Source organism: Podarcis filfolensis, assembly GCF_964270895.1.
Source record: "Podarcis filfolensis genome assembly, chromosome: 2".
NCBI classification, from domain to species: domain Eukaryota; kingdom Metazoa; phylum Chordata; class Lepidosauria; order Squamata; family Lacertidae; genus Podarcis; species Podarcis filfolensis.
In genome coordinates this window covers 55565253-55633459 of record NC_139605.1, presented here as the reverse complement: position 1 = coordinate 55633459, position 68207 = coordinate 55565253, and the positions used below count along the sequence as shown (strand labels likewise).

The 68207-nt window shown below is 45.9% G+C and overlaps 5 protein-coding genes and 1 long non-coding RNA gene across 13 annotated transcripts in view; 4 read left to right on the top strand and 2 right to left on the bottom strand.

The window, feature by feature from the left end:
* Positions 1 to 6011, top strand: part of N4BP3 (NEDD4 binding protein 3) — a 25226-nt gene extending 19215 nt beyond the window's left edge. For both annotated transcript variants that reach the window (XM_083603663.1, XM_083603664.1), the window contains exons 3-6: positions 773 to 1309; positions 3151 to 3408; positions 3876 to 5058; positions 5546 to 6011. In XM_083603663.1, coding sequence (XP_083459789.1) covers positions 773 to 1309; positions 3151 to 3408; positions 3876 to 4445 — 1365 coding nt within the window. In that variant the 3' untranslated portion in view covers positions 4446 to 5058; positions 5546 to 6011. The remainder of the gene's footprint in view (positions 1 to 772; positions 1310 to 3150; positions 3409 to 3875; positions 5059 to 5545) is intronic.
* Positions 1 to 8846, bottom strand: part of LOC310757946 — an 8995-nt gene extending 149 nt beyond the window's left edge. Inside the window, exons 1-2 of the long non-coding RNA XR_014545587.1 lie at positions 8715 to 8846; positions 1 to 142 (exon numbers count right to left, since the gene is read on the bottom strand). The exon at positions 1 to 142 is cut by the window's left edge and continues 149 nt beyond it. This is a non-coding gene — a long non-coding RNA (uncharacterized lncRNA). The remainder of the gene's footprint in view (positions 143 to 8714) is intronic.
* A 48-nt stretch (positions 8847 to 8894) lies between these two features.
* Positions 8895 to 18674, top strand: RMND5B (required for meiotic nuclear division 5 homolog B). Of its 2 annotated transcripts, XM_083603673.1 has the most exons (10): positions 8895 to 9047; positions 9469 to 9637; positions 12387 to 12532; positions 14069 to 14203; positions 14528 to 14628; positions 15049 to 15215; positions 15506 to 15671; positions 15749 to 15851; positions 15979 to 16133; positions 17105 to 18674. In XM_083603673.1, exons 2-10 carry the CDS (start codon positions 9499 to 9501, stop codon positions 17166 to 17168), a joined length of 1176 nt encoding a protein of 391 aa, XP_083459799.1. In that variant the 5' UTR covers positions 8895 to 9047; positions 9469 to 9498; the 3' UTR covers positions 17169 to 18674. The 2 variants fall into 2 exon arrangements, with proteins under 2 accessions (XP_083459799.1, XP_083459800.1); XM_083603674.1 differs by lacking the exon at positions 8895 to 9047 and having other exon boundaries at positions 9614 to 11874.
* Positions 18675 to 20438: 1764 nt separating this feature from the next.
* Positions 20439 to 22444, bottom strand: NHP2 (NHP2 ribonucleoprotein). The gene is made up of 4 exons (XM_083603683.1): positions 22210 to 22444; positions 22027 to 22096; positions 21180 to 21285; positions 20439 to 20829 (listed from the first exon to the last, which is right to left on the bottom strand). Exons 1-4 carry the CDS (start codon positions 22364 to 22366, stop codon positions 20704 to 20706), a joined length of 459 nt encoding a protein of 152 aa, XP_083459809.1. The 5' UTR covers positions 22367 to 22444; the 3' UTR covers positions 20439 to 20703.
* Positions 22445 to 22515: 71 nt separating this feature from the next.
* BRD8 (bromodomain containing 8) lies at positions 22516 to 52915 on the top strand. Of its 5 annotated transcripts, none has more exons than XM_083603655.1 (28): positions 22516 to 22636; positions 23297 to 23393; positions 25504 to 25573; positions 25864 to 25913; positions 26860 to 26982; positions 27090 to 27170; positions 27605 to 27669; positions 28174 to 28310; positions 28664 to 28879; positions 30769 to 30913; positions 32884 to 33093; positions 33531 to 33811; positions 34136 to 34570; positions 35257 to 35350; positions 35471 to 35517; positions 36705 to 36910; positions 37266 to 37358; positions 38746 to 38814; positions 39081 to 39258; positions 39582 to 39686; positions 40971 to 41015; positions 45836 to 46135; positions 46527 to 47000; positions 47359 to 47489; positions 48423 to 48512; positions 49843 to 49911; positions 51386 to 51616; positions 52470 to 52915. In XM_083603655.1, exons 1-28 carry the CDS (start codon positions 22618 to 22620, stop codon positions 52474 to 52476), a joined length of 4068 nt encoding a protein of 1355 aa, XP_083459781.1. In that variant the 5' UTR covers positions 22516 to 22617; the 3' UTR covers positions 52477 to 52915. The 5 variants fall into 5 exon arrangements, with proteins under 5 accessions (XP_083459781.1, XP_083459783.1, XP_083459785.1 ...); XM_083603656.1 differs by having other exon boundaries at positions 22540 to 22633; XM_083603657.1 differs by lacking the exon at positions 28664 to 28879.
* A 1462-nt stretch (positions 52916 to 54377) lies between these two features.
* KIF20A (kinesin family member 20A) lies at positions 54378 to 67990 on the top strand. 2 transcript variants are annotated; one of them, XM_083603660.1, is made up of 19 exons: positions 54378 to 54987; positions 56648 to 56806; positions 57091 to 57177; positions 57594 to 57713; positions 58028 to 58166; positions 58266 to 58453; positions 58551 to 58695; positions 59385 to 59585; positions 59761 to 59872; positions 60075 to 60146; positions 60598 to 60741; positions 60960 to 61125; positions 62384 to 62539; positions 63060 to 63199; positions 63336 to 63438; positions 64558 to 64768; positions 66177 to 66268; positions 66475 to 66612; positions 67382 to 67990. In XM_083603660.1, the coding sequence occupies exons 2-19, from the start codon at positions 56666 to 56668 to the stop codon at positions 67703 to 67705; spliced, it is 2679 nt and encodes an 892-aa protein (XP_083459786.1). In that variant the 5' UTR covers positions 54378 to 54987; positions 56648 to 56665; the 3' UTR covers positions 67706 to 67990. The 2 variants fall into 2 exon arrangements, with proteins under 2 accessions (XP_083459786.1, XP_083459787.1); XM_083603661.1 differs by lacking the exon at positions 54378 to 54987 and adding an exon at positions 55014 to 55075.
* Positions 67991 to 68207: the final 217 nt, after the last annotated feature.

Genomic DNA, 68207 nt, shown 5'->3' with positions numbered 1-68207 from the left:
GTGTTGGCAATGCTGATGAAAGAACAGTAGACAACAACCCAGGCTCACCACTTTAGCTTCAGCATCAAGTCACACATACTGAAAATCATTCCCAGTAGATTCATGTAGTCTGGTGTGGGGTCTTCCAGGGTAGGGTTGTTCTCTGTGGATACAGGCTTGTATCTGAGAATGTGATTTGGCCGCTGTGGGTTCATTACGTTGTTACCGGCCATTGTGCACTGCTTATGGCTACTCCGAGTAGCCCCCATCGCAACACCAGCTTCCGCTTCTCTCAATACTCAGAGCAGTATTAAAAGAAATAATTTCATGAGCAGAACTACTTCCGCTTGCACAATGGGACTCCCCCTCCCCACCATGTGAGGTGTGCGCCTCCCCAGATTTGCTCCGGAGTGTTGGGGCAACCCCTAAATCAGATTTGGGGGACAGGGTGGAGGGAGAAGAGGGGGAGATTGTTGCACAAGGAGAATTCTGTGTGCTGATGGACTGTTCACCCTAGCACCATATTGAATTTCACCATAGCGCTATATTGAATTCCATCCTTGAGGCAGGTCCAGTAGCGGGTGTGGCTGAGGAAGGGCGAGTGGCTTGAGAAGAGTCCCAATGGCCAGATAAGAGACCTGGATGACCACAGTTGCCCCCTAGACCGGCTGTTCTGCATCCCTGCTATATAGAACCAACTCTACAAATTGTGGCAAGAACATGTTGACCTCCTTCCACCCCTGCTTTGCTCATGGGCTGATGTACCTGCTAATGGCTCTTGTGTTCCTTCCAGTGTCGGATAAGACCCTCTGCCTTCAAGGTGGTGTCTGGGAAGAGCTTGTTGTCCATGCCGGGGCTGTCATCAGCCAAAGGCCAGAAGCTGTCCAAGAGCAACGGGAGCCTGCACACGCTGCTGACCCAGAGCAGCACCAGCAGCTCCTCGCAACGCGGCCCTCTCCGCAGCCACCTGCTGCACACCATCAGCCTGGACGAGAGCACCAACTCTATCCAAAGCTTCCCCACCTACACTCCCCGTTTCAAACCTGCTCCAACCCAGCTCAGTGCTTCCGTAGGCCACATCAACCACATTGGCGGTTCCTTAGACAGGGCTTCTCGGGGGCCACGGGACCCTTTGGCTGTAGACAAAGCACCTCTGTCTTGCAAGAGCCTCAGCCGCCTGCAGAGCTCTGGGGAACCACCCCCTCCGTATGAACCCACATACTCCTTGGAAGATGTGGTGAAGCAGCTCGAGGACCGGCTGACAGAGAAGGGCATGGAGCTCCGCCAGCTTAAGAGAAATCTGAGTGAGAATGATGATCCCTTCACACAGGTGGGTGGATTTTCACCACAGGATGGGCTTATTTGGTCCTGTGGAAACTACAATCTGCTCTCCCTTTCCTCATTTTGCCTTCTGTTTTTTGGATCTTGCATCATCCTCCGTTCCTAAGGCATCTAATCCTTAATTTGCATCCCACATACATCACTGTCAGCCATGTCACCTAGAGGCTTGCTAGTAGCCACTTTCCTGGATGCCTGTGGTGAATAAGAATGGCCTCAAGGCAACGGAGAAGCTTTTCTATGGAGTAAGAAAGCTGGATGCTCCTACACTGCTTTTGGGCTTTCAAAGTGCCATACAGATTACTAACATGGGTATGTTGGGGCAGGTGGACTAGTAAGAGTACTTCATTGCAAGGCTGCTTATTTGCAAGACTCTCGGTGTCTGATTTCCACTCCTATCTGGAACCAATCCCTGCCACCAATCTAGTCCTGAGCTACTTTGAAAGAAAGGGTGGGATATAAATTTAATTAAAGAATTCCTTGCACATTCCTCATTAAGTATATAATAGAATTAGAGGAAAGGAAAAAATAGTTTACATAGGAGATGTGTGTGAAGTACTGTGTGTGCCAGTGGAAGGAAGGAGTAGAGCATGTAATCGTCATGGTGAAGCTTTTCCATACAGAAATGGATAATATTGAAATACGTGTTGCTGAGGGATCTCCTCTGTGGAGCAGACTGTAGAGCTGAGAAGTTGAGCTCCAATTTTTCTGCCTGGACTGATTTTATTTATTTTACTATATGTATATGATCATTGAAAAACATCTTATCTTACATTGGTCCCAGCACAAGTGTCAAGGGAGCTGAACTCCCCACAGTGAAAGACAATGGCCAAATTGTGTTACAGGCAGGGGTTTAAAAATAATTGTGCAATTATGTTCATAAAAGTGACTTGCCCAATTGTCCCTATGTGAATTATTTGTGTGGTCTAAAATATTAAACAACTACTTTTGGGGGCAAACTTTTCTGCTTGATTTCCTTGAAGGAATTCTTAGCCTCCCTAGGCTGTCAGGTAAATGGTGCTTCATAGCCCCTTTTTGTTTTACTTGATTTTGTTTTGAAAGTCTTCTTTTTTGTTGATGATGTGGAGAGCACAATAGAGTGAAAAAGTGAACTGTTCAGATAATATTGCAGGGTTTTGTTGCCCATCCATATCTTCTGTTTGGAACATGCAGTCTCACTGAGTGTCAAGCTATGCTCTGGGGACAGAATGACTTGGCAGTTCTGCTGTCACTGGACTGTGTTTTGCTCTACCATCCTTAAAGTGCCAAGGAGTTACACATCATGAATAATGGAAAGCTGCTCCTTTTCTGAATCATAACATATGTTAATTAAGTTTATACAGTCATACATATTCAGGTTGATTATAAATGAGCTGACTTATTCTGAAGCAGGCTAGTACTAGCTCTTCTTACCAGTCCTGTCTATAAACAGACTGACAGCAGAATCTCAGGATGTAGACTCTCCCCAGTTCTGCTATCTGGATCCTTTCAGAGGTAACCAATGTGGTCTCTCTAGATGTTTCCATACTACAACACCCATCATCCATGACCATTGGCCATGCTGGCTGGGGTTGATGGGGGCTTGGAATCCAACATCATCTGCAGGGTACTGTGTTGGCTACGCCTTTTACCTTGTGATGCTATGGACTTAAACTGAGACATTTAAAGAATGAGTCCTAGAGTAGAATATATTTGCCTTCCATAGAAAGCCTGAGCTTTCTGGATTGGGATATCTTTTATACTGAGAAAAGTCATTGATTTGCCAACTGAATCTGGCCAGTCATCTCAAGGGCTGACGTAAGACCCCTCCATGATCTTCTCTCATTTTGACAGATGTTTGAGGACAAACAGCGCTTGTGGATGGATGAGCTGGATGAACTGAAGCAGATGTATGTAGCCAAGCTGCAGCAAGTGATGCAACAGGCCCAACGCAGCCAGCGGGCACTTCAGCTGCAGCTCTACAAAGCTCAGCAGGAAAAGAAACGGCTGCAAGAAGAGCTGGACCTTCAGCAGAGGCAGTGCGAGGAGCTGAGGCTGCAGCAGCAACAGGCAGAGCGCCTGAGCCCCAAGTTGGAGGAGACCCAGTGGGAGGTGAGTGGGGGAAACCCATACAGAGCACAGTGCCAATGTCCACTGTGATCCTGGCTCTTCTTTGCTCCTCAGCATGCTCATGGTTCTACTGGTGTCCATGCATCCCCATCTGGGAGTGGAGGCTGCCAGTTCTATTGAACTCTGGTGTTTTTGCAAAGCAGATCAATTCTTACTAGACAGCTGGCAAAGTTTTTGTGGCTACTGCTTCCCTCTTGCCAAGCTGTAGAACTAAGTTTTCACATGCAAAGCCTTATGTTCACAGTCCTATCTGAGCAACTCCCAACATCTCCCTTTCTCTCTGGTCTTTGTTGTTGCTTGGTTGACTTTGCTGTGGGCATGACATTGTCCTTTGGAAATATTCCAGCCCTTTCCCTCTGCTGTGCTGCAGCACCCGGGATCCAACAGCTTACTGCTTCTCTTTGTCTAGTCTTATCCCCTGTTCTCACCCTAATGTACTGTTTTGACAGGTCTGTCAGAAGACTGCAGAGATTTCATTGCTCAAGCAGCAGTTCCGAGATGCCCAGGAGGAGATAGCCCAGAAACTGGGTGAAATCTTCAGCTTGAAAACACAGCTGCGGGAGGTCCGAACAGAGCTGCAAGCCAAGGACTCGCAACTGGCACAGTTGGGGGACTCTTTCCAAACCTTGCCAGAGCGCAGCTCCCCTGTTCCTCCACGGGACTCTCCCATGCAAGCATGCCAGGACTTTTTGGGTTGTGAAACAGATGACTCTAAAAGTCAGGGGATGCAGGGGGAGAGCGCAGAGGGCGCTGAGTGGCTATGGGGAGAATTGCTGCGTGAGAGGCGCCAGGCCCAGCTACAAGCTGCAAACTTTGAGCAGGAGCGGAAAACCTGGCAAAAGGAGAAGGAAAAAGTCCTGCGCTATCAGCGGGAGATTCAGGCCAGCTATATGGAGATGTACTACCGGAACCAGACACTGGAGAGGCAGCTAAGTGAGTTCCGGCAGTTCCAAGCTGAGCCCAGAAGTATCAGCTCGGAGCCACCTTGGATTGAAAGAGTTGAGTCCTCAAAGATCTGAACAGTATGCAAGGGGCTCTGTGCTGGAATTACAAAGGGGAGAGGTACCACACAGCAGCATGGACCTTAGGGTTTTGGTAGAAGAAGTGGTTAAACTAAAGGGCTGGTTAACCTCGCCCATAGAGGATTTTGAAGACTGCTGCTGTCCATGGAATGGAATCCCAGCATTGCACCTGGCATTTTCTGTCCGTCCAGGTAGGCCTTTGCCTCCCTGTCACTGCTGTCTTGGAGGGCAGAATGCTTTCCTGTTGTGTCCTGCTTTGTGCCCACACTGGCACTGTCTGTCGGGATGGAAGGCTTGTTATTGTGGAATGTGAATGGCCACGATTGGGAGCTATGGCCCTTCTTGAAAAGGTCTGAAGAAGAATGTGCAAAAGATGGTGCCACCAAGTAATGAGCCCTTCGTGGAGCTTTGGCTGTGTCTCTTCACAACTTGAGACTTGGCCTGTTGCGCTGAGAAGCAGCAGTGGAGCAAGCTTACAACACAAGGCCCACACAACTGGAGCTTCTAAGACAGGCACAGCATGAGGACCAGCGGCAGAGCAAACCGCGCACCTGGGGCAGCACGCGTGCCCTGCGCCTGTGGGGCGGGGCCAGCAAGGGCAGGATGCTCTGCAGGGCCTCTGAGGATTCTGCCTGCCTCCTCCCACTCAGCCGCCCTACCCTACAGCTGAGGGGGAGGCGGTGGGTGGACCGTTTGGGGTAGCGTGGAGCCTGCGGGTGCCCAAGCCACCGCATCACTCCCAGGCCCTGCGGTGAGTGCTGCCTGGCATTTTGTCTCTCCCCTCAGTGGTGACACCAGGGGCTGCCCGCCCCACTGCATTCCCCTTTCTCCCCCCCCCCCCCGCCGAGAAGGGAAGGTTGAGAGCAAACTCCCCTCAGCATGAGCCTTGCCCTGTAGGATTTGTTTACTCTCCATCTGGCTTGTCCTCATCACGGGCGGAGGAATGACAAAAGGGGGGTGACAAAATGTGGGGCGGCACTCACCACGGGGCCTGCAGTGTGCCCGAGCCACACGTCTCTCCTGGGAGTGACAAAGTGGCTTGGGTGCCCACAGGCTCCACTCTACCCCAAACGGTCTGCCCACCGCCTCCCCCTCAGCTGTAGGGCGACTGAGTAGGAGGAGGCAGGCAGACTCCTTGGAGGCCCCGCGGAGTGTCCTGCTCCAGCTGGTGCAGCCCCTGGGCACAGGGCACGCGCGCCGCCCCAGGCACCTGATTGGCTTGCTCCGCTGCTGGTCCTCATGCTGTGCCTGTCTTAGAAGCTCCAGTTGTGTGCGCCTTGTATTGTAAGTGACAAGATGTTCAGCTCCAGAATGTGTAAGTCTGGTCCAAAAGCTCACTGAAAGCCAAACCAATTGGGCTCATCCATCCAGGGGGCAGGGTCATCTGGGCTTGGGCCAGTTTCTCCATAGGCAATGGGGAGAATGGGGATGGGGCTGTTCTGTCCCTCTGTTCTGTTGCTGCTTGGTGCCCCAGTTTTTGGATTTGAAGGTTCTGGGCCAGAGTGATGAGTCCTGAAATGGAAGTTCTACCTGGCAATTCCTGGAATAAAAATCTGCCTGACACCTTTGGCTCCATGTTTGTTGCTTTCTCTTTCCACTGTAGTATCCCCTAACACTTCTGCTATTGTTGACCATGGCATTTATACTGTAATGAACGTTCAATACACATGCTTACGTTGCTCCACAACCAGTTCTTGCAGTCTTACCTAGGCCAGTTAGAGCAGCGAGAAGAAATGGGGCCATGCATAAGACAGTAATGGAGATGACTCTCTTGCCTCTGTTTCTTCGGTAGGAAGGTGGGTGGGTGGGTAGGTAGGGGGTGGTGATAAGAGGGAATCTTCTTGAAGCATTTTTCTGAATTCAAGGGTGGAAAGTCAGTATAATCCTTTATCTGGACTGCAATCTGAGATGATGGAGAAAGGTTGATTGTGGTTTCTAGCATCCTGCAGCTTCTGTTCCTGCTTTAGAACAGCGTTTGCTCACCCAACTGGTAAGAAAAGTGTGAAGTGAGCACAGAGAGTTTGGCATGCCCAAGCCATTTGAATTCAGGAAATGTACAGCGTAACTAGCAAGAGCAAAAAACAAAATAATTATCTGCTGGCTGGTAGAGGATTTGACAGATCTGATGACCAAATATTGTGCTGGGTGTGGGATATCCAGTCTTATATAACACAGCTTCCTTCCCTGCAAAAATTTCTCTAAATTATACTGCAACTGAAGCAGCTAAGCAATTTAATTTATAGCCTGAGAAACTGGCTGAGCTTCACTGTGGCCCCGCCACCTCTAGAAATCTAATGTATTTATTGGATACCTATGATGTGTACTTGGCTCATGTCCAAGCCACAAGCCAAAAGCCAAAGGCCTGGGTTAGTGAATGGTGGAATGGAAATTAATGAAGAAATTGCAAAATAGATTGCATAAGAACATCAGGCTGCATAAAAATACTAGGCCTGGTTGGGAATGTGCTTCCTACAATTCCAGTTGAATTGGACTTCCCTGGTCCCAGGAAACTGCAAAGGCTTGGCTTGTTTTTCTTGTCGGACAGCCGGCTGTTGAAATCCCTTGTTTGTTTCACTGTGCCCACACCAGTCCAGTGCTCTGTTGGCGCCTCATCCAAAATCCCCAAAGCAGGTTTCCACCCATCAATTAGAGCTGTGCAGAGTTGAGGAGCAACCCAGGAGAGGGCGGCACCAAAACTTGGCAGCAAAGCCAGAAACCAAGCTGCTAGCTCAGATGCCACAGGGAAGAGTTGAGGCGTCACAGGGAGCAGTAGAGCTTGCCTTCTAGAGCTGCTGGACAAACCAGTTTCCTGAATTCCACAGGACTGATTCATTCCCTGGAAGGAGATGGGGCCCGGGCAGGTGCCACTGATACAAAGAAATCTGTGGTGCTACAGCTCCAATCCAAAAACACTTGGAAAGCTCAGACGTCCTGGCCCCTCCAGCCATCCTGTGTTTGGCATGTGTTTCCTCCAAAGGTCTATGACAGCAGTGTTTCCTTCTTGGCCCCCAGCCCAGAAACCTGGTCTCTACAGCTTTTGTGGAGACAAGTGTGTCACTCCACTTTACATTTCTTCCCACTACAGCTGGACATAAGACAGCCTCAAAAGCATGTACTGTTCACATTGGTGTTTTTCACTAGTGGGATCGTTCCTTAGTGTCAGTTCTGCCATTTCATTTCCTGGACCTGTATGTGAACATTGCTCAACAATCCTTTCCCACTTTTGTGGTTTATATCCAGCAAACATGTGGACACTACATTTTTGTCACAAGCCAAGGTCAGAGGTTTTCTGTAGACTAGCTCCTGTTTTTCAGCTGCTGTAGTTTCTGTCTATGAAGTGGACTGCCTGTAGATTTGCCTTTGTCAACATTGAGGCGCCCTAACAGGTACTGATGCTCCACTGCAAGTCTACTGTACTAGCATTGTGGAAACATAGCACAATTCATCTGCATAAGCAATGGCCAAATTGCTGTGCATAAGCTGGGTGTTTAGTTGTTTTATCAAATTTTAATCAAGGTGTGATTGAAAAAGAAATGCACACATAAGGAAAATAAAATGTCTGGCACATGTTGCTCATTGTTTTCAATGTAATGCCCCAGGCTGAAAACCTTCGAAGAGCAATGAGATACCATGTGCATTTCATAAAAGTTGAACGGACTGCAGTGTAGTGTTTTCCAAAAGGTAAGGGACCACTGCTGATTTGCCTCTAGAAGAATAAATATATAGGAAATGAGTTGTTAAACCTTCATATAAGCCACCAATAAATGAATGTACCATTGGTAATGGAAAGCAGGGATACTTCTTATTTTCCCTTCTTGCCCCAATGGAAGTAAGTCCTGTTTAACGCAATGGGACTTACTACTGAGTAGATGCTTATAGGGTTGCACAGTACTGTAAAGGTAAAAACCAAGACATTGCATTTAAGTTTGAGATGGATGCCACCAGAGCTCTCCCAGAATTGGGCTTATATGGCTCTAGATAAACCAACAGGCTACCTGCATTTTGTATCGGGTGAAGTTTCAAGGGCTGCCCCATGCAGAATGCACTACAGCAATCAAGATGAATATTTACGTAGACATGCTCCTTGAGCAAATATTAAAGGTTTGTATCACCTCTGACACCTTGAGCTGAAGAATTAACAGAAATGCTTCAGAAAAGCCATAGTAAAACATGCCAGGGCTGTGTCACCAGTTGGAGCACTAAACCTGCTAGGATTGGTCGTTCTTAATAGGTACCTTTTTAGATAATGAGCTACTTTTCACAAACCGACAAGCCTCTGCCTGATCTGTCACTGCAGAAACACTTCGTTGGGCTTTCAAACTAAAAGTGGGTCCCGATTAGCTCTAAAAATGGTTCATTCCAGTCGTGCACTGCACGTCATCCGAGCCAAGAATGGTCCGTTCCACCCAGCTGTTGCCCGTTGATGGTTCGTTCCAGGCACACCCTATCCGAAAATGAGGATGGTTTGATCCATCATTAGAGAACTTTAGCAGTTATGCCTATATAGGACCGCACCAGGGAAGGAGGCGGCTTGATACGCAATTTTTCTTCTGTTGTTCCGGTCCGGAGAAGATTGACGTCTCATTCCGCGACTCTCAGGTTAGCTGTTCTCTTTCCCCCTTCCTCACCCCGGCTGTCCCTGGAAATGGTGCCGTCCAGTGCTCACACCGACCAGCAAAGGAATGTGCCACTGTAATATAAGGGGTGTGCGTGTGTTCTCCACCCCCACAGTACGGTGGTCTAGTCTCGCCCAGAGAATGTCTGAGACGGGTTAAAGCCTATGGTGTCCATCACCTTCCCAGTTTGAACGCTCCGGGCCGTGAAATACACACTCCCAGCCCATAAGGGGCTGCCACAGTACCTTTCTCGGCCAGTACCAAGCGGTTAGGGAGGCCGGGGGTGGGTGGGGGGCTTCCTTTCCGTTCCCTCTCTTCCTCCCTGACACCTTCCCCTTTGGCTCGGGTCTTATGGCCGCGCCGGGCCAGTGACTGATTGGGCGCTCTTGTCCCGCCTCCTCCAGGGCGCGCGCGGCAGAGGCAAGGCCGGGGCGATGGAGCGCTGCGCCTGCGTGGAGAGGGAGCTGGACAAAGTGCTGCAGAAGTTCCTGTGCTACGGCCAGCACTGCGAGCGAGGTCTGGAGGAGTTGCTGCGCTACGTCAGCCAACTGAGGGAGGAGCTGGGCGCTGCAGGTACGCGCGGGGGCCTCCGTCTGGCGGTGGCCAGTCGGCTCCTGCCTCTGAGGGAGCGAGGAAGGAAGGGCGGGTGGGTCGAGGGCGGCGTCGGGAGCGGCTAATGCTGGCGGCTTCTCGAGTGTACTCCTCATTAGTTCGAAAATATAAGCCCCACCGAGCACAGAATGACCCACCCACATTATTTATTACATTTATATCCCGTTCTTCCAAGAGAGGGTGGCCAGTTTTGTCCTTCACAACGACAACCCTGTGAGGTAGAGCTTAGGCTGAAGGGGAGTGGCTGGCCCAAGGTCGCCCAGTTTGGGTTTAAGAGTGGCTAGCTTCATGTGGACACTATGGACACAACCCTGTCGTGTAAGGTAGGCTAACTTGATATTGTGGCAGGGCTGCTCCTTTTCTTTTTAGATGCATCAAATGTGTGAAGTGTTATCCTCAGCTGGCAGATATATAATGTGGGTGGGTGGGTGGGTGGGGGAATTTGTAATCCCTGGAGCCCCAAAGGCAATGAAATGTAGCTACAGGGTGCATCATTTGCTTCAGTCGTTTTACAACTGAATTAGTTGTGAGTCCCTGTCCAAGGAACCAGAACAAATCTGGTTGCATTGTAAGCTTGAGTTACCAACAGTGGAGTGTGTGGTGTGCTCCTTGTGGTAGCTGGAAGCTTGTGTGCTTCCTAAAGGAAGTGGTCAGTAGGTTTCTGGGTTAAGATAGGACTTGTATTGTCCATTCTGTAGCTACACAGTTAACACATTTCTAACTTCTTACCCTGCCATCAGCCTGAGTCTGGACCAGTCGTGGAACAGGTTACAGTGGTACCTCGGTTTACAAGCTTAATCCGATCCTGAAGTCTGTTCTTAAACCAAATACGTTCTTCAACCAAGGCACACTTTCCCTAATGAGGCCTCTTGCCGCCGGTGCCTTTCCACCGTTCGGCTTCCATTTGTAGACCGAGGTAAAGTTCGCAAACCAGAACACCACTTCCGGTTTTGTGGAGTTTGTAAACCATGTAGTTTGTAAACAGGACTGTTCGTAAACCAAGGTATCACTGTACCGTTTGAAGTCCTTGAACCTTTTGAAACAAAAGCCAAAGAATGGTTGATTGAAGACAGCCATAAATATTGTATACGTTGGCATAATGTAGAGTTGTTGAGGTATCAGTGGTAGTTCTGTTGACCTGAAGATACAAATTTCCCACAAATCTGAAGTAACTGTGGAGGAGGATGTACTGAAATATCTTCAGGAATGACAGTACTGGTAGATTGTGATCCATCTTGGTAGGGAGGTTGATGTTTACAACCTCAACCTCTACCTCTTTGTTTGCTGGAACAGTGTCTCTGGGAGACTATCAGTACATTGAAACTTCAAGGAAATCTCTGACAAAAGGGAAATTTTGGCATGAGTTTGCTGAACCAGAATTTATCAATAAAGTTGTTTGTTTAGGACTCAGAACCAAGATTTTCTCTTAGGACTAATGATGATAAATTGGCACAGCAAAGATTGTGTTAACCAATGAAAGCTATTGTTTATGTTACTAATAGATTAGTGAAAAGGTTGAATGTGTGTTTTGCTTTTATAGAATGTTCTCCTGTTTTCTTGGAGCATATTATACCATAATTTATATATCATCTATTTGAAAGCAGCAAGATTCCTAGAATTGGTTTTGAGTGTTCCTGCTCTAGAAGCAGTGGGAAAAGCCAGTGTGGTGTCATGGTTAGAGTGCTGGACTAGGACTTGGGAGACCAGTATATAAATCCCTATGTGACCATGAAAGCTCCTTGGATGACCTTGAGCTGGTCACTATCTCTCAGCTTATCCTACCTCATAGGGTTGTTTTGAGGATAAAAAGGAAAGAGGGAGAATTATATATGTCACCTTGAGTTCCTTGGAAAAAAAAGTGGGATAGATGTAATAATAAATAGATAAAATTAAGATCCCACCCACCCATAGCCCCATAATCTGTTCATTCTCTTACTGGTGAGCATAAATTTCTCCCAAGACTAAGATCTGGGGGGAAACTGTTGGCTTCTGTTAATTCCTACCTGTTCCAGATCAGATTTGTAAGCAATAAGGAAGTCTTGCTCTATAGACTACAGGTAATTTGCATCTTACATGATGGTTCAGTTCTGGGAGTCCACATGTAAATGCAAAAATGTGCAAAACCGGGAACTGGTCAGCTTTGGGTGTGAGGGCTCCAGGATGTTGCCAGAGCCCTAGCACTGCCTTCCCAAAGCCAGGTAAGTCGGTGATCACAGCCTTGTGCAGGTGGGTGGAGAATAAATAAATGGAGAGTGGGTTTCCCCTGCTCTCCATGTATTTAATAATTCTTCTTCCTTGGCGATCACTCGTAGCTGACTAAGATTGTCTTCCATAAACACGGTTTTAACAATGAGTCCATAAGTGACTGTGGAGGCCAATGCTGGCTCCACACGTCCTTCCACAGTGGGGACATTGGGTGGGAGTTGATCTCGGTGTGGATTTGCCAAGCGTGCCTTCCTCTTAGCACGTTTCTCCCTTGCATCCGGAGTTTGAGTGTCTTCAAAGCGCATGACGCCTTTGGTAAAGGCTGTTCTCCAATTGGAGCGCTCGCAGGCAAGTGTTTCCCAATTGTTGCTGTTTATACTACTTTTTTAAATACCCCCCTGCACACAGTTGCAATCGTGTAAGTAAAATAAGTGTAAGATTCGAGTTACCTGTATGCTCTTGAACTGGCACCCACACTAAGATATAATTGCTGCTTCTCCTGCAGCCTTGCAACGAACACCACTGTCTGCTACTCTCTCCCTGGTTATGTCCCAATGCTGTAAGAAGATCAAAGACACAGTGCAGAACCTAGCTTCAGACCACAAAGACATTCACAGCAGTATCTCTCGTGTGGGCAAAGCAATCGATAGGGTGAGTAGGTTTCAGGAGCAAGGTGGGAACCCAAGCATTTAAAACTGAAAACTTGATGAGTTTTGAGAGCAAATGTTTTTCTTGTATGTGCTCCATCGCCCTATATAGAGCTCATTATTGAAACATGGGTCTTTAATGGATTAGTGCAGTGTGCATCTTCTCTCCTATATTGTGCTTTGACTACATCCACACTGCCTGATTTTATCCAGGCCCACAAATGTCTCCCTGTTTTTCCAACCTGCAGAACCAGTGTCTTTCCTCTGTGTTAACACTGAAATCTAGAATTCTGCATAAAAGAATACAGTCATACCTCGGGTTGCAAACACTGCGGGTTGCGCATTTCTGGGTTACGGACGCACCGAACCCGGAAGTACTGGAACGGGTTACTTCCAGGTTTCGGCACTTGTGCATGCACAGAAGCGCTAAATCATGCTTTGCGCATGCACAGAAGCGCCAAATCGCGTCACGCGTGTGCGCAGACACGGTGCTGTGGGCTGCGAACGCTCCGGGTTGTGAACGTGCCTCCTGCACGGATCACATTTGCAACCCAAGGTTCCACTGTATTAGATTGTCCAGAGTTCAGTATTTCTAGTAAACACATGACACATGTGTGCTTTGTATTGGCTAAATAAGGGTGGCTCCTGTTTTTTTCTTTTTCTTCACAGACATAGTTCAAATGGGATTAGTTTTGGTTTTGCAGGGCTAGGAGTGAAAGCACGGGGGGCATTAAGCAGAAGAGTCAGAGTTGAATCTTGTGAGAATTTCCTTGACTATTGCCAAGGAGAGGGATATTATTTAAGCCTTGATAGTGAACACGACTAGAAACCATTGCAAACTCTGTTCATGCCATGATAATGTGATCTCTCTGCAGTTGCCAAGATGGCAACCCACCTTGCTTTCCAACATGCATAAGTTCCATCAAATGACTATACCCCCTTTTTAAACTCAGAGCTGAAGAACTAGTGGCAAGCACTGTGGGAAGCCCAGATCATGAATAAGTTTTTGGAGTTGAAACCAGTAATTCAGCTGTTGTCATTTAAGAAATTGAAGGAAGTTCTCCTGCCTCAGCTGAGGATTGGGCCTAGGGTCCCTCCCCATCAGTATCTATGGAGAGGAAGACTTAACCCATGTGCTTTCCTTTTGCTGTTAAATCAAGAGCATCCACATTTCTCCAGCACACAACAAGCCTTTCTACCTATCCAATTCCTTGCTCTGAGGTTCCTTAGCTCTGTTGCTTGCCTGTCGTCTTTTCTCCCAGACTGTTTAAATTACTGGAAACAAGTTACTGACAAGAATGCCCCTGAATTTGAAAAAAGACTTGCATGGGGTGCAATATGGCTGCCACTACTATGTCGAAAACTATGTCCAAAACTTCAGTATACTTCTCTAGCTGTCTGTAGATACTGCCAAATTCATAGTGATATGGGATGACAGCTAGTATTGTACTCAGTGCTGATGGAAAGCCACTTATTTCTACTACTTGTTCTGGGGCTTTCTTTAGTGCTTGTGAATGACTGACGCCTTGTTCTGTTCCAGCATTTTGATGCTGATTTGTGTGGCATTGTTCCTGCTATGGTCTGGGAGTCTCAAGAGAAGCAGATCCTGGTGTTGGCCATCATAGAGCACCTCTACCAACAAGGGATGCTAGGAGTGGCGGAGGAACTGTGTCAGGTACAGGGGTTTGAGGAGATGGAAGTGTAAATGTTATTTGCATGGTGTATGGGAACCGATAGTTGCATCTCTACATTGTGCCACGGCGCTGCTTGGTATTGGCCATTGAGATGTGCCAGGAAAGGTCTCTGTTTCCTGCTTGCATATGCAGGAGGATCAGAAGCTTGAACCTGCCAGCCAGTTCCACTGCAAAGTACAACAAGCTGCCTATTCTGCTGCCTCTTCTATCCAACCTGCAGAGGATGGATATGTACTTGACAGCCTCTCTCTGGGAATATTTACCTTGCCTTGAGCCTTGTTCTAATTTGGCTTGCCCTTCCACAGGAATCCACTGTGAATGTGGATGTAGACTTTAAAAAGCCATTCCTGGAACTTAACAGTATATTGGAAGCTCTGCACAAACAGGATCTGGAGCCTGCTCTGAGGTAAGAATGATGAGCTATATTCTGTTTCCCCTCTTAGGAATAATAAGTACAGTGGGAGAGGAAACAGAGTCCTAACAGAATGATTTTGAAGTAGGGCCTATGGCAAGGGCCATTGGGGGAACCACACGCCTCATTATCAGTGAGCCTATCCACTCTGTGGGTCTGCCATCTTTTCTCTTCCAACAAGCACCAAGAAGTTCTGCTTGTTTTGTTTTCATTCATTATCTTCTACACAAGGCCAGGGTGTTCCTGTAATAAGATACCTGCATTTGTGAGCTCACAGCATGCTGAGAAAATGCTGCTGCAACCTGCCTCAGACCAGGTCGTCCACAAATATGTAGCTTGGATTGGAGTAGCACCCACTCTAAGGGCAGCTTTATATGTAGATGATGGCATTGAGCAGTGTTGTCTCTTGCTCAGTTGGGCAGTCTTCCACCGACAGCAGCTGGCAGAAATGAACAGCAATCTGGAGTTCCGGCTGCATCGACTCCACTTCATCAGGCTCCTTGCTGGCGGTCCAGGCAAGGAGCTAGAGGCCCTGAGCTACGCACGCCATTTCCAGCCCTTTGCTCACCTGCATCAGCAAGGTGAGGCTGTTTCCAGAAGCCTACTCTGCTACTTGTTCCTTGGGAGGAGCTTTCTTGCCTTTAGGCTGTTTCTCTGGGCTTTGCCGCACCCAATAGAATGGGCTCCCATTTTGTTGCTTCAAAGTGTTTGGAGTTTCCCTTTTTAGTAGGGGAAGTCTTGGGAGTTGTTGACTCAACCTGGTCGTTGTCATAGGTATCACCATTTCCCAATAACTGGTTCCATAACAGGCCAGCCCCGTTAGCAAAAGTATGTTTACCTGAGTGCTGCTTCCTGCATTTGTCATCTGCAGAGATCCAGGTGATGATGGGCAGCCTGGTGTACCTGCGCTTGGGCCTTAAGAATTCTCCATATAGGCATCTTCTGGATGAGAGTCAGTGGACTGAGATTTGTGAGATATTCACTCGTGATGCCTGTGCCCTGTTAGGTCTCTCAGTGGAGTCACCTCTGAGTGTCAGGTAAAGCTTGTTATGGGTGGGACTGGCGGTGGATTGAGCAGTGCTGAGCTATCTCCTCCCTCCTTCTCTCTCGGCAGCTTTGCTGCAGGATGTGTAGCACTGCCGGTGCTGATGAACATCAAGGCTGTGATTGAGCAGAGACAGTGCACGGGTGTCTGGAGCCACAAAGATGAGCTGCCTGTGAGTGCCTGGCCCATTCAGGGGTAGGGTGCTATGAGAGAGCTGCAGGGTGGGGATATTTTTGTGAAAGAAAGTTAACAATAACAACCAGGTCATGGGCCTAATTGTTTTCTGCTTGTTTTATCAGATTGAAATTGAGCTTGGGATGAAATGCTGGTACCACTCGGTCTTTGCATGTCCCATTTTGCGACAGCAGACAACTGATTCTAACCCACCCATCAAGCTCATCTGTGGGCATGTTATTTCTCGAGATGCCCTTAACAAGCTCATCAATGGAGGGAAGTGAGTGGTTTTTACAAACTGTTGTTAATTTCCTCAATTCTGGGAGGCTGTGGATGACAAACTCTTGCCTGAAAACTTGAAGTATCCAGGCTCTCCTACCTGTGAAATGCTGTGGTCACCCTGACAGGATTAGATTCCCCACACATCTCATTTCCATGTACCGTATTTTTTGCTCTATAAGACGCACTTTTTCCCTCCTAAAAAGTAAGGGGAAATGTGTGTGCGTCTTATGGAGCGAATGCAGGCTGAGCAGCTATCCCCAAAGCCAGAACAGCAGCGCTCCCTCTCGCTGTTCTAGCTTCTGGCTTAGCTGTGTGCAGCCTCTTCAGGGCAGCGGGGAGCCTTCATCCCACTGCCCTGAAGAGGCTGCGCAGCTATCCCAGAAGCCAGAAGAGCAAGAGGGATCGGTGTGCACCGATCCCTCTGGCTGTTCTGGCTTCGGGGATAGCCACACAAAGCCTCTTGAGCGCAGTGGAAATGCTCCTGCCTCTTCGCTCAAGAGGGTTTGCGTTGCTTTCTTGTTTCTTGTTTTCCTCCTCTAAAAACTAGGTGCGTCTTATGGTCGGGTGCGTCTTATAGAGCGAAAAATATGGTAGGTCCAGGAAGTCCCTTTCATCTTGAAGCAGTTTCTCACTATCATTTTATTTTTTTGGACTACATGTTAGTTTCACTGTGTCTGCTGCCCTCTGCTGGGTAACTAGGTCATACTGCAGTTGCTATAGTAAGGGGGAGCTTAGTACTGCTCCTTGTAGTTTCTTAGTAACTGGCAAGCCCAAGGCCAAATCAGACTTGTTAAGAGGGCAGAGAAGAGAGTGAGGTAGTGGACCAAACACCAGGACTTGCTAGTGGTCTACTGGAAGTATGGGTCTGGGTCAGCTTCCTGCTTATCTGCTTTAGTGGTCTGGTAGGACTACTTGCCAATGAGAATTCTAAGGCCTTGTTTTGATTCTGATCTTTCTTTCTTTGTGCAGGCTGAAGTGTCCATATTGTCCCATGGAGCAGAGCCCAGCTGATGGAAAACGCCTAATCTTTTGATAATGGCATGCCTTGGAGATGTTCTGGTGAAAATAGGCTATTGGGATAATGCTTGATGGAAGGTGGCATATGCTGGCAGGAATGGTCTTCTGCTGTGAACAGTATTAGCTGCTACACGCTGGGAACTGACTGTAGCTCACTGGGCCAGAGGAGAGCAATCTTATGTCTACTGTAAGCCAAGCCACATTATTCTGTACTCCTCGCAACATACAACTTCCTAGGATTCTTCCTGGGAGCGTTAACTGGCAGTGACCCTTCCTAGCAAGATGGTTTACACTCTCCCCATGCATAGCTCTACTTGTTGAGATACAGCTTGTATCACAAATAGTACACAGAGAGCTGTTGCTATTTTTAGAACACTTCAAGATAAATCTAGGTCTTTTTTTCTGTTTCAATCCATCAGTTGGGGGGGGGGAGTCTTAGAGCTGCCTTTCTCTTCCCACTGCCCAATATGTGCTTTTGACAATGGGAAGGATGGAATTTAAGTTGGGAGAAGTATGCTGGAAACTTGGCTTACTGCTATTTTGAAGAAAAGTTTAAAATAGGTTGGAAATGCAATGGTGAAAATATTTGAATCAACAAAGGTGGAGTTTGGGCCCTCGGTGTACTAATACACAGTGTAGCTCTTCAAAAAACAAGGGATAAGTAATAAGGTGTATTGTTTCCTAATGAAAATAACACAAGTGAAAAACTGGGATGGCACTGTATTGAAGAAATTCATACTTTATGACAGGAACATGATAGCAGCTTGCTGCTTTTGAGTGTTAGAAAGCCTAGCTAAGCTGCTTTATCTATTGTGAAGGAGTAGAAAATGGAGAAAGTACCATGACTTTGTGCAGGTTGAGAAAGCTGGTAGAATAGTAACTATCATTGAGACATCTTTAAAAGTAGGTATACAGTCTATTTTATTCAAGAAATTTGAAGTAATCCTTTCCCCTGTTGCTGACAATTCACAGCATTTGCAAGTACTCATTAAGGTTACAGATACACATCAGAACCTGACTAGGTGAACTATTTTAGGCAATGGTCCTAAAAATGCTCTGTAATATGGGAGAATGGGGGTATGGATAATTAACAGGGATCTTGAATCTGATTTAGAGATTTGAACTCCCTTGGAACGAGACCCGAAAGTAATATTAAAACAACTGGCAGAGTTTAAATCTGTGTTGCTTGAAGTCTGAACTTAGCTTTGAAAGCTGAGCCCATTTTTATTAGAACGGTGAGGGTAAATAGTTTAAAGCTGTAGGCGCAGGAGTTGGTGCCTACAAGTTGCACTTTAGATTTTTGTTGTTGTTAAAAAAAATGCAGTAGTTTGGAGTATCAGTCTGGAATAACAGTGGATGTGAAGATCTGCACTAGCCTGGAGGGAGACGTTTAAAGATACTTTTATGATGCCACACTGCATGTATTCTTAGTTTTTCTTCCTCCAAGGCACCAGGAACTGTTAAACCCAGGATAGAGATGGATGGCATGGAAATACAGCTAAATAAATTTCTTTTCAGCAAACTTGTGTATGGTTTTTGGTGTTGATATATTTAGAACAAAAATGAAACATTTTCCTTAAAGTAGACACGTTCTTGACAATATTGCTTTTAAAGACTCCCAGCAGAGCAAAACTCTTACACAAGTGTAGTAGTAGTAGTAGTAATAATAATAATAATAATAATAATAATAATAATAATAATAATAAATTATTATTTATACCCCGCCCATCTGGCTGGGTTTCCCCATTAACTCTGGGTGGCTTCCAACAAAATATTAAAATACAGCAGTCCGTCAAACATTAAAGGCTTCCCTAAACAGGGCTGCCTTCAGATGTCTTCTAAAAGTCTGGTAGATGTTTTTCTCTTTGATATCTGGTGGGTGGGCGTTCCACAGGGCGGGTGCCACTACCGAGAAGGCCCTCTGCCTGGTTCCCTGTAACTTGGCTTCTTGCAGCGAGGGAACCACCAGAAGGCCCTTGCCGCTGGACTTATCGGAACTGTCCATCTCCCTTCACCATGCATTCTGTGTTTACTTGTATTATTTATTTTTATTTTATTACCATATTTTTCACTCTATAGGATGCACCCGACCATAGGACGCACCTTGTTTTAGAGGGGGAGAACAAGAAAAAAATTCCCTCTCTCTGCTCAGCGCCCCTTCAGCAAAGCGGCAGGAGAAACTGAGCCCCTTCCATTTCTCCTCCCGCTTGGCTGAAGGGGTGCTGTGCAGCTCTCCCTCTCTGCTGAAGCCAGGAGAGTCTTGCTCTCTCGGCTTCAGCAAAAGGAAACTGAAGCCTTTGGAGCACAGCACGAGTTCCCGCTACACTCCAAAGGCTTCAGGCGGCTATCCCTCTTGCTCTCCAGGCTTCAGCGAAAGCAACGCGTAGCCTCCGGAGCGCAGAGGGAGTGCTTCCTCTGCGCTTTGGAGGCTTCGCGTTGCTATCGCTGAAGCCAAGGAGCCTGCACTCACTCCATAGGACGCACACATATTGCCCCTTCATTTTTGGAGGGGGAAAAAGTGCGTCCTATAGAGCAGAAAATACGGTAAATATATATCCCACCTTTCCTCTAAGGCGCTCGAGGTGGCATACACGGCTTTCCCTCCCCATAAACACAACAACCTTATGAGGTAGATTAGCCTGATGGCAGTGACTACTAGTCCAAGGTCACTCAGTGAACTTAATGGCAAGTGGGGATTTGAACTCTGAACTCCCAGGCCCTAGTCCAACACACCACACCACAGTGGTCTAGATTACATAAGACTGGAGAAGGGAAATAGCTGGAGGCTAACTAAGGCTACACTTCTATGGTCCCTGGAAGGGCATCTCAGAGGTGCTATTTCTTTTGAGGTAGGGGGCATCTCTCAAGGGCAGAGAAGCTGACCTTGAGATCCTCCTCTCAGGAGACTGAAAAGTTCCACAGGTGGTGCTTCTTTTAAAAGTCCAAGGATGTTTAAAAGGGAGAAGCTGTGGACCTACAAGCCCCAAAGTTCTCCTGTTGCCCCAGCCTAGGGAACAAACTATGCCAGCTCTCACACTGAAATAAATGGGACGGACACTGCTGAAGGGAGAAAAAACACCCACTGCCACCACCTGCCCTGCCAAAACAGGGATATTGCAGTTTCTCTACCATATGTGGATTGATCAACTTACACATTAAATTTAAAAATCATTTATGTATCTACTTCAAGTGGAAGAATGTAAAAGTTGGTGAACACTTCACCTTGTCAAGGATAAGTTGTGGTATGTAGGGGTAAATAGTGTGTTGTAATAGACACTACACAACATTACAAGTGTTTTAATGAGTTTAATCTCTCCGCCTCCCCCGCCCCCAAGCTTCAGAAACTTCCCTTGCTGCAAGACAAGTCAATAACTTCTTTCTAAAAAAGTTGCTTAATATCTGGCCCTTGAAGCGGGTATGAGCCACAGGGCTGGTGACAGTGCCAATTGCAGTATTCTCTTCCTTGCACGGCTCCTCTAAAATCAGGGTCAAGCTACTGCCCAGGCAAGTGCCTGTTTGTCAGTCTTAGTAGCATCTCTTACTGATGTTCTTCACAGAGGGAGGGGAAGAGCCTCCACCTCTTCCATACACTCATCATAGGCTTCCTGATATTCCTCATGGGGCTTGATCATGATCACACACGTTGGTCGCTTTGAACCTGCAGCTGCTCCCAAGTCCTGAAAGAAAAAAATAGGAAAGCAGCATTCAGTTTCCTAATTCACATACAAGTTTACCTTTTTTACTTTAAGCAGCAAACGGACCATGTACCAATTCACATGGAGAAATTATATAAATGCCAGCTGCGTGAAACTGCTCTTCTAGAATAACCAAGATTTCTGTTCCTTATCAGGATGCAGGTCTATGGTGAAGAATAAAAATTCTACAAGAAATGGAAGCCATATTTTAATAGTAGCATGGAAACAAAACGATGTTAGAATCCTGGTCATTTCCAACTCTACATACAGTTTCCACTCTAGATCCACAGAAAGAGAGAATCCCTTTCTTCTACTTCCCCACCCTACATTACCGTTTTGGAAGGGATGTAGACATATGGAAGGCTCCTGTCTTCACACATAATGGGAATGTGGCAATAAACATCAATAGGAAGTGTGTCTCCTGCAAGAACTGTGATCCTAAGAGAGACAGACAATGCAGCATCAGCAACAAAAATAAGACCAGAGCAATGCAAGTAGAGAAGACAACAAAACAGATATATTAAAACAGATATATTATGAATCTTTCCAAATATTTGATATTGTAATACAGGTTTACTCATTCTCACACACAACCAGATTGTTTCTCTGGTGATGATGCCTTCAAGGATGAAGGCCTTCAAATGTTACAAATCTGATAATCCCTGAAAATTAGCTATGCTAGCTGTGACTAAGAGGAGATGGAATATAAAGCTTCCCCACCCTTGTATTAGCACAGCCTTCGCCAATAAGGTGCCCTTCAGCTGTGCTGGCTGGGGCCCTGAGCTGTAGCCAAAATAGCTGGAAGGCACCAGTTTGGCAATGACTGCACTAAAAGCAGTCCCTTCAGTCCCTTTGTCTCTTGCACCAACAGAATCACAGGATTATAAACTAGCTGAGGATTATTTGAAAGCTTACGACCCGGAACATCTCAGAAAATGTCATCTACTGATTCAAAGCTTTGTGTGTCTAAACAACACATAACTGCGTGTCTATATCTCTCTCCGATAGATAGATAGACAGACAGACAGACAGAAAGAGGATTTCCTAACACGGCGAGAGTAGGGACCAGGCCTAGCGAACAAGACTGGCTCCGAATTCAAGATCTGAACTGCTAGCGTCAGGCAGCGGCACGGAGAGAGAAAGAAGGCACATCGCGTCGCAACGGCGCGGAGTTCTTACCCCTTCTCGCCTTTGTTGATGAATTTCTGGACCTCTTTCACCCCACGCCGGATCTGCTTCTGCTTCGATGCTGCAAGTCAAACGGGAGTTTCCAGCAAGGGTTGTTGGACGGAGCCCCCACCGCCCGCGAAAGCCGGACCGCCCTCCTTCCCCTCCCCTCCCCTCCCCGTCCTGCACGCGCACCTTTCTTGATGCACTTGTACAACTTGCGCGTCAACTTGCGGGAGGCCAGAGGCCGCGCGATGGCGTTCACGTTCTCCACCAGCTCGTGGTACGACTTCTCCGGGGTCGCCTCGGGCTCCGGCTCTTCCCTCGACTCCTGGTGCTTGGCTTTGCCCATCTTTGCCGCCGAAAGAACGCGGACCCACGTGCAGCCACTTCCGCTCCTGAGCCTCCCAGAGCAAGGAACTCTGGGAAGGCAACCATAGAGCTCAAAGGGAGGGAAAGACCTTGTTTCCGGTCACCCCATTGGTCGGCCAGCTCTGCCATCATCCAGTAGAAAAGCGACTTTGAGGAATAAATGCCGCCCTCTCCTTCCTCCTCGGAGCAGGTTTCCCAGCAAGCATCGCGCTTGTTGGCGTCTTGGGGAAGATGGCGGCGGGGACGGGTAGTGAGTGGGGGTCTTTCTTTGGGGAAGGAGGGACGTGGCGCGGTGAGGGGAGCTAGGGTTGGCCCCGCCATAAAAAAAAAACTAGAGAAGGATGCCCGTTGCTTGGTTGAGCGAAGCTTCGTTTGTTGTGTCAGGTGTCAGGCAACTTTTAACATGACTTTAAGAAGGGTTGGTTGGGAGGTGGCTTGACTAAAAGGCCTCCGATGACAGGTCAGTTTTCTCCTTAGCTGAGGTACCCGGGAATAACGGGCATAGGAGGTAGTAAAAGGCCTTATGCTTAGCCAGACAAACGGCTTATTTATTGTTCATACTGACTGACAGTGACTTTCCAGGGCTTCAGAAAGGAATCTTCCCTACCACTAAATGAAGGCACCTCTTCAGGGTTTCAGATGGGAATGTTTCCTGAGGTTAACAGGAAATTGACCCTGTGACTTTTTGCATGCAACATATATTCTCTGCCACTCAGTTGTTACCAGTAGACTTTTCATTGAATTGACTTTTGGTGTGGCTGTTTGTGGTGGGGCATGGAGGGTGTAGGGGCTTGAAAACCAAACTTTTAAAAGCAGCATGGATTGAGATAGATTTAATTTTAGTTTGAGGGTTCTTTTTAACTGTGTGGGCATGTTGCAACACTGTAATGTTTATCTTTTTCCACATCAGAGCACAAGTTGCTGAGTGCTGGGCCTACAGAGCCATGGTCTATCCGGGAAAAACTTTGTTTGGCTTCTTCAGTCATGCGGAGTGGAGACCAAAACTGGTAAGAAACGGATATAACTGTTGGCTACATAAAAACTGTTGCTAAATACAGTTCCTGCTATGCCTTGTAACATAGTTTAATAATAATAATTTATTATTTGTACCCCGCCCTTCTGGCTGGGTTTCCCCAGCCACTCTGGGCAGCTTCCAACAAAGATTAAAAATACATTAAAATGTCACACATTAAAAACTTCCCTGAACAGGGCTGCCTTTAGATGTCTTCTGAATGTCAGGTAGTTGTCAAGTAGCACTCTTTGACATCTGATGGGAGGGTGTTTCACAGGGAGGGCGCCACTACCGAGAAGGCCCTCTGCCGGGTTCCCTGTAGCTTTAATTCTTGCAATGAGGGAACCACCAGAAGGAGGTGGAGACGCTCCTTCAGGTAAACTGGGCCAAGGCCGTTTAGGGCTTTAAAGGTCAACACCAACACTTTGAATGTATATTGTTTAACTGTATTACATAAGTCATAAAGAACCCTCAATTGATTTGTGATGGCTCTTATTCCAAACACAAGAAGTAATTGAATGCCCTTTGTGATCCTAACTTTGCATGTGTTGGAAAAATTGTTAAAAACAGAATTGTAGGATTGCAAGACTAGGAAGCATACCAAAGTCCTACTGAGAAGGGATTTTCTAGACATTAGCCAATGAGCTTGGACATATAACCCAGCTGCATATTACATAGTCAACTATGCTAAAATAATCTTGTGTCAAATAATTTCAAAATATAATTCTAAATATATAGTCAACAATATACGCTGGTGAAAAAAGGGGAGAAATGGTTTAGGAAATGGGCTTTAATAGAAAAGTGAGCAGGTATCTACATCTGCACTGTGTCATTATTCATATGTAGTAGTAGTAGTTGAGATGATTGTTAACACCAAATAGTAATACTGACAACTGGATAATTTGGGCTTCCAATGAAAAACTGATTTAGAAGGATGAAGGTGTGATTTTATATAGAGGTTCAAGATGGGGGAAGCTGTTTTTGGGGACCGTGTGAATATCTCTAAGGGTCTCAGAGCTGAACTCGGGGTAGTTTTCTGGCAAGCTGTTAATAGTTCAGGAGGATTTCATGTTTCTGCTTGCCAGTGTTCTGTTATCCTCTTGCAAGTGTATTTAGCATCATCCTTCCAGTCATGGAACTGTAAGTACAAAACCTACAAGGCAGGGTGGTGGTGGTATCTTAGCTGCACAGCAGCAAAGTCAACCACTCTTTCTAGCTCCAAATATGGGCTACAGGTGGTTAGACTCGTAAGTCAGTTGGCCCATAACCTGTTATATTGGGCCCACCATATGTTGTTGATATTATACCACACTTTGACCAGTGCAGTGAGCAGAGTATGCACAGCTCCAGCAGAGTCGTACAGAAGAACTTCAAAGTCTTCTTACCTTCCAGTAGTCAGTATTTTCTAGAGTTCCCTGTTAAGAAAACTCCTTTCTCACACAGTTCAGTTCAAAGTGTAATGTGTTTATTGTCTCACAGCACAAGACAAGCATAGGCACACTACTTACAAAAACTTTAAGAGATGCTGCTACATCATGAACTTATCAACTACAAAGCAGTTCTCTGATCTTAGAGATAAACCTAGTAATGATCCAAGTTTGCAGACAGATCCACTAGCACTTTACCATGCTATCTCACCATGCTATACTTTACCATACAACATGTAACATCCACCAAGATGATAAAAGCTCACACTCGTGCAAATGGTGCTGAATCCAGCCTTGGCTTTATACCACTGCACATACACACATTCCTAGAGAAAGGGGAGGGGATAAGACGTGCTATAGGCCTTTGACCTTTGACTGTTTCTAACCACCCACTTGATGCTGGGGTTTCTTTAAACAAAATCCAGATGTGGGAGATGGGTTTCTCAAAACACGGCGGCGCAGCGAGAGGCCCCATTAGCTAAAGTGGTGCTTCTGGTTAAGAACAGTTTCAGGTTAAGAACAGACCTCCAGAATGAATTAAGTACTTAACCTGAGGTACCACTGTATTGTCTGTGGGTCAAAGTTTCCCCAGTCCAATCAACTGGTGACCAAACCTTCCCCACTATATTTTGCCCAGCAAAGGAGGGAAGATCTTGAAACTTTCTTCTTATTCTCTAGGGTGTCTGTCAGCAGAGCCATCAAACCCTTTGCAGAGCCAGGCCGCCCACCTGATTGGTTTTCCCAAAAGGTAGGGTGCTTAAATTTCACATCATAATAGGCTTTCATTTCACCTATGGGGAATACCTGTTCAGGGGACTCCCTGTAAGGATCTATCGCACGTTAAATGCGTAAAACATGTTTTAAATCATTTGCCAGGAAAGTATATTTCCTAGCCCACATATCTGGAAACAGCTTTAATATGTGGAATGTGTGTTATATAAACTACCCCAAGTTTTTGTCTCAACTCAGATTCTTAGTGCTGTCTGTTGTGATTTATCTTCTGAAATCTGTATGCACTTTTATTATCTTTTTTTTTAGCATTGTGCATCACAATATTCTGAGCTTCTGGAGACCACAGAGACCCCAAAGTGAGTTCAAAGGCCAAACCATCTCTTTGAGTGGGGTGGGACAGGGCAGGACTTCACATTGCAAGGAAGATACTGTGTAATGGTAAACTACTGTGTTATAGACTATTTGAGAACTGAAGAAGAATGACAGTTTGAACACAGCATACGAAAGTACCTGAAACGCTGCTTCCTGACCATCTTTCTTTTTAAGTCTGGCTCCCAGAAATTATAGTAACTTGCATACTTTACCCTAAGCTAAGTGATTTGTTTACAAAGAAAGATAATTCACTGGCAGAACAATCCAAACCCTGGCTGAGTAGTCACAAAACACGAAAGAAGGACACAGCCACAATCTCATCTAGCTCCATCCAGACCCATAGCTCATGCTGGCCAGGTGGGGGGCAGACAGAATGCTGCTGGAGCAATCAGGCCCATTGCCATCAAATGACAGCAATGAGGCCAGTTTGAAATGCAGTGGATTCTGGATTAGCTCAGGCATTCTGGTTTGGGGAGTAGATGTCTTTCTCATATTTTTGTAACCTGTGCTTTACTTGGGGGTCAGTTCGACATCATTCCCCGGGAAAGAGCAGTAGGATGTTTAAATCTGCAAAAGTTGCTCAGCTTTAGAAGCCAAACACTTTTTCATATATATTATTGTGTCTTGTGACTGAATCATTTCTTCTTTTTATTTATGTTTCAGTCCCTATAAATTGTACAATGTACAATGTTTGGGAAGGTAGGCTTCTTGCAATTTCCCATACAAATTTCCAGAGTGGCTGGCCGATACTTAGGCTGTTGTGATCTTTTTAAGATTGCATTTCCACTGAGTTGCAGAATAGCAAAAGTGGGAAAGAGATAATTGGAACAAGGAAGAATAAGGTGGGATATGTGAGAGCAAAAGGTGCTGTGTATGGGAAGATTGAAAGCCATTACTGGTTGCTAGATTGTTTTCTCCTTTTTTGTGTAGAAGAAAGCGTGGTGAGAAGGGAGAAGTGGTAGAAACTGTGGAAGATGTAATTGTGAGAAAACTGACAGCAGAACGGGTTGAGGAGTTAAAGAAGATGATTAAGGAGACGCAGGAAAAGTACAGGTACCTATCAGATTTTTTTGGAGTCTGGAGCTCTTGAAAACCCTGGTTGCTTCAGGACATGTGAATAATGATAACATGGATCAAACCTATCTGTGTTGTCTCTACAGGCAGCTGAAGAGGGATGCAGAACTGATCCAGGCAGGGCACATGGACCATAGGCTGGAGGAACTGTGCAATGACATTGTGGTGTGGGTTATCTTATTATTTCCCTGCTACAGCATTTCTTTCTTTCTTTCTGGGACTTCATATCTGAGCCTTCAGATTTAGTTCTTAGCATTGCAACGAAATGATTGAACTTGACGCTTCTTGGCTTTATGGCATCATTACCCCATGTGGTGCAATTGCCCAAGCTTTGTAGCATTTGCTCACTTTCTCTCCCTCATCCCCTGGCTTGCAAGGCCTTGTGGCTTTTGAAGTAGAGCTTTGAGGGCATTATTGGGAAATGGTCCTGATATCTGGCCTGACATTTTTAAGGTCTTGGCTGAAAAGCCTGCCTCGGGGCTTAATTGTGAGCAGTTATTATATTAGGGACTGTGGATATCTGTCTAACACATCCATGGGAAGCACCTCCGTTTTGCACCCAATAGCCTAGTGTAACATTGAACTTGGTTATTTTTTTCAGGAAGAAAAGAATGGAAGAGGAGGAGGCAGAAGTGAAGAGAAAGGCTACAGATGCTGCTTATCAAGGTTAGTTGGAAGCCAGTTTTTGATCCCATAGAACCAAACTCCTGGAGGTGAACATGTTTAGTGGTGCAACTGAGCTGAGAGGAAGAAATAAGTCTACAGGTAGATGGATTGGGTCAGCCTGATTTCCTCAGTCTTCCCTTTGTGAAGTGGAAGACAGTGTATGATTTTCAGAAGCCTCTCCCTTCTTAAAAGACTGTCCTCAGTTTTAGATGCCAGGTTTTGGTGCAAGAATCCTGAGGGAAGGCAAAATTCCAGAGAGATTCTTTTAACAGAAAAAGAGATGAAGTAAGAAAGCTGCCTGGATTAGTGATGAATAAGCCACTGAGGAAGAATTTGCTACCAGTTGCGTATTCTGATTCTTTATGCTGGGAGAAACAGCAGGAATTCATTAGCACCAAGAATGTTTGTGATGGTGTTTTGGGGATCATTTCATCTTGTGCTGAGATTTCTTATTTATCAAGGTGATTCTTTGAACTTCTTGACTGAATTTTCGGCATTTTCCAGCTCGTCAGGCAGTTAAGAACACATCACGAAGACCTCCAGGAATTATGGTCCGTTCTCCTGCAGGCTCAACCTCGCCAGGAGCAGACTACAGTCTCGGTGACTTATCTCAACCCACGTTGGAAGAGGCTAGTCCAGGGGTAAGGATATGGCAAGAATGAGAAACCATTGAGACCCTATAGGTCTCTCTGCAGTTTTCCCAGACTTCTTGCCCCCCCTTTTTTTCTTTTATAATGTTGATAGCTTGCATGCAACCTTTTCCAGAGAACAAAGCCTGCTTTGTGCTGTGTGGCAAAAGGTTGAAATGCACTTTGGTGGTAACTGCTAGTGTAGGTCTGAAGAGGTGGAGGTACACAAAGGGCTGAGGGGAGCAAGAGTGATGGAGGAGGTGCTTGGGGTATGCTTGGTCATTGGCCCCGGTGGGAGGGGTGATTGGGACTTGTCAGGATGATGAGGATGTGGCATTGAACAGTGTGGTTTTTCTCTTTCTCAGGTAACTCCAGGGACATTGCCCAGCACCCCAGTTGCCTCCTTCATTGGGATCCCTGACACCCCTATAGGCTCCACCTCCCTGGATGCCCCCATGACCCCAGTCACAGATGATTCAGCCCAGAAAAAGATGCTAGGACAGAAAGCAACTCCGCCTCCTTCTCCTCTGCTTTCAGAGCTGCTGAAGAAGGGCAGCCTCCTGCCCACAAGCCCCAGGCTGGTATGGAGTTCCCTGCTTACATATGCAATAGTCCTGGTGAATCTCTGTGACTGACTTTCACTGGAAAGGGCAAAAGGCCCAAGCATTTTTCAAAGGGGGAAGCTTAGATAGGCCTTAAATGCCACATGTTAATTTTGGCTGCTATATAGCAAATTTTCCAAGCTCCACAAAGCACTATGCATGCAGCATCTTAGTCATTCATATGATAACCCTATATGGCAGGCTAGTATTATTATCTGCATGTTACAGCTGTGGGGGAGAGTGACTGTCATAATGCTACAAAGTGAGTTCATAATACTAAGATGACATTTGAACTGGGAATTTTTAGTTCATGAGTATACAGGGTTGAAGACCATACACAGCCATATTAAGGAAACGCAGTTGCAGATTGGTTGGGATTTTTATTGCTTTTTAAAAAAATTAATTGTTCTTAATGGTGATTGGTTGTTTCTTTAAAAATTATTTATTATACTTAATATATTGTTCTAACACGGGGCTCCCAGTGATTTCTCATCCAAGGGATTTGATCAGAACCACAATGGTTAGCCTCCAGTGCTTCAACATTAACTGCTTCCTGATCACTCACTGGACTTATTTTTAGTGTGGTTTGTTTAATAATTTAGTCCTAAATATGTTGTAAATCACCTTGAAGTATGGGACAGGTGGGATAAAAATATTTTAAGTACATTGAGCATACAAAAGAGGAGAATGAGGCAACCAAGCTGCATACAGTGAAATTACAACTGTGTGTGTGTGTGTGTGTGTGTGTGTACACACACACACACACACACACACACACACACACACACAGAAACTATTTATTTTATTTAACAGAAATTATATATCATTTACCAGAACAAAAAAGACTTTTAGATGGTTTACAACATTAATGTCAAATTAGACATGATTTAGTGCAAGAACTTTAGGAAACCTCACACAATTACACAATAATTTGGATGTTTTGCACTGCAATCCCATGCACCCAGGTAAGTGTGTATGGGATGGCAGCCATAATGTATTTTGTTTTGCTCTCTTAATATATTTAGAGCTTGTTCACTGCCTGCATGTGGCGGGATCCCCAAAGAGCAGGGGTGTGTGAAGAAACTGTAGCCCTCCACATGTTGGACTCCAACCCACATCAGCCCCAGGCACATGGCCAATTGGGTTTGGGCTGATGGGCATTCTAGTCCAATAATCTCCAGAGGGCCGCAGCTTTCCCATCTGTCTCATAAAGTCTGTCTTCTCTCACCATTGGTGAGTGTGCATGGGCAGGTGGAATGGACACTATGTGGAACGGGAGGATCTGCAGCCATATGGGGATCCCTTCATATGAGTAAGGTCATCTGGGATTTGTGTGACCATCTATGCAATGTAGTCTTTGTTTGCTTCATATACACCTTGGTTATTTTTTCCTTCTCTCCTGTGACTTTTTAATACATAAGGTTTTATTTTATGTTTTTAGCATTGATTATATTGGGGAGGTGGGCTTAGAAAAAAATCTGCCTTGTGTTTCCAAGGAAAGCTCTACAGTTTTCTCCTTTTTGAGCTGATCTTTCCTGTCTGGCATTTCTAACAAATTAAGCCGAGCTAACCTGAATTTCTAGCCATGGATGAGAAGCAGAGTGTTATTTCTTTGGATGAGAATGAGGGAGTTTTTTATTTTGGATTTTCCTTGCCTCTGTGCTTGATTGACTTTATTTACTTGATTGACTTTATCCATGCTGCTGGCTCCTTGCTTAAATGCTACATGGGAGCAGCTGGAGCATCTCAGCGGAGCCAGCTGCAAGAACCTGAGTTAGTTTTATTGGTAGTACACGCAAGACCTTGTGTGTGGATAGCAGTGGGAGAGTCTGTGTATTGGTTTTTAGTATGTGAATATCCTTTGGCAGGTGGGTGAGAGCGACATGACAGTAGTTTCTGGTCACACAAGCAGCTCTGGTCTCCTCCTGGAAGTGGGAGGGGTTCTTCCAGGGCTGCACGGTGGAGAAATGCAGTCAGCTTCAACTACTGTTCCTGCATCTCCTGCTGCTTCAGGTAGGCCTATTCTGCTATTGTTCTGTTTTTCTCTCTTCTGCATTAGTATCCTAGAGTTGGAAGGGGCTTCAGAAGATATCCACTGCTATAGTGTGTAATTTCTGGTCTGCCATTTGTGTTGAGAACAGCAGGGGATGTGAGGGTCCTGTTTCAAATAATGTGAATAAATCAAGAACATATTCTATGAAAGCTGAGACCTTGGAGACCAAATATGTAATCTGCATGGCAAAGCCTTTAGTCAAAACTTTGCTTGTATGTGTCGGGGCTTTGTGTGATGTTTGATCATGTTACTTCGTGTTATGAATGTTATTGCCTTGATTCTCCTCCTTAAATCACTTCGTTTGCTTACTTCCCCTTAATCTCATGTTTAGCTTAATGTTCCTTTCCATTTCCTCCATTCTTTTGGTACGTTTGTTCTTGGTATGAGCTTTCGTGTGCATGTTATCTGAAGAAGTGTGCATGTACACGAAGCTCATACTAAGAACAAACTTAGTTGGTCTCTAAGGTGCGACTGGAATGATTTTTTTTTATGCTGTTTTGTATGTATTTAACTGATACCATGAGACTTTTATCTGAGCCATGGTGTGTGTCCTTTTTCCCTGCCCCCCCCTTTCCTCCCTCCTTCCCTCACTCCCCCCTGCCCTCATTGTTAAGCACCTAGTAGTAGGCTGGAGGTAGGGAACTTAATTAGGACCACTAGACCTCAGCAGTTAGCCCACTAGGTTGAGATCTACAGGTATAGGGTGGTATACAGATTTAATAAATAATAATTTCCCCCCTTGTTTTGACGTCTTATGGCATCAAGTGCAGGAAAGTTCAAGGAGGAAAAGTTTAATAATAATAGGAGGAAAAGTGTGAATATACTCCTGAATCTTCCGTTGGAGCCAAGTTTTGAAGTTTCAGTCACATAATGTCCTACGACGTCAGCTAATTAACCCAAGGAGGCTCAGCCATTTTTGGATCCAGCTTTTGGATCCAGCTCTCCAGTGTGATACACCCCTTGTAGATGCAAAAGGATTATACAAACATAAAGATTGGTTCCAAGTGCAGCACAAAGTACCCTGAGAATCTCAGCTTTTTAAAAAAGTAGTTTTCTGGCCCATTTTAAAACAGTGTTAAAAGTGTGTAATTCCTGAGGGAAATGCAGGTGTTGGGGAAGTGATGGAAAGAAAAATCTTTGTATTCTATACTGGTTGCAGAATTCACCTTCTCTTGGTCCAAATACTCCCAGAGCACTGTTAACATTGGGCATATACAGGCTTGGCTTCAGAGTTCTGCATCAGACTTTGTCTGCTCCAGCCCTGCTACATGACATAAGATCTTGATTGATGCCGAATTGCCTTCCTAGCTTGGTCCTCCTTTTTTAAAAAAGATAATTCTCACAATGATAAACCTTATAGGGAAAAAAATGTGGGCTCCAAGTCTGCTAAACACTCCGGATTCAGCAGAAGACTTGTGTTGAGCTTCCATGAAAGGCCTTTTATACTTTACTAGCTCCCATGGCTCCAGAATCCTGCTATCCCTTGGGCATTGTTGCTCAGTCAAACTTTGCTCACTCCCTTCTTTCCCCTATCCGATTTCATCTATACCAAAATATTGTGAATTTTGCACACCTTTAAATACTGAAAATTGAATTTAGGTTTTGCAAATAAAGGGAAAGCTATGAAAACCTCCTAGGATTTGTTCAGTGTACGAAAACGTAGTTGTTTTGCCCAGATTAGAATTTCTTCTAGTGGTATAAAATGCTGCCCTTCCTCTTTTAAAAGCACACAGTGATCCTTGCTTGTATATGCTCCTGAGCCCTGCTAAGTGACTCCTAGGACAGCTCTCTGTGGTCTGTTTTGTGACTTGTGTCGGCGTGTGCAACCCTGGTGGGCATGAGCTGGTCGAGAGCCCAAGGATTGCTTGCTCTGTAGTATTCTGTAGCTTCTTGGCTAATGTGCTTTCCCCCTTCTTCACACTTTTGTTAGGTGCTCCTACACTTTCCCGCCTTTTAGAAGCTGGTCCAGCGCAATTCACCACATCGCTTGCTTCCTTTTCTGCTGTTGCCAGTGAACCTCCAGGCAAACTCCTGCCTCCCCCTGTAGAGTCCGTGTCTCAGGCAACTCTAGTCATGGTGCCCACGCTACAAGCACCAGCTGCTGTGCCACCCGCTGCAACTCCTGAAAGTGTAGCGACAGGTGCGTCCTTGCACTCGTATGCCCGCCCATACTTTGCAGAAGACTTTCCTTCTTAGGTTCGGTAGAAGGTCTATGTGGATGTGGGCTGTGGGCGTCTCTAAAATCTGTAGCCGGGTGGTTGATTTTGGGATTCATTGTACCAGGGGCCCGAGGTTGTTGAGAAGAGTCCCCCTTGTATTTCAGGCAGGGTGCAGGAACTGATAAAGGAAAGATGATCTGGGGTGAAGTTAGCAAGAGGGATAGAGCTAGACTCCGATGCTAAGAGATGGCTCCTGCTCTGACTCTCATCATTTGGGAGGGTGGGGAAAATAGGGGCCATCAGCCTGCATGTGCCTTTATTTGGGGACTGTAGAATGTGTTTTGATTTTCTTGATCTGACCCATGCTGCTGGTTGCTGCAGCTGCCAGGCTTTCACTTGACTTGTCACTCTTGTCCAGTGAGTCAGCCCAACACCTGTGTTTCCATGGAGGCAGTGCCTGATCCTCACACTGTGACAGTGTCAATGGACAGCAGTGAGATTTCCATGATCATTGATTCCATCAAGAAAGATTGCCTGGGCTCTGGGGCATCTGGTGCTGTAGGGGCTTCCAAAGACCACAGCATTGATGGGAAGGAAGACCTAGATCTGGCTGAGAAGATGGACATTGCAGTTTCCTACACGGGGGAAGAACTGGACTTTGAGACTGTTGGGGACATCATAGCTATCATTGAAGACAAGGTAAAATTATCTAGAGGCTTGGTCATGCTTCTCATATCACATGAAACCATAGTTAAAATAAACTTCATGCTGGGTTCAGGTGACACTACAGGGTATACCCTGGCTCAGCACAACTGGAGAGTCATGAGGCACCCACAATTTTAGCATGCTGCTCATTCATATTGTTTAAATTACTGTTTCAATGTGACATGTGAACTAGACCTCTACTCTTCCCATGTGTTTGGCACCCTAGCCTGTTGAATATACGGGATAGTGCAAGGTCTTTCTTTACATCTCCATTGTTCTCGTGGCCTCTGATTGTTGCTTGTATCGCTGTTGGTAAAGGTGGACGACCATTCTGAAGTCCTGGATGTAGCAGCAGTAGAGGCCTTCTGCGATGAGATTGAGGATCCTCAGTCGCTGACCGACCCCTGGGAGCACCCACTCCAACGAGAGCACCCAATCCAACAGGAGCACGAGAAGCAGTGTCAGATCCCCCCAATGGCTGTGACTGTAAAGCAGGAGAGACCAGACTGTGAGGAATCAGAGGCTAAGGGGATCAGAGATCTGATGAGCATTGGGGATCTGGGAACAGAAATAAAGACGGAACCTTCTGAGCAGGGACAGATTCATCTGAGCCCTGAGGAAGCTTCTGCACTAGCAACCAGAACAAGTGAAGCCCCTGAAGATGAAGAGACACGGGTTACTGGTCTGGAGTGCTCTGAAATGGAGATGGAATCATCAAAGGTTGAAATGGATCATGGCACAGTGAAGACAGAGGTAAATCAATGAAGAGGCTTCTTGGATATAACATGAATGGGGAATCAGTTGATAGACGAGGTATGGGAGGAGAGAGGGAGGCCCCTAGCTTGAAGATGTTTTTCAGACCTATGCTTAGTGCACAATAACGAGCAAATTTGTTTGTTTGCCAAACTGACTTGACAAACTAACTGTATTCACTCTGTGCAATCTGTGCTTGGGCATTCTTAGATTTACCCCAAATAAAAATCTGGCATGTATAGATTATGCAAATTGCTGAAATTGGGGCAGGGATTATGGGTATTCTTGTTTTGCTAGCCAGAAGGCAGTGGCAGTGAGTACTGAATCCCTGTCCCCAGTCCCTCGGGAATGTTCTTCAACTATCCCTGTCACTTGGAAGACATTACCCACCAAGTACATTGTGCTGTCACCCTTTATCAATGAAATCTGGATTCACAGTCAGCTGAACACTTCATTCTCCATTTCTTTGTACTTGTGGGGCTACAGCATATGCACAGTTTTGGCCATATGTTAGATTCTTGGGGAGCCACTTGCTCAGGTATGCAGAGCTTTGCTGTGGATGCAGCTGTTTCGTTGTTCAATTGCTGTCTGCCTTTAGAGTCCTGATGGTGTAAAATATGACTTAATGCTGAGTTGTGTAGGAATCTGGTCCTGTTGCTCATGTGAGGCCATTCTTTTCCTTCTAGCTTCCCCCTGATGATGATACTTCCTCCCCACATGCACCAAGTGCAAGCGAAGATTCCTCACAAGCAGATCTTCACCACAAATATGAGCTTTCAGGTAACCTGACTGGCTTGCTGGGGAAGGGGGAACTGGTTGTGACACTGCTAGGGAGGGAGGCTGGTATCTGACTGCCTGAAATTATTGGAGTAAAATTTTCCCCCTTTTCCCCCCTCCCAGAATCAATGAAGGAAGAAGCCCAAGCTCTTTTTGAGAACCAGCTGAAGGTATTTTATTTACCCTCAGATTTCTTGACTTACATGCAGAATGAAAGTAGTTGTCAGCTGTTTGCATCTGAGGCCATAGGTGGAGAATGCCAGAATTAATTTAGAGTGTGATCCCAATGTATACCAGGTTCTCAAAAATTACAGACGAAAAGGAAAAGTTGAGTTAATCTTCCTGCAGGCAGAGATCCAGGCCTCCCTTGTAGCTGTGCTATTGTGTGTTAATATTTATTCCTATCCTGTTTTTTTCTGGCCAAAGACCTTCAAAAGAATGAACAAAGTATTGTGTAACAAAATGCAATATAATTAATATCTGGCAGCAGGCTGCACTGGGTGGGTGGAAGTAGTGGTGCAGGGATTCAGGGCCACTACCAGCTCTGCTGAGAAGCTAGGCTGCTTCCTTCAGCTCACTTAGCAGCAGCCATTAACATCCAACAGTGGGGGAGGAGGGGTGCAGGGCCATATCACCTGAGCAGCTGAGAGACCAGCAATTCTGGCACCTGTTCGTGAAGTTTTCCACTCCAGCTGCCCACTGGAAGAATTTGAAATGAAGAACTTATACTTGAGTTTGCTTTTTCTTTCTCCCACCCAGTCTGTTTCCCTTTTGTGTTGTGTACCTCTAAATTGTAAGCCTGTGGGCAGGGTCTCTTTGGGGAGGTTGGGGTAGGGAGAGTCCTGTTGTAAAAGTGGAAATCATTGTGCTAATAGGATGAGGTACCATCCTTCGTCTTAAGCATGTCAAAACCTGGCAACAATACCATCCATAGATTTTAAGATGCTGGCATAAAATTACAGAAATCAAGGGGAAGGGAGCAGAAGCTGAAATTGTTGAAAAAGTCTTGATGGAGAAGAGTGGGCTTTGCCATCCTTCAAAAGTAGGAGAGGGAGGAAAAAACACCTGCCTTTTGATAGAGGTGCCACTTCTGTGAAGGCCCTGTGACTTGGGGTGGGGGAAGTGGGACAGGGTCCCTTCTGTAAATCTCAGCAAGCAGATAGACTTGTGTGGGGAAGTTAGCTGAAAGGCATTCTCCCTAATCATGCTTCCCTAGTATGCTAGGAGCAGATGTTTGTTCATATAGCTTTTCCTTTTCCTCTGCTGTCTTCTTTGGCAGCTGGTGCAGATGCTGTTATTGGCAGCTGCACCTTAGTTGTGCTACTTGATTTGCTGGAATCTTAATCTTGTATCTAAGGGTGAAGAGGATGAGGAGGATGGTGCCAGTGAGGCTGCCAGTCTGGAAGAGCCCAAAGAGGAAGATCAGGGTGAGGGATACCTCTCTGAAATGGACAATGAGCCCCCTGTGAGTGAGAGTGATGATGGCTTCAGTATCCATAATGCGCCTTTGCAGTCTCACACTTTGGCTGATTCCATTCCCAGCAGCCCCGCCTCCTCACAGTTGTGAGTATTGGTGAACCTACAACTACTCACTAGATAGCCCAGAACATGCAACTAGCCTGCTGAAAGTTGAGACTAATTTTGTCCCTTTGTACAGTGGTATGTAGTGTGAATTAGCTGAGACCCATGCAATGTTATAGTCTTCTTCTTCTTCTTGTACAACTTCTTGGCTGTATGGAGAAGCCTCAAGGTTAGACTTTTGCTTGCTTAGGAGACCAGCAAACGTTTCTTTTTTTCTTTTTTTGTTAACTTAGATAAATTTGAAGTAGGAGGGGATGGATGTTGGAGATTGTGGTTATTTGCTTTGCTTTAGGAGCCTTTGGGTGTCCTTTTCTAATAGATGCCTTTTCCTCTTCAGCTCTGTTTGCAGTGAGGATCAGGAGGCTATTCAGGCCCAGAAGATCTGGAAAAAGGCTATTATGTTAGTTTGGAGAGCAGCAGCCAATCACAGGTAAATCAACTTGCATCCAGTGTCCAAGCATGTAGAACAGGAATGGGGAACCTTTTTGGCTCCATGGGCCAAGTCTTTTACCAGAATCTGCCTTATAGGGCAAATTTGACAGGTTGGCAGGGCCATCCACCTGTCAAAATCCCTTGTGCTTTGCGAGTCTCCCTGTGCTCCCCCTTTTTCAGCTACTGATTGCAGAGGCTTAAAATGGGAGCAGGAGGAGACTCAAAAACCCTTTTCCAAGTCTCTCTGCAGTTCCCATTCAAGCCTCCAAGATCGGGGACTTAAAAAGGGTGGAGATAGACTTGCAGAAGGCCTTAAAACAGCGCCCACGTTCCTGTTTGAGTCTCTGGAGCCACAAATGGGAGTGCAGGAGCTATACTAAAGTCTTTGAAGTAACTTGGGATTAAACTGCTGCCTTGACTGCATGGACTAGTTCCCTGCTGGGAATGCGTAGCCAATGCAGGATTAGACCCTGCCCTCCCACTCATCAGCTGATGTCACCAGTGATGTCAGCTGATGGGTGTGTGGGTGGCCATGGTTTGGGAGAAATGACCTGGCAGTTCCCTACCCCCGATGTAGGAAGAGGAGAGACTGCTGTATGTGTCTGTTGTACTAACATTCATTCTAGAAGAGGCATTTCCTTGTGTGTGAGAGAAAGGGGAATGCCTCTTCTTAATAGGGTGTTTGCCATCTGCAGTCCTTAGAAGTACTTGCACTTAATTTTTTAAAAATCTGCCTGATTAATTGGGCATCTTTTTAGTTGATTAATTGCTTAGATTAATATATTTTAAAACTTTTAATCAATTAAATGTTGCAACTCTAAGCATTTCCATGCGAGCCTTTAGCACAAAACCTGGCAAACGCCATGAAATTTTGAAAAACTAAGCTGTCAAATTGAAACATAAACCCTCAAAACATGCCAGGTACTGATGGCTATGGAAGAAAACTGAAAAGGTATTGAGTGATCTTACCACATGGGCATCTGCAGCAGAATTCTGTAGCCTATCTTCTATTTTCCGTGGGTGTCATATCTTTGTGTGGTGCAGTTCACAGTACATCCATCTGACTGCATATCTGCTACTGCTCTATGTGCATATTTCTCAAGTCCCAACTACGCTTTGCCAGTTTGATGGAACTGGTACAAAAATATGCATATATAGCACTGGTATGTAGTTTCCTCTTTGTGCATCTCCAGTCATAGAAGGTGGATTTTCAGGTGTAGAATTCTCTTGGCTATAGCATATTGAGCAAATGAGTGGAGAGCATGTTGAGAAACAGTTCTGTACTTCTGCATGTGGAAGTTGTGTTACTTCCACTGACCTTGTATGTACTCAAACTTTCAGTAGCTAGTCCTGTGTCACTCTCTTGCACATTTTTTGTTGCACAGGTATGCCAATGTCTTCTTGCAGCCCGTGACCGATGATATAGCTCCAGGTTACCACAGTATTGTACAGAGGTGAGTCACCAGTTTTTGCCTTAGTGTTGTTGCCATCTGTCACAGATCTGTCCTGGACGTCAGTCAGCCTGCAGATTTCAGACACTGCCAGCATATACCTGGGACAGTCTCTTCAATCTAGCATTAATAAAGTTGATCAGGTACAATGATCAGATTCTTGGCAGAAGCGGGGAGAACAGCTAGTTTAGTTATTTTTAAATATATTTTTAGATTGTATTAATAAATTTAATTTCTTTGGTAACGTTTGTCTGGTGTTTTATTGACAGGCCAATGGATTTATCAACCATTAAGAAGAATATTGAGAATGGGCTAATCCGGACCACAGCAGAGTTCCAACGTGATATCATGCTGATGTTCCAAAATGCTGTCATGTACAACAGCTCTGACCATGATGTATACCACATGGCTGTGGAAATGCAGCGAGATGTCTTGGAGCAGATTCAGGTAAAGCCACAGTCGGAAGTTTTCAGTGGGGCACTGTTCTTATCCTGATGTTGTATGGGAAGCACTAAGTACACTAGAGAAGATGCCTGCTCCTTGCGGCATCTTTATTGTCTCATTAGCTTTTAAGATCCTCTTAGAGAGAAACTGGTTAAACCTGATGTCTGACCATCCCTGCATGATTTACCATTCCTAAGATCAATCAAAAGGAATGCAGGCTTAGAAACAAACCAGTAAACTGAAGTTACCTCCATTGTTTCTGTAGCAAGCCACTAAACTTGCATTCATGTTGAGAACCTTAATAGCTATTATGTGGTTTCTTGCAGCAATTTCTAGCCACACAGTTGATCATGCAGACGTCTGAGTCTGGGATCAGTGCAAAAAGTCTGCGTGGACGAGATTCCACTCGGAAACAAGATGCTTCAGAGAAGGTGGGGGCTAACAAGAACCTTTGATTTGTTTGGGGGAAGTTGTTTCAGCCATTTGATAGATGCATCCATTTGAGGGGAGTAGAGAAGCTTTGGAATCCTTCATTTAGAAGTCTCATTCGGAATAGAAGTGGGCTTACCCTTTCGGTTTAATTAGTAACAAAGATGGCTGTGGCAGTCCCTCTCCCTTGCCCCCATATCCTGCATTTTTCAATATCTAGTACACTGAAAAATTAATTTGTCCTTGAAGTTGAGGATTGCTACCAGCATTTCAGTGTGTGAAGAGCAGCTCTATTCTGTTATCTGAGTGGTGGGTTAGAGACAGAGAAGTCACTTTTCCAAAACTTGAAGTCAGGAGCCCAATCGAGACATGCTTTTTTGGTTTAGACCAGGGGTTCTCAAACTTTCTACCCCCAGCACCAATTTGAGATGATTGAACGTTATTGAGGTGAACCAGTCAGAAGGTAGTGGCAGAGGGAGGAAGAGCTTGCCATAATTGGCTAGCAAATTGCTGTCCTTGTTCCATAGCTCACCTTTCCTCAAGCTAAGTACAAACATTAGTCTGCAAGTATTGTGGCTGTTTTCCCATGTTAAGCCAGATTCACTGATTCAGATATTCTAAGTGGAGAAGTCTTTTTCTTTTATATTTTTCCCTTTCCACCTGCACCTGCATTTTAAAGCAGTATTACCCATCTCTGCTTATTCTCCTTTCACACTCAACTTGTACTTATTTCCCCACCAACCAACCAACCAACCAACCAACCAACCAACTCAAACTGCCTGTTTCATTCCTCTTCTCTGGTCCTTTTACATTCACTTTTTCCTATAATAGCTTTCCTTTCTTAGACTCTTCTTTTTTGTTCCCAGTTTGTTTATTTTCTTATTAGTATCAATAATAATAATAACAACAACAAATATTAATATTTTATCTTACTTTCTAACTTTCTTCAACACCTCTTCTGTCCCTTTTCCCTGAGAGGAGGGAGACCTTCTTTACCTCCTCCCCACCTGAACTTTCCTGCGTTCTGATTAGAATTTGCTGGTGCTGTCTTTGGTCCAGCCAAAAGGCTATAGTCCAGTTAGGAGGCAGGGAGGCAAGTGAGGAAGCACAGGGGAGGCTGTGGCACTGAGGATGCTGGAAAGTGGCCCAAGGCCCTCTGGTGGGTCCCAGACCGTAGTTTGGAAAACAGTGGTTTAGACTACCACCTTGTGTTGTCTTGTCTTCCTGTGCGTGGATGTGTATATTTCCATCAAATTCATTTGCTACTTCTGTTTGTCTTTTAACAGGACAGTGTCCCCATGGGCTCCCCTGCCTTCCTCCTTTCTCTCTTTGTAAGTACTTAATGATTACGCTTTCAGCAGCACAATAACAATATGGGGACATTGTCTGCATGATGAGGGGCTTTCTAAAATTACAATCAGACTATGGTCATGTCTGGGTTGCTGAAACATAAGAAATATCTCTACCCCCTTTTGCTTCAGTGTATTGTTTTGTGATTGGATGTCTGGGGGAAAGTGGGGGACTTTTTGTTATTTCTGGCTGCAGGCTGCTCACTTCCTTTCATTTCTTCAGTCTGTCTCCTTCCATTCTGGCTTTGGGTAGATCACAAGACTCTACATTTAAAAAGGCAACACTTGCTTAGAGGGTAAAGTTACGCACTAAAGTCCACATTGCAGAGTAATATCCTTGGCTTGCGGCTCTTCCCTTGTTTTCCCTGCATCCCTATGTTGGATTTAATTATTCACATCTAAAGCTTGGTTCCTGCCTTCGTAGCTCACAGGACTCTCAGAGCAGCTTTCTGTAAGACGTAACACAACAATAAAATTGTGAAATTATTCTGAGAATTGCAGAGGAAAAGATCCCCAGGAAGGGTTGTCTCAATAACAGCTTCCCCGGCTGTAAAGAGAAATCTAGTTACATATGAGCTGCTGTTTCATACATACTTCTTGCAACAGTTTGTGTTGAAGCCTCCTCCAAACTATGGGATAGTTCTAGACAGTGTACGTTGCAAGAAGACTAAAATACAGTGTGTTGTTTCCATGGATGCAGCCATGGTCCTATAGTAAGAAAGCTGCTGTTCTGCCCAAAGATGCGTTTTGGCAGGTTCATCCTCCACCCAAGGGAATGCGGGTAGGGATTGTTTTCTAATGCCTATTTATTAAAGACAGAGAAGCATGAGGAAAGGCAGCCAGATGGAGTGGGCAGCAGATGGAAGTGATCTCTCTAGCTTCCGTACATTCACAGAGAGCCGCTGTGAGGACATGCTAGGGAGATAGTGGCAGGGTCACCCACCTGGAAGAGAACTTCTGTAAAGAGCAGCAGTTGATCAGGTATGTTAGTCAGCATCCTTTCTGCCCACTGAAAGAAATGACTTGGAACTTTTCACATGGGGCAAACACATCATCACATATGCCAATGCCAAAAGTCCATTTCCCCCTTTCCCCTTTTGAGTTCACATGCAAACTCTGTAGCTGGTTTCATAAAGTAGTCCTCTGTGTTTTAGGAAGGCAAGTGGTACTGCCTGTCTGTGCAGTCAGTCTTTCCTGGCAACACAGATGGCAGCCAGCAGTCTTTCCTTTTGACACAGTCTTGCTAATAACAGTGCCTTCCCTTCTCTCTGCATTTTGATTAGGATGGGGGAACCAGAGGGCGGCGTTGTGCCATTGAAGCAGATATGAAGATGAAGAAATGATGCTGAAGATAAGAAACAGCCCAGTCTTTGGTGTCTGGACCCAGGAAGCAAAATGAGAACCTTCCTGATCCTGAGGATGAAATGGCTATGGACAGGGAAGGGCTGACCTGTCAGTAATAAAGAATATCTATCATCCTGGAATGTGTAACCAGGGTAATCCCAGAAACAAGAGAGCAGCCCCACTGCCTGTTGTAGGGCAGCAGTATTGGGGTCCTATTAGTGTCCTCATATTAGCTAGCAACTGGTGGCTAGTACGTACTGTAATGTGAAGTGTACAGATTTTTTTGTATTTGTGGAGTGTAAATGTGTATAATAAACTGTAGTAGAGAATCCTGTAGAGCAAGGTGTGCTGGCTGCATTGATTTATTTACATTACCACCCTCTCTAAGAAAAACTTGTTTGTAAAGACCTACACATACTGTGAATCAATGTTTTGACTACACAGTCCAGAATGACAAATCCATCAGCTAGATCAGACCTGCCAAGCACTTTCAAACAGGTCTGCTAGCTCCCATCTTCCTCCCCATCATAAAAAGAAGTCTCTCCTCCCAGCCCATGTGCTGAAAAAATAGTTGCCTCTGCTCTTCAGAGATCAATTGCTGAAGAGCAAAAGGAAACAATTGGATTTTCCTTTCTGGAGGCGTTCGAGCTAGTCTATCAAACCCAGTTCTGTGATAGATGAGTTTCTACCTGTCTCTGGGTGCCAGATAGTCACATCAATGTTGGCCATGGCCCTCTGCTGGCATGTGGTAGTCCATTACTGTCTCTTCATTGGCAGAGGTGTGCTATGTGTGCCCAGACACACCGTAATGTTTCAAAACATGAGGTCATAGCAAGGAGGAGAGAGCACGGAGCAGCAGCCTGGCTGCCTCAGGTGACACAACCCACAGGGAAGCGGCTATGGGGGGAGAGACTAAGGCAGAAGTAGGGAGGAGGGAAGCAGACAGAGAGACAGAATAAAAAGCCTAGAAAGGACCTGCAGTTTCCTCCTTCCTTACTGTTGCTGCTGGAGCTAAGTATCCCACCATTGCTTACAGATGCAGGCAGAAGCTGCAGCCTTTTTCTTTTGCCTGTGTCTGTTTTCATGGCTCTGTCTCCCTCCAGGCACCACTTGCCACCTTCCTAGGACAGGAAGATGATGAAACTATAATCTGTTTTGGTCAATTTGGTTTAACTCATCTGTTTAAAGGTCATGACATTTCATTATCACGGCAGCAAAACTTAGGTATTTTTTGTTAATAAAAAAGTTACATTTTAGTTTCTTCAGTTTATTTATCAAACAATGTCCTTTATGATTATGTATTCAATAAATATTTATCCTGAGGGGGGGAAGCAAAAACCCTGCAAACACACCCTCATTAAATGTGCTGTGCACAGCTATGCTCATTGGTAGTGACTCTGCAAGTCAGGGATGGGGAGCCTGTGGCTTTCCAGATGATGTTGAACTTCAACTCCTGTCAGCTCTGATTATTAGTCATACTGACTGCACTTGATAGAAGTTGGAGTCTAACAACAGGATCTCCATGCCTGATCCAATATCATGGATAGGTTTCCCTTCCCAGCCCTGCTACTTAAGTACTCTTTCTCCCTTGCCCACTTTTCAAACTGGAGACGCCAAAGACTTGAAACTATGATTGTTTAGGTCTTACAGGGGCAGCCAGCTGGTGTGCAGAGGCCTTCATTGTGGTTCATACCTTCTGGGAGCGACATGTCATTGTTGGCTGCAGCCAGAGACAAGCGTGCTCAGAGAAATGGATGTGATTTTTCACCTTTGTACAGTAGGCTACATTACAACTGTGTGGATGTTTCTATACACCTACAGTACACCTGTCCTCCATACAAGCAAGCAAGACACATTTTAACCCAGCAAAAGGGCACAGGAAAATAATATTATAATATTTTATTTATATTACGACAGTCTGGGCGGCTTCCAACACATAATAAACGTTAATAATAACAATCTGATCCAATATAAAAAATCACAACTTTAAAATAGACAACTTATATCAAACAAAGCCACAATCAACAATCCATCAGGATCTAATAATACACAGTAAAATTAAACAACGGCAAATAATTAAACAGTTCACACATACCACAATAAAGAATTTACCAATCTATAATCAGTAAAAATAACAGCAAATTGCAATGCATGAAAACCATAAAACATACAAAACCATGTAAAAGGATCAAATTGAAACACACACACAAATTATAAAACCACACCCACACCCACCCACCCTGAAATCATCTCTTCCTAGCTGCTGCTGTTCTCAAAGTCACAGTCTGGGAAAGGCTGGGTGGGGCAGATGGAAACAGCAGTGCCTGAGTAGGAACAGAAAACCCATGAGGGATGTGGGCTGAGGAGGGGAAGTGGCTGAGGGAGAGTCCTGAGAGTTGGATAGAGCCCTGGGGACCCACCCAGGGCTCCTCAACCTCAGCTTCACTACCACTTCTTTCAACCATGATATCTCAGCAAACGCTTCAATGTGTTGCTTCAAAACATGTCTACTAAAATTTATATTGTCACCAATGGGAGTAAAAAAAGAAACCGTCACAATGTTTTAAGACACCCTCGGGTTTTGTAAGCAAAAACGACTTCTTGATTTTCTCCACCCTGAAGAATATTTCAGGGATAATCAAAAGAATAACTGTATAATAACTAGTTAAGTGATCCCAGCATAAGCAATACAATTCCCCCAGGGTGGTGTTAACAGAAGGCTTCCATGACTTTCACCTGCATTCTCATACAGCATCTTTATCTCCTCCTTTAAACCTAGATAAAATTTTGAGATCTTGACTTCTAGACACACTGGGTTGTAATAAGGCAGTGGCTTCCAACTCTTTTGCAAAATTGTGCTATCAATGGATTATAATTCTTAGAAAGGATCTGCCTTTTCTATTCGCCTTGCATTGAGAGAAATCCACCTCTCCTCCTTTACCTATTATGCAGGAACATTGGAAGCTGCCTTGTACCATTCTAGACAATTCGCCCACCTAGATCAGTACAGTCTGCGTTGATTGGCAGTGGCTCTTAAGGGTTTCAGGCAAAGGACATTCCTACCCGTACTTGGAGATAGCAGGGTTTGATCCTGGTCCCTTCTGCAGGCAAAGCAGGTGCTCTGCCATTGAGCCACATCTGGGTTGCCCTGTTCCCAATCCCCACTGCTAGCAAATATGGTGATATAACCCAAGGCTTCAGCAACCCACTCCTGGCTTACCATTTGGATTGCTGTGGGACTTGGCAGATGTGCAGTGCCACATAGACAATTAGAAGCTAGGGATAATTTTTGGTAAAAGTTCTCTTTCAAGTCACAGCTGAGAGCATTACCACAATAGATTGTATATGTCAGGGTTTGAACTTGGCTCCTTTACTACCTGCTTGAACACCTGATCAGATCTGAAGCTAGCATGTGAGCGAGTGACAAACCCTCTTCCCATCTCGTGTACCTCTTGTAGATGGGTCACGTGTGGACCTGGCTGGAGTCCAAAGAAGAATTCTTCACGGAGTCTGAGAAGAGCAGCAGCTGCCAGTCTCCCCAGGGCTCCCCAGGCTCCAGCTCAGATCTTGACCTGGAACTAGGCTGCTGGAGAAAGGGGGAAGAAACTGCTGAGGAGGAGGTCGAGGAGAGCAGCAGCCAAGAGGAGGAGAGTCAGCTGGGAACGAGTGGTCCTCTGGCATGGGAAGGTGCCAGCAGAGGGGACCAAGAAGAGGCTGGGAGGTACAAGCAGGATGCTATCTTGAGGTTCCTGTCAGAGGTATGGCTGCTGGTGGGTGCAGTTGAGGAAAAGGCGGAGGTGGTGGTGGGTGACCTTGTCAATTGGCTGAAAAAATAGTGTTCCCAGTCCACGTGGCAGACTGGCCATTTCTGTATGCAGTTGGGTAAAGGTACCTGGAGATAGAGGTTCAGGATAAATGTGTTGACAAGGGTTGGTGCCTGCCCTCTAATTCAAAAGTGGAAGGGTGTCTTTGCCCAGATGCACTTCTATTCACATGCCCATGGAGTGTTATTCTGTGTTTTGGCTGCGTCTCTATCCTATGCCCGTTAGGACAAAAGATGTGTTGAATGGACAGATCTGCATATAGTTCTGTAATGTCACTAATTCTGTAATGGTCTTAAGCTGTTTAGCCTGTCACCCTCTCTTCCAGGTAACACATTTGATGGAGCCCCTTTGCATTGGCAGCACATACCTGGCCCAGGGTCCACAGGCACTTTGCAGTGCTGGGGAGCTGCCTGGAAGGGGATTGCTGGATCATGAAGGAGACATAAAGGGATCTGTGACCCACCAAGAGGAGGAAGTGGCTAAAGGAAGTCAGCTTCAGGTTCTGAAAAAGAGAGCTACTTCCCAGGGAAGGGGAAAGTTGGCATTTCAGGTCTCAGAAGGGCTCCCAGTTATTAACTGGGAAGCAGAAGGAATGGAAGAGCAACAGGATCTGTGTGAGGAGTCAGGAGACTCTCAGATTCAAGATGACAATCCTGATGGGGATTTGGAAAAGAAGATGCTGCATAGCCTTGTGGAAAGTGCAGGAGAAACAGATGAAGATGACTACTCATTAGAGCTTACAAATGATACTTCCTTCAGTTGGAGAACGCTGAAGGATGGGGTGCCACAAAACGTGGAGGTAAGTGGTGAAACTCTCACAAGTCGAGTTTTAGGACTAGGTCTCTGTCTCTGTGCCTCATCTCTCCATTTTGGGATAGAGGTCATATTCTCTGGAAAGGAGCAGCATAGTGAAGTGAAAGTTGATAAGCACCAAGGGAAAGATGAAATCTGTGAGCTAGCCATGATTGTTGGTGGGAAGGGGAAAAGTGAGAACAAGTTGCTTGGGAGGGCTTAGCTGCGTTTTCAGGTGGGGTGGAGAAAAGATGGATCCAGCCAGTTAGAATCCTTGTATCTTCCATCATGGGCATCTGGCCCTGAGTTTGATATTCCATTTGTTACTTTGCCAATTCAGCTCATGCCTATTTTGTGTTCACCAGGAAGTGGCTGCAGAACGTGCTGAAGACTGGAAAGATTGTGACTTCCACCTGAGTTACAGCAACGATGACTCCAGTCCCTATGGAACACCCTTGATGAGCTCTCCTACCACAAGTACAGCTTCTTTGCCTTTGTGAGTAATGGTGGCACAAAGCTCAGAAATGGCATCATGCCTACTCTTCAGGCTTAGTACTTTAAGTGTAGCCAGTCATCTCTCCATGCAATCCTGCACAGGTCTACTCAGAAGTAAACCCCACTGAGTTATGTGGGCCTGGCTCCCAGCTAAGCTTATATATAGGGTTGCAGCCTAAAGCTCCCTCTAGAAGAGGCGCGGGGAACTCTTTGTTAGGAAATAACTGGGGAATACTAGTTAATCCAGATATTCCATGTGTGGGGGAAACTACAAAAGTAAACAAAAAACGGCTGACTGCCTGAATTAAAAAAACATGGGGCTGACTCACTCTGTAGTCAAAAGGGCCCTCAGCAGAGTTTAAAACTAAAATATATGCAGTGTTTGCAAAGCGTGGCAAATATAGGATGTTAGACCTTTAAATGTCTCAGTATTAAGCACTGGGTACTAATTGTGTTCCCCTGTCTCTACCACTCTCAGAGTTAATAGAGCACAAACCTTTACTTATTTTAAGTAAAGGTCACACTCACGCATCTATCAATGCTACAGCAAAAACAACACAGGTAAAAACCTATAGAGTACAACATACAAAAAGGGTACCTTCAAGCATGGAGTTTGGACAGGGAGCGCCAGCCTCATGTGTCTGGTCAGTTGCATGGTTCAAAAAGAAGAGGGAGAGAGGAGCAGGGAACAAACAATACTTCCCTCCTCCTTGAAGGTGAGGGGGTGTATCTTAGCTGTGCCTTCTCTAGAAATTTACAGTTCTGTGTTCCTTAACCCCTTCATTTACTAACTTTCATTGGTAAGTTTTACAAATTTCTTTTTCCATCGGGGGCTAACAAACCTTAGTTGCATCACCGGTCCAATAACACATTTCATCCCACCAATTTCTTTTTCCTGATGGGAATAAATCTGTTCTGTTTCTTATCTGTATAGGATGCGGCTGAGCCAAGATGACCCTCTCCAGCAGCATTTGCTTTTCAAAAAAACTTTGTTGTCCATCTGGAAGATGGTGGCTGGCCACAGGTGTGTTATTAAGGTTTATGGAGGCGAAGAGGACAAAGGCTGCATCCACAGTAGCACATCTTCATGGCTGCTTCATACTAACCATTCAAGAGCTAGTGCAGGTCACACAGCATCTTGCGATTTGTCTGTGTCTGCATGCCACTTCCTGTGAGGGTCCTCTCCTCCCCCCAATTTAAGAGATGCAACCTTTTGCACAGTCTGGTCTAGACTGAAATCTCCTGCTGTCCCACTTCCTGACACTGCAGTTTTCCTCTTTCAAATTGCTTCATTTCTTGGAGTGGTGTAGCGTTGCATCTATACATTCAGTAACCTAGGCACCTTGCTTATTGCATTTACTGCATCTGCTAATTTTTTTTAAATAGCAGAAATCGTATCAGACTTGCTTCATGATCCTAAAATCCAATACACTCCTGAGATTATCACCCTGGGGTTTTTTTGGGCAAGCAGCATCAAATTTATTAAGGTGTATTTGGGTAAACAGGAGCGACTGCCCGTATCTGGTGGTTATTAAGAGGGTGAACCATGTGTGTAAGGTGAGGGGTGGGTGGATTGAAATTTAGGAGGAAATATATAAATAGAGGAAATGTGCCAAAATTTAGTACTGATACAGTGAGAGTAAACCTAAGACTTTAAAGCCTGCATGGAAAGACCAGGGTTGGATACTGAGGGAGTCAAAGCTCGAACAGAAGAATGTTGTGGATCAAGCTCAGAGAGAACTGGTGAAAATATGGGGGAAGACACTGGGATCCCAAGACCGAAGCCCGGAGGAAATGGAGTGTCCTATATGTATTAGGGTTAGGAATGTAGGAAGCCACCTTATACCAAATCAGACCATTTGTCCCTCTAGCTTAGCATTGTCTACTCTGACTGGCAGCTATCCTCCAGGTTTCAGACTAGGGACATTTTCAGTCTTGTCTGGAGACTGAACTGCAATCATTTGCAGCCAAAGCAGATGTTCTTCCATTGAGCTACAGCCCTTCCCCGTAATTAGAATTGGAAGATGGAACAACGGCTGAATGTGTCCCTTTTTCTCAGCCCATCCTGGCCTGATTCTCTTGGTCCGACATTATGCATACACAGCATTCAGAGCTGCCCCCTGTAAAGCACAAACCTGTGCATGGTTCTACCCTGAGCATTTCACCCTTCCTTTCTATTTATTATATTGTGATTTCTTAGCTGATTGACTTCCATCTGCCAATCACTGTCATCCCCACCAGTCATTCTGAGATACAGAAAAGGGTGTGGCATGAAGTCCGGTGGTGAGTCAAGGGGTCGTGTAATGCACATGGGGAAGCCTATTTAGCTCTCTTCATCTCTGTCTCCCCCTTAGATACAGCGGCCCCTTTCTGAAGCCCGTTTCCGAGAAGCAGGCTCCTGGTTACAAAGATGTGGTGAAAAGGTCAGCTGAGAAAGTGGAGGGAGAGCTGGTACAGAGAATAAGGCTGTGGAGTGGCTACAAGTCACAACAACTGCCATGGTTGCAGTTCCAGCCGAATTGTTCAATGCCAGAGTCTATGATAATGTTACGGGATCAGTTTCAGCTTATGCAGTCAAGTTGATATGGATAAGATGCTGGTGGCAATACGTCTGCCCACATGCCCTCTTCACCCCTGTCCCTCCTAGCTTCTTAAATCTACCAGAGGGGGTTTGATTCCTTGGGTCCAAGGCATGGAGAACATTTTATTGTGTGATGGGGTGGTTCCAGCTGCCTTGAAAGACATGGTGGTGTGAACACTCTTGAAGAAGCCCTGGGCCCTTCAGACTGGAATAACTACCATCCAGTTGCAGCTACCAATTTCTTGGTGGTGGAGAGAGTAGTGGCAGGGCAGCTGCAAGCATTCTTGGACGACACAGAGCATTTAAACCCATTCCAATCTGGATTCAGGCTTGGCTATGGGACCGAGTCATCCTTGGCCACCTTTACAGTGAGCAGGGCAAGGGTAATGCAGCTTTGTTCCTGCTTTTCTGCCTCTCAGCTGCGTTTGATACCATTGTGCATATAGCCTCTTGGACTGGCTCCATGGAATGAGAAACGGGGGGTTCCAGTCCTACCTACATTGAGAGAGTACTTTTTGGCCCCTTTGGTGGTTAAATTATGGGATGCTGCCAGGCACTATTTTATCCCCTATGCCATTGAATACCTATATGAAGCTGTTGGGAAGCAGTCATTAGGCATTTTGGAGCCAGATGCCATCAGTATACTTATGACACTCAGCTCTATTTCTCCATAACATCTGGATCAGGAGAAGCCTGCCTGGATGCAATGGTGGGATTGATGAGGTTCATGAGTCAGTCTCCCATTCCCTCCCCTTACCCACCCAATAATTATTATTGATTGAAAAGCAGTGAGGTAGAGGATGGGATTGGGATTGGGACTTTAGTACTGGGGTAGATTCCCTTAACATGAATCACTCCCCCAGAGGCTATTATTTAGATGAGAAAAGACAGTCGCCTGTATTGTACCCATCTTCCTATCTACCCACTCTGTAGATAATATCAGCTTTAGTGTGTGATTTATGTATTAAGAAGCAGTATGGGTATGTGAAGGGTTAAACCCACCCCCAGAATCATCATAGACCTGATCCAAATTGAGCGAAGGGGCTGATTTCAACCAAAGAAAAGTATGTTTGAAGATTAAATCCACTGTACAACACAAGCCAGTAACTGCCACCATCCACTGATGGAGGAACAGAAATTCTTACTCTAAGGATTGGATATTTCCTTTGAGAGCTATCTAGGCTACCAAGTTAAAATTCTGCCAGTTTCCAATCTATAACCACCCAAATCCTTCTCCGAGAGACAATGTAATTTTTTCTTAACAACTTGGCTAGGGTGACAGACAATTGCAACTTACTTCTCCCTCCTTTCTGAAGGCCAGCCGATCTTTCCTCCATAAAGAGGAGCCTCTCCAAGGGCCGCATTCAGAATATGGTGCAGTTCCAGCGGGATCTCATGCTGATGTTCCAGAATGCCATCATGTACAATAACTCCAACCACCATATACATCGCATTGCTCTGGAGATGCAACGAGAAGTTCTGGAGCAGCTTCAGATGCTGGGCGAGGCACTCCTGTGCTCAGAAGAAATGCAGGGCTTTGTGAGAAGGTGAGAGGATTGTATTCAAAGGGGAGCAACCACATCAGCCTCCCCTTTGCCATGTTCCCATACCTGTAGGGAACAAATGAGTGGAAACCCAACCATTCACAGGATGTATGGCATCTCTGCTTGTGTCTCCCAAACATGAGTGCTATTCATCTCAAGGTGAAAGCCTCTTCCTTAGATTTCACAATAATGAGTAGAATTTAAAGGTAAAGGAGACCCCTGACCATTAGTTCCAGTCGTGACCGACTCTGGGGTTGCGGCGCTCATCTCGTTTTATTGGCCAAGGGAGCCAGCATACAGCATGTGGCCAGCATGACTAAGCTGCTTCTGGCAAACCAGAGCAGCACATGGAAACGCCATTTACCTTCCCACTGGAATGGTACCTATTTATCTACTGGCACTTTTGATGTGCTTTCGAACTGCTAGGTTGGCAGAAGTTGGGACTGAGCAATGGGAGCTCACCCTGTCACAGGGATTCGAACCGCCGACCTTCTGATCGGCAAGTCCTAGGCTCTGTGTTTTAACCCACAGCGCCACCCGCGTCCCTTCTATATGCAAGGCATATAGATGATTAAAAATTCACTTGGCTCCCTAAGCAGGAACATAGGAAACTGCCTTATATCAAGTCAGACCATTGGTCTGTCTAGCTTAGCATTGTCTATGGTGATGGACAGTGGCCCTCCAAGATGTTAGACAGGGGTCTCTCCCAGCCCTGCCTGGAAATGCCAGGGATTGAACCTGGTACTTTCTGTGGCCCTTCGTAATGAGGTTTATGTAGGCATAGATACAGGCTATTCTGGAACATGATAAATCCTTAGGGAACTGAGAGATTTACTGTCTTTCTTTCAATTTATAGATGTTGAGGAGCCAGAAGAATCAGGCTAGTCCAGGGACGAGAAGCTGGATTTCAACCGTGCTACCTTCAGTCTGGCTCTACGGAAAAGTTGTTGAGATAACCACAGTTCAGCAGTCTGATGCCCCTCCACTTCCCTTAGAGCTTTTGTTATCTATTATATGTCCCAAAGTATTAGTCATAACAGGTTTATATGTATTAGAAAAGTCAGTTTTTAGACTACAGATACCATGTTTTTTCCTGTTATTTATTCCTGGAACAGTGCTGTCTTGTCCTCACCCAGGAGTCTCAGTTGAAGTTTAATGGATGAAGAAGAAAGTTAAAGAACCTACAAGCCATAGCACAGGCAAGACTTGTTGTCCCCCAAAGCTAAGCCCCGTTTTTGGTAGCAGGCACCAACAAGGGGCTGTAGAACGTACATTTCCAGAAAATAAATGTTATGTTGTGTATTACCGTTCCAGAACAGTTCTGTTCTAGATTCCGAAAGATTTTTTAAAAATCTGTGTTGGCTTCCTTGTTAGAAAATTCTAAAACTGAAAGAGCATGCAGTTATCTTCAAACATTATTTTGGAGGCAAAAAACCCCCAAAACCCTACATGATGCCACTGTTAGTACCCAAGCAAGGTAGCTTTGTTGGTTTCAACACTGGCACAAATTCATTCTGTTCATGCCTCCCTAACAGAACACTACTCTCTGAAGTTGCATCCATTGTACTCACCTTTACCAGTTACCAAGTAGTTATCACTAGGCTTGGCCTAATTTGGGAAGGGCATAAAGGATATTGGGAGTTCTCCACCAATAATGATAAATTATTTGTGAATGCCTGATATAAAAGGAGAGGAGTAGATAATGACCACGAGGAAAGCAAAGGGGAAAACAAATACCACAGCACGCTTCGCTTCAATTATACCTGTAAAAACAGGATCACCTTTATGACAAGTCCAGATATAATGACAGCGGCTTTGCAAAGTACCAGGAAACTGTTAGACTCTGCCTCTTCTCTGTCCCACAGAGTTTGAGCATAATGCAGCAGAAGCTAAAGTTGGGCTGGGGAGAAACTGTGTGTGTGTGTGACTGACGGTAAATGTGGTTAAGAGGAAACATCCCTAGCAGCAGGTGGGGTGTGCAATGCTTGGTGCATATACTATTTTGCAGAGCCCCAGCACCTGGTGGGCTGCTACCAGATAAAATCCATGTATGGCAGGGGTGGGAACCTCAGACCCAGGGCCAAATGTGGCCCTCCAAGCTTCTCTGTGGCCCTAAGGATCCTTCAGATGCCACATCCCCTCCTAATCCACACTTCTCCATCCCTCCCCAAGTGCTTTTGTATGTCCTTAAGCTAGCTTGCCAGGATGGCATCATATGAGTGTAGAAATGTCTGTCTTTTGTGTGGCTGGAATGCCGCCTATCATATAAAGGTAAGAGTAGCACCTTTTGCCCACCCACTGTCATCTCTAGCCCCATCCACCACTTGCAAATGGCTTCTGGAAGTTTTCCCTTGATATACAGTGGTACCTCGGGTTAAGTACTTAATTCGTTCTGGAGGTCTGTTCTTAACCTGAAACTGTTCTTAACCTGAAGCACCACTTTAGCTAATGGGGCCTCCTGCCGCGCCGCTGGAGCATGATTTCTGTTCTCATCCTGAAGCAAAGTTCTTAACCCGAGGTAATATTTCTGGGTTAGCAGAGTCTGTAACCTGAAGCGTATGTAACCTGAAGCGTATGTAACCCGAGGTACCACTGTAATGTGGGTTGTTGTTTTTTACTAAAAAATGTTCCCCATTCCTGGTGTAAGGGATCTGGGCAAAACTATCTATGTTGCAGTTGGAGCAATTGCATCAGGGCCCATGCCCGCAGTGCGCCCGAGATTCTGAGCTTCCTTTAAAAAAAAAAAAAAAAGCAACAGTATTTTGGAAGCTGAATTAGGAATCAAAATGTGACTGGAGGGAAGTCAGGGGTGCAGGTTTCATATAGTTCGCCTGAGCAATTCCCGATGTCTGAAGGGTCCCTCACCTTCCACTGTGATTGGCTGTGAAGTAATCCTCTCCTTTTCCTTGGAGTTTGTGTTGTAAGGGGGTTGCAGCCAAAGGTAGCCCCCCCCCCACACTTTTTGTGAGATATTTGGAGGTGGGTGGGGGCAAAAATTGGCACTGGAATGGTGGCAGGGGGCATATCTTGTGGCCCAGAAGGGTTTTAATAGAGGGAGAAGAACCAGACCAGAGAAAACTCTGCTCGTTCCTCCTTCCACTCCTCTCAGACTGAAGCTGAACTACATGCGACAAGAGCCAGGATGAGAAACAGCCTCGCGTTCAGCTCGGCGCTGGCCCCGCCCCGGGTAGGTGATTAGCCGCGGAGTTTTGCGCGTCCTGATTGGCTGAGCGGGCCGACCGCGCGGTTTGAAAGAGCAGGAGAAGCAGAAGAGGATTTCGAGGGCTCCATTGTGGCTCGTACGGACACCGGCGATCGAGCGGACAAAGCTTGGCGGGCCGGGCAGAGGAGAGCACGGAGTGGGGGAAAGCCTGGTGAGAGGGGGGAGAAACGCGGCAGTCGGGGGAGAATTGCTTTGGACTCAATCCTTGCTACTGGTGTCGGGGAGAACGAGGCTCGGGCGTGAGCTGCGCCTTTACTTCTGCAACGGCCACGGCGGGTGATTTAAGTCTCCCGCTGCCCCTCCTAATGTGAGCGCTGAGCATGTCTCATTTTGGGTACTCGTGAAAACCTCCCCCTTTCACTAGGTTGCCAGTCGTATTCGTAATTCTAGGCATTTATTTACCCACCTTATTTCAATTCCTCTTATGGGACCTGGAAGATACGTTCCAGACGCTAGGCTTGAGGCGGGTCTCCTGAATTCTCCCTGAATTAAGTTGCTCTCATAGGGAAAGGAAGAGGTGGATCCCAAAGGCAGATTAGGTAGAGTGGCATGTTCTTTTTAAACAACCCTTTGCAGAAGCTGGTTAAAGAAGCTACGCTTGCACGAAGGTCACATTCGTTGCTGCTACAATCCTGTCTGAACCAAACAATGCACTTGCTAGCACTTCCATAACGAAACAAAGTGCCCACATGATAGTGTTTTCGCTAACCCCACTTCCTTGGAACTAAGCCCCAGTGGATTTATTTCTGAGGATATGTGGTTGGGAGTGTACTTAAGGGCAGTCCCCTTGGTTGGAAGAGACCACGTGTGTTGAATACAGAACGTCCCAGGTTCAGTCCCTGACATCCTCAGGTAGTGCGCAGACTGGGAAAGATGCTCTCTGAAACCTCGAGAGCTGCTCTCAGCAGGTAGAACAGGCAATACTGGGCCCAGATGGGCACACACTACCACTGGCTTCTATACACTTTGCTCTGTTATACTGGGCTCCCAGCGCCACAATAAGGCAAGGAAACCCCATTTTCTGAAACATAGAAATTCACCAAAAATAGTCAAGTAGATGGTTTTATTCAGTTCCAAAAGGTAATAAAATTGTGTTCCAAGGATGGAGGGGAAGGGACCTGACTCATGGCATGAATAGAACAGGGACTCCATAATTTTCAAGATGTATCATCATGTATCATCACACAGTTAACAGCCCTGACAAAGGGGCCAGATTAGGTGTTATCAGAGGGAAATGAGACCCAGGAAGAACAAATAAAGGTGCAGAGGGATGTTTTCCTAACAAGGGGATATGTAAATACTCTCATTGTGTGTAGTGGGTACTCGAACCATGCATGGTTGACAGGGGCATGTCTGGATCTCAGGTTTCTGTCTGGGACATACCTATGTTTTGATGCTGCTTTGTGAAATGTATTATGGGAAATTTTGGGAATTCTTAAGAAGCCATGTGCCCTTTGTTCTGGGCTTCTTCTTCCTTGTTTTAGTTTGGGAATTAAAACCTTGCTGCAACAATAAAGCGATCAAGGCTTCTAGCCACTGTTTTGCTTCGATTTGCCCGGCTGTGGTTGCTTGCTTGAACCTGACCGATTCAGAACCCGCAGGGCTAGGCCCTAGCGAAGCTGGGAAACGATTTCAGTATTGTACCCCAAGATTATATCCTTATCATAGGCATCACACATTTTGCAGTTATAGGAAGTGTTGTTATAATTTATTTAGAAGTGGCAAGGAACCTGGAAACCAGTGGCAAAGTCTGGCAGTGGAACTTGCGCTTCTTTTTCTATTCCTCATCCTATGATGGGCTTCTCTTGCAGCATCAGTGTGTAGCCGCTATGGCCTCCCCAGTAGGGCTGTTATCTGATGAAGAAGCTGTCACTTCTCCTGTGCTGGAGTCCACTGTGGCAGAATGTGGGGCTGGCTTGTGCCGAGACCTCTTGGCGGAGTTCTCTGCCATCTCTTCAAGCAGTGAGCAGGTAAGAGCAGTGAGGTGAAGAACTAAAACCCTTGTTTGTGCTCCCTCGGGGGTAGCCAATGTGACGCTCTTTAATATGGTTGGACTGCAGCTGCCCATCAGCCCTGTCCAGCAGGACCCATGGTTGGGAAAGATGGAGCTGTAGACCAACAGCGTCTGAAAAGCATCTGATTGGCTACCTCTGGTCTGGTTTCAAAACAATTAAAAAAACAACAAAACGAATGGGCTAGTATTGCCTAACTCTCCTAAGTATGAACCTAAAAGTCACATGTGACTTCTCCACAGGCCGCTTCTGATGACAATGGAAAAGTGAAGGTATATGCAAGAGTGCGACCCCTGACACTAGCCGAGATGGAGAAACAGGAAGATAAAGTGAGTTTATAGGCAATGCATGGGCCAGCATCTAAGGTGGGGGGGTGCTTTTGCCAATCTCCTGGGAGCGGATAGACACTGGTCTCTGCCCTTATCCAGAGGTATAATCACACCAGGAGGTTGCCCCCTTTCCCTCTCTGGCAAGGGGAAGAGCACCCTGGCCCCAGCCTATCCTCCTCATCAAGCTACAATTGCCCGAGTTCCTTATAAAGAAGGATTGATTGTTAAGCCATTCTGGTAACTGTAGCTCTGTGAAGGGAATAGGGGCTCTTAACGACTCTCAGCACCTTTTAAAAAAACAACAACACAGCTCCCATAATTCTTTGGGGGAAGCCACAAATGTTTAAACTAGTATCCGGGGGTGCTCCTGCTGTGGCAAATAATGTTGAACGCAGAATGTTAACTGTCCTCTCTAGGGCTGCGCCTGTATTGACGATTCCGAGACCCTTCTTCTCAAAGCACCAAAGGATTCCTTCACCATGAGAAACATTGAACGGGGGCTTGGTCAGGCGGTGCACAAATTCACCTTCACTCAGGTACATACTTGGATCTTGGGTTTATGTAGGATTCAACATGGACACCAGTTTTTTTTTTTAAGGATTTTGCAGGGCTCCACTAAGGAAAAAGTGGAGAAGCAGGGGAAACCCTTCCCCTCTTTGTTTTACTGCCTAACTCTAACCCCCTGAGGGGGAATGTATGGCCTGCCTCATATCAGCAACTCCCATCAGCCCTAGCCAGCACTGCCAATGGTCAAGGTTAATGGAAGTTGTAGTTCAACAATGTCTGGAAGGCCCCAGGTTCCCTTTCTCTGCTCTCTAAAGGAACTAACCTGTAACATTTGGGGTTGCAGATCTTTGGTCCAGAGGTGGGCCAGGCGGCTTTCTTTGATGCAACGATGAAGGATGTGGTGAAGGGTGTGCTCCATGGGCAGAACTGGCTGGTTTATACCTATGGCGTCACTAATTCAGGGAAGACTTACACCATCCAGGGTAAGAAGCACTCAGTCTGTGCTGGTTCAGGCAAGCACCTCTGCCTAGTGGCGGGGGACACTTGTCTCAGTGTCTGCTCACTTCTTCTTTGACTTGCAGGTAGTGGTGCTGATGCGGGGATCCTGCCTCGCTCCCTGGCCATCATTTTCAATAGTATTGGGACGCGGTTGTACCGGGCCATGGATCTGAAGCCCTTCCTCTCGAGTGAGGTGACCTGGCTGGACAGCAAGCAGGTTCGACAGGAGGAAATGAAAAAGCAGGCCCTGCTTTGCGGCAAGATGAAGGAGGTGAGTGTCCCTCCCGTTCGTCGAGTCTCTTGTTATAAGGAGAAAAATGCCCTGATCAGCAACTCAGTGGTCTTCCTTCCTTCCTTTGGAATTACAGGAGGAGCTGTATACTTCTCTGAATAGAAGTCACAGCACAGCATCCCAGCTGCAAGCAGGCACAAGCGGAAGCATTGACAGTGGCTTAGGTGGCCTCTCTTACAGCTGCCAGTCTGCCAACCTGACAAGCACCAGCCAGCTAGAAGGTACCTACTGCCCTGAGCCACCTGTTTGGGGACAGGTGGTTTTCTAATTGTCACGATCAAAGCTGAGAAGTACCTCAAGAGGTGTGGAATCTCAAAATAGATAGGGCCACCCAACCCACAAGAGAGCAAGGGGGGGATATCTAGTGATAGCATCCATATATCAATTTTATAACAATGTTGAGGTGGTTTATGGGGACTCATTGATGGGCTTTACAGGAGAGGGTCTTTGGGCTTCCTCTGGAGGGGCTTGTAAAATACTCCCTCAAATCGCTTTTGGCTTGGCCATTGCTTGATGGCCAAAGCCAGTCTTCTGTCACTAACTATAAAGCAGAAAGCTGGACTGTTGCTAAAATCTTATTTACCATTCAGTAGATTTGTATTTTATCACTCTCTGAATTTCACACCAGTGAGGGCATGCAAAGGCCTCCAGAAGAGTGAGTGGGCTAGCAATGAAGGGACTTATAGGAGACTTAAAATCAAGGCAGATTCAGAGGCATGTGAGAAATTTTGCAAAGGGAGATGCCTATGGCCTTCTTTAACAGGGCAACTGCTGTGTGTTAAAAGGGGGGGGGGAGTTATAAAGTTAATGGGGAGCCAGGCGAGGGCATTGGGAAGGGACATTGTGTCTTTTGGATGAATTTCAGCTGTGGCAATCACTGGCAATATACACGTTTGGCTTTCATTGACAGAGACAGGGCCTCGCTGGGCTGACCCAGATAATGTCTCAGTGCTGGCACAAGACGATGTGCAGTTTTCCATCTGGGTCTCCTTCTTTGAGATCTACAATGAACAGATTTATGACTTGCTGGAGACGACCACACTTGGCCCAAACTGCAAGAGGCCCAGCTTGCGGCTGTGCGAAGATCAGACCGGCAACCCCTACGTCAAAGGTAGAGACTGGCCAGCTTACCCAGCCAGCGGTTTTCCCATAGCTTGATCCACTGGCAGTCTGTGGGTGGCAGCATTGGTAACATGGGCTGTGTAACGGAATAGGGTCTTGTCTGCTTGCTGAGGGTGATCCCTCGTAGAGATGTGAAGCCTGAAGCCACATATTCCTGTTCCCAGATCTGAACTGGATCAATGTTCAAGATGCTGCTGAGGCCTGGAAACTGCTGAAACTGGGCAGGAGAAATCAGAGCGTTGCCAGCACCCACATGAACCAGCATTCTAGCCGCAGGTCTGTAACAGCACCATAATTTTATTTATTAGCGGAGGGGTGGGGTGAAAGTGCATGTCTCAGGATTGGCAAAACATGTCTTTCGCACAAGAAAACAAAGCGCATGGTGGCAGGAGGGCAAGTGGGTGTCTATGAGATAGGGAATGGGGGTGACAATCTGAGCCCAAGCTACTGGTTTTCATTACTCTTTTGCTCTTTGCAGTCACAGCATTTTCTCCATTCGCATTCTGCACCTCCAGGAAAGCAGCAGTGGGATGGAGCCAAAGATCAGCGAGTAAGTCAAAGTTTTTGCATGCAGTGAAGGGCAGAATTATGAGTTTCCCTGTCAGTTGGCTGAAGGGCAATCTCATTTAAGGGTAGGGGAGTTCAGAAGGGCAAATGGGGTGTGTGGGAGAGTGTCCCCCCCCCTCCCTAGTCACAATGGGTACTTCTCAGACAGACGCCCACTGTATGTGTCAGTGTAAAGCTTTCAGGGGCTTTTCCGGTATCCCTGCAATGTGCCAGACCTGGAATGAAAATCTGTAATTAGTCCCCCGTTTTGCTTACCTGAAGCAGAGCAACCTAAATCTTCCATAGCGCTGAATTAACAGGTTTTAGTTGGTGTATTTGGCAGTGGTTGACATGTCTGGTGTGCAGGATTTCTAACCTGAAGAATGCAACACTTGGGTCTGGTAGGATTAGACTTCCTGTATCCTGATACTGACACCACCCTCCCTCCTCCCCAGGATGTCCCTCTGTGACCTGGCCGGCTCAGAGCGCTGCAAAGAACAGAGAGTCGGGGACCGCCTGAAAGAGGCAAATAACATCAACACCTCCCTGCACACGTTGGGGCGTTGCCTCACTTTGCTGCGCCAGAACCAGCAGACCAGGTAAAGCTCTTCCTAGCTCTCAGTCTGACAGCTCCTCATAGCTCTGACTTGAACCCAGCAAGGAGCGCTTCCTGTAGCATGTCCTCTCCAACTTGAGATGTTGCTGGTTGTGTGTAGGGTTTGTCGAATTTGATTCCCGGCAGGTGAGGTGCCGGCTATGGTTGCTGCTTTTCTGCTCCATTTCTGGGGCTTAAATCCTCTTCCTGTATCCTTAACAGGCTGAAGCAGAGTGTGGTTCCCTTCCGGGACAGCAAGCTCACCCGTGTGTTTCAAGGCTTCTTCACAGGACGTGGGCAGTCCTGTATGATTGTTAATATCAACCCATGTGCTTCATCGTACTATGAGACTCTTCACGTGGCTAAGTTTTCAGCTATTGCTAGTCAGGTGAGACACAAAGTTGTTGAAGGTGAAACTAGGTGCCTGCAAGGTTCCATAAATGTTGGCTGGCCTTTGAAGTTTCACTGCTAATCCCTCCTCTCTCTCTCTTCTCCCTTCCCCTCCCCCCGGTGTACCCCAAAGTGTGCTTGTTACACTTGTACTCTCTCTCCTACACCTCTTACGTGTTTCCCCATTTTCTTTCCTATAATTATGATAATAATAATAATTTATTATTAATTTATTATTTATACCCCACCCATCTGGCTGGGTTTCCCCAACTCCCAACAGAATATTAAAAACACGATAAAACATCAAACATTAAAAACTACCCTAAACAGGGCTGCCTTCAGATTTCTTCTAAAAGTCAGATAATTGTTTATTTCCTTGACATCTGAAGGGAGGGCGTTCCACAGGGCAGGCACCACTACCGAGAAGGCCCTCTGCCTGGTTCCCTGTAACCTCACTTCTCGCTGGGAGGGAACCGCCAGAAGGCCCTCAGTGCTAGACCTTGGTGTATGAGCTGAACAATGGGGGTGGAGATGCTCCTTCAGGTATACTGAGTCGAGGCAGTTTAGGGTTTAAAGGTCAACACCAATACTTTGAATTGTGCTCAGAAACGTACCTATTTATTTGTATTTATTGCATTTGTTTACTGCACTTTGCCTGTAGATCTCAAGGCAGTCCACGACATAAAAATGCAAAATGCATAATAAAAACAAGAATGGAAACAAACTAATAAGCCCCCAGACCCCAGCCTCTCTTCTCCAGTATCTTCTCCACACCTTACCTTGGCAACCTTTGGCTAAGTTCAGCAGCACCTGCAATTCCCTCTCTGAAGGACCCTTGGATGCTGGTGTGCTATTTAGCACAGCTGGTTGGCTGCAAGAGAGCGGAGAAACGGGCAAGATTAGGGAATATGGTATATCTCAATCCTTGCCAGGGAAGAAACAGACTTTCCATAGTATGAGGAAGGACAGATAGCTGATTGTACTTCTAGGGAGGGCTAGATGTGGCTTATTAACCTCCAGGCATGGATATCAACTGGGGCAGGAGAATTTCCGACAATGTGTTAAACTGGCTAGGTTACACATAAGGCTGTAGCACATGGGTGGGAAAGCGAGGGCCAGATGCAGGCCTCTGCCTTGGCCCTGGGATTCTCCCTAGGCCACACACCCCTGTGCTATCCTCAGGTGCTTTTGCCTGGCTGGGATGTGCCCATTGCTCTTTGGAATATGCCAACAGCAACACTTTGTATACCTTCCAGATCCTACAAGCTCCTACAAAGCTCCTGTCGATTCAGTCTCTCATCAAGGAGCACAGCCTCCGGGGGAAGAAGATCCCTGCAGAAGTCCTGTATCAAGAAGCTGAATCGGACGAAGAGAGCGAGGATGAAATGGATGTGACCACATATGACAAAGAGGCAAGTGCTCGTTTGTCTGTCACTCACTGAGAAAGTCTCCCATTGGCAGGGTCCTTTGGTAGACTGGAGCAGTCAGAAAACCTCTTATGGACCCAGCCAAGAATAGACCATGAAGTGTCAACTGAGGTTCAAAAATTCTGTGCCCTCACGCAGGAAAAAATGGAAAGCTGTCTGATGCAATGATAGCCAGTTACCGCTAGGCCCCAAAACCTCCTTTGGATTCTTACTTGCCCATTAAAAATTGAGTAGCTGTGGTAATGCTTGGATCTCTGGGGCAATTCCTCATCTTGACTGTTCTGGAAAACCTGGGACTCAGCTACATTAGTTAACAACCTGCATTTTAAATGCGTTATAAACATGCAACACCAGATGGCGCTGGAGAGCACAAAACTTTTCTATGGGATTTTACATACAGGGTTTTTAAAAATTTTGTTGAATGATTGAATTTATGACTTACAGCGTTTTATTCCTGTGTGTAAATCCACCCTAGTTGTCACGTTCCTTTCCTCTCTTCCTTCAGGACCTGTTGCGTGTGGTTGAAGCTGTGCGAGACCTTCTGCTGAAAGAGCGGCAGGAGAAGTTTCAGCTGGAAATGCGTCTCCGCGATGAGATCTGCAATGAGATGATGGATCTCCTACAGAAGAAGGAACAGTGGACCAGGTACTGTTGGTGGCAGAGGGCTGTGGAGGCACGTCTCCTCCTCTCCAGGATTGGGCCTTGGCAGTCCACCCCACATCTTGTCTGTTCTTGATATGACTCTTTCCCTGCCCACCCACTTTCACCTTCCTCTCTGCAGTGAGCATGTGGACATCCAAAAGGAGATGCTGGAGGACGTTTATGAGGAGAAACTGAACAGTCTGAAGGAGTCACTTACAGACTACTATCAGGAGAAGATTGAGGTGCGTGGGGTGAAAGAGCTGTGGGAAGGAGGTGCTGGAGGGTTTCCCGAGGGTAGGACATTGCAGTTCCAAACCTTAGCACTGACTTGAAGCAAGGCACCCAGTTTTATTGGCATCCGCAAAACTGCAGGGGCTCATGATATCTTTTAAAAGATTTAACAAATTTATAACAGCATACGTGTCATCAAATGTGCGCTCTAAGTCCATGAAAGCTTATGCCAGGGACACCCCAACGTTTTTGGAACCAGGGGCACATTTGGAAATCTCAGAAACTGTCATGGGCAATAATCAAAAGCCATTTTACATAAAGAAAGAAAAAACACTTGCCAGTTCTCAGAACCCCCAAAACACCTACACCATGCTCCCCAAAACGAAGACAGGCAAAAGCATGCCATACACCCCAAAATAAGGCAACCCCCACAAAAAAGCCCTTTAAAAAGACAATTGAAGCAATTCAGGAAGAGCAAAGGGTGTTTGGGGGGCTCAATGAGGGTGTCTGAGGGTTCCATGGTCAGAAACCATGTCTCTGTCTCTGGGCAAGCAGGAGTGACCTGTGCACAGTTCAGGAACATTTTCATATAACCGGAGAATGCTGGGGAAAAATGCTTTCCATATGTACGTGGAACAGATCTGATCTGCGAAGATGCTATCTCCCAAACAGCCTACTGAAGGCTTATAAATAAATATGCAAGAGGTTTGTGTGTGTTGCCACCTAAAACCCTTGGAGGAGTGAACTACAAATGTGATTTGATAGGTTCTGTATGCAGGCGCATTTGTGGAATCCTTTGCACACTTGGCACTGAAACTTTTGGCTCTGCCATGGATTTCTGGGTGCATGAGAGTCTGCCCAAATGAGAATCTCACAACCCTGCAGGACAGGGATGGTAACCTATGGCCCTTCCAGATGTTGTTGGGCTCCAGTTCTCCAGGAGTGATGGAAGCTGTGGTCCAGTAACAACCAGAGAGTAGTTGCCGGTTCCCCATTCCTACTACAGGAGATTCTGGGGAAGTTTGATCAGCTTATCTTCTGCTGCTGCTGCTCATTCTCATCTCAAGTTGGCAGGCTGCACCTTCCCAAACAGAGCCCTTCCTGTAATTTGTCTTGTTTGTCTCCCTCAGAGTCAGGATGAAAAGATAAAAGAGCTGCAGGATGCCTTGCAAGAAGCAAAACGGCAACAGCAGCTCCAAGAGAGAAAGGAGGCAGATCCGGAGCAGACTCCTCGCAAATCCAAACGACTGGCAGCAGCAACGCCTGCCCAGAATCAGGAATTGCTGCAGGCAAAAGCCAAGTTAGAGCAGTGTCAAGCAGAGCTGCAAAGAACTGCAGAAGGTGAGGCCTTCTCCCCCTTGTAGTCGCATGGGCTCCAAGCAGGTGGTTGTCAAGAGATCAGACTGCGCAGCATCAGTCTAGTGAACTGAAAGCTGACCTAGCGTTTGGGAACCTTGGCTTCTCAGTGAGCTGCCATGAAATGTTAAAGCACACCTAGGATATCTGCCTGACTATTATTAGTGTGGGACCCCTGCTCCTCCTTGAGAGCAGGTCTCCTTTTAAGAAGCTGTATTATAACAGGTCAGGCCATGGGACCAGTTTTGTCTTTCCCATCCACCGATATATGACTTTTAAAGTGGAGGTACCTGGGAGGGAACACGAAAAGCTTTGCATGCATTCCCCATCTTTATCTCTGAAAAACGGTTGCATGTTGCAAGAAGTACAAGGAATGGAGACTTAATATTAAATATAGTGGTACCTTGGGTTACATACGCTTCAGGTTACAGATCCGCTAACCCAGAAATAGTACCTCGGGTTAAGAAATTTGCTTCAGGATGAGAACATAAATCGTGCTCCAGCGGTGCGGCAGCAGCAGGAGGCCCCATTAACTAAAGTGGTGCTTCAGGTTAATAACAGTTTCAGGTTAAGAACGGACCTCCGGAACGAATTAAGTACGTAACCAGAGGTACCACTGTACTTTTTAAATACGGCAGGTTCCCACCTGACAGAGGTCAAAATTAGAGGGGGGGGGAGAATCCAAAAAATTGATTTAAGGCCATTTTTGCTTAATATTTTAAATGCTCTACCAAAATTATGCACTTTGATCAAATTATAAATTTCTTTGAGCATGTTTCTTTACAAGACAATTGAAATACTTGAGTTCGTAGCCCTGAAATAGGTGGTGAAAGCCAAAGAAGGGGGATAAAGTCCCCTTGACTATTAGGATCCCACCCAGTTGTCAGCCTTCAAATGCTCCCCGCCCCCCACAAGCATGAGGGCTAGAGACATAATAAAATCGAAGCTGGGATTATCTGATCACAATAGACTGTGATGCAGAGAAGAACCTGGAAAATATAGCTCATTCCTATGTTTGTGTTTAGTGTCTCTAGTCTGGCAGTGTATTTTCTAAATCTTCACCGTTTCCCATTGTAGGGTAAACTATTTTGCTCTCCTCTGACCTGGCCAGACTTCCAAAATGCATTATTGCTATAGGACATGGCTCTGTAGCAGAAGGAAGGGGATTAAAGCAATGCACAACTTCTCTAAAAATAGCATTGTCGGGGTTCAAATCTGCCTTGAAACATAACTCCTTAAACTGAAGAGTGTGGGAAAAGGCCTGGGTAGCCTGGCAGTTCTTGGGGAGTATGTTCAGCATTGCACATTTAAGAATTCAGCTCTTGTATTGAGGACTGGCAAAAATAATTTTAACGGTTGGGCTAAATTGCAATGATCTGTGGTTTGTCCTTAGAGTTGCGTAAACACCAGAAGATGCTGGAGCCGCCACTTTCCTCAAAGCCCATTACGACAAATGTGGACCGGAAGCTGGAAGAAGGCCAAAAGGTAACTGCCAGACCTTCCTTTCCTGGCATCTGCCAACCTCCTTCCTTTACCCTGGCTTGAATGGCACTGTCTCTGAAACCTTCATCTGCTGCCAATGGGTGCATAACTTCTTGTTCTCCCCAACCCTAACTTGCCACTGTATGTAGTCCAGTCTTCCTTAAGGGGCTGGATGCTACCTTGTGCTTAACTGTCCTTCCCTCTCTCAGAATGTAAGGATGCTGAGATCTGAACTGCAGAAACTTGGGGAGTCCCTCCAGTCAGCCGAAAGAGCATGTTGCCACAGCACAGGAGCCGGGAAACTCCGTGAAGCTCTCTCTAAGTGTGACAACATCCTGGCGAAGCAGGTAGGTGAAGGAGTCTCCCAAATTTCAGCAGCTTACAGGGGGCATGCATGCTCTGCTACACAAGATTTAGTTTTGTCCATTTTAGTCAGTTTACATTGGTGTCTATAGACTGAACCATAAAAATTTCAGACCCAGCAGCACAACACACACACGTATATCCAAGGTGACCTTTGATTTGATGGTGGAAAACCTATGAAATAGATAGATAAATCCTTAGTGTCCTTAAGGTTCTGTGCCTTGATCCATTTTTATCTTGTAAACTGCTCTGAGATCTTCAGATGGAGTGTGCTGTATAAATTAAATATGTTGTTGTTGTTCCTACTATTATTTATTTGTACCAAGATTGTGCTTGAAAGTGCCAGATCTGATATTTATGTTTTGGTCCATGGAGACAGATGCCACTGGCTGGGGAGAGGTGGGGGAAATCCCATATAAAAGCATTGTGCCAGTTTTTAAAAAACATTAAACCATTTTCTGGAGTAGTTTGTTTGTGCTCACAACCACATAACAGTAGTGACCATAGAATCAACTCCTCCCTCAGTTGTCATAGATCAGTCCACAAGATTTGGTGGCTGGGTTGAAGCAGTCCCAGAGGGCCCTTTGTTAAGGTCCAGGCACCTGTCATCTTCATCTCTGTAATGTTTCTGAGTCCATAAGCATTTTCAGAAGTCTTCACATTCAGGGTAATTGGCTGAAATGATTGGCACCTGTCTGGCAAGAGGGGCGGCTCCATCTTCATAAAACTGAATTACTCCACTGGCTTTTCCAGGACCAGACTTTGGCTGAGCTGCAGAACAACATGATGCTGGTGAAGATGGATTTGCGGAAGAAAGCAGCCTGTATTGCAGAGCAATTTCACACTGTGCAGAAGCTCCAAGCAGCACCGACCTCTTGCAGCAAAAAACGGTTTTGTGCCAACAATGAAAATGTGCAGCCCAGAAGTCAACCTCCCTTCAAGAAGCCTTTCTTGCACAATTTCCTGACTTGCACTACAGCCATGCCTGCTGTAGCAATAGAGACCCCCTATAGTAGTATCCTACGTGCCCGTGGCTCTCCAACATTTAAATCCATGGCCTCTGGCAAAAAACACTGACTTTTGGGGGGGTTGTAGTGTACCTGGGCACAAGCAACCGGTTGATAACTTTAATGTTTTCCTTCACGTTAATGTGTTGAGGCCTGAGCTAACTAAATCTTTGGCTTCCCAAAGATGGTTACTTACTATGCATGCCCTCCGTTTCAGGCCAGCTGCTACTCCAGTGTATATGGAACCTGGATTCATATTCCTTATGTTTATCACCTCCAATAGCTTATGTTATGCATGTGAAATGTTTATTATCTATGTTAATTGTATAATAAATGTACCTTGTGTCTTCTAAAACCTCATGTTTATGTGAACAAGCTCTAATATGCGAAACCTTTCTGGCATTTGTTTTTAAGTTTCTTCTATTTGTCTGGTGGACTAGGCTCCACAACCACGAGGACATAGCTGTCAACTTTTCCCTTTTCTTGCAAGGAATCCTATTCGGAATAAGGGAATTTCCCTTAAAAAAAGGGAAACGTTGACAGCTATGCACGAGGCTGGTTTTTGTGTCCCT

Coding starts and splice junctions, on each gene's coding strand:
- BRD8 (XM_083603655.1), top strand. Junction 39,259..39,581: donor ATGTCTTGGAGCAGATTCAG/GTAAAGCCACAG, acceptor GGTTTCTTGCAG/CAATTTCTAGCCACACAGTT. Junction 41,016..45,835: donor CCTTCCTCCTTTCTCTCTTT/GTAAGTACTTAA, acceptor TACCTCTTGTAG/ATGGGTCACGTGTGGACCTG.
- RMND5B (XM_083603673.1), top strand. CDS start 9,499: ATGGAGCGCTGCGCCTGCGTGGAGAGGGAGCTGGACAAAGTGCTGCAG. Junction 12,533..14,068: donor TGGGCAAAGCAATCGATAGG/GTGAGTAGGTTT, acceptor GTTCTGTTCCAG/CATTTTGATGCTGATTTGTG. Junction 15,852..15,978: donor GCCACAAAGATGAGCTGCCT/GTGAGTGCCTGG, acceptor TTGTTTTATCAG/ATTGAAATTGAGCTTGGGAT.
- NHP2 (XM_083603683.1), bottom strand. CDS start 22,366: ATGGGCAAAGCCAAGCACCAGGAGTCGAGGGAAGAGCCGGAGCCCGAG. Junction 22,097..22,209: donor GTACAAGTGCATCAAGAAAG/GTGCGCGTGCAG, acceptor TTTGACTTGCAG/CATCGAAGCAGAAGCAGATC. Junction 21,286..22,026: donor ATCAACAAAGGCGAGAAGGG/GTAAGAACTCCG, acceptor TGTCTCTCTTAG/GATCACAGTTCTTGCAGGAG.
- KIF20A (XM_083603660.1), top strand. CDS start 56,666: ATGGCCTCCCCAGTAGGGCTGTTATCTGATGAAGAAGCTGTCACTTCT. Junction 59,586..59,760: donor CGGCAACCCCTACGTCAAAG/GTAGAGACTGGC, acceptor TCCTGTTCCCAG/ATCTGAACTGGATCAATGTT. Junction 60,742..60,959: donor CGCCAGAACCAGCAGACCAG/GTAAAGCTCTTC, acceptor TATCCTTAACAG/GCTGAAGCAGAGTGTGGTTC.